Here is a 72,089-nt window from a genome sequence, read left to right on the forward strand (position 1 = left end):
CTAAACGTACTCATAGGTACGCCCAACGTACCCGAGGGATCAATTATGCTCATAAGAAAAATATTGAGGGTTTCCAGACGTACGAGGTTTTTGGGTGTTACAAATCCATAGCCCCTTATACTCCACACCTCATACAAACACGGTATTAGAAAACTTGTCACTCGTCTAAATCTTCTCACTCACGCTGGATCATACACTCGTGGGTGTTACATACATGCTTTAAATGATCCAAACTGGTTAAAAGCCTTGCAAGAAGAGTATAATGCTTTCGTTAATAAGAAAACCTGGATTCTTGTTCTATGTTCGCAAGGGGTAAATATTATGAGATCTATATGATTGTTTAAAAATAAACAAAATGCAGATGGTTCTCTAAATAGGTACAAGGCTCGGTTAGTTGCAAATAATAAGAGTCAGCGCCCATGTATTAATTGTGATAAGACTTTTAGTATAGTTGTCAAACCGGCTACCATCCGGAAAGTTATGAGTATTGATGTCACTCATCATTGGCCAGTTCATCAACTTGATGTGAATAATGATTTTCTTCACGGTGAACTTTAGGAGACAGTTTATATGCACCAGCCCCCTCACTTTCGTGACCCAAAACACTCTAATCATCTGTGTCTTCTTCTGAAGTCTATATAAAGCGTTAAGTAGGCACATCATGCATGGTATCACCGATTTTCTCATTTTGCCACCCATATCAGATTCACTTAGAGTCGTTATGACTCCTCATTATTTGTTCTTCGTGAAGGGCATTCTATGGCAACCTTCTCATATATGTTATTGACATTATGCTCACTGCCTCCTCGTAGTCTCTTCTGCAACATCTTATATCCTCTCTTAATAAGGAGTTTTCTATGACTTACCTCAGTAGCCTTAATTACTTCTTAGGTATCATGGTTCAATGATCCCCTACTGGCATGTTCCTCAATCTAAAAAAAATAAATACAAAGTTGAGATTCTCACTCAAGTTCACATGATGACATGTAACCCATTTTGCACCCCTGCCGATACTCAGTCTAAGTTGGACTTATCTCGAGATCCAATTGATGATTACACTCTCTACAGGATCTTAGTTGGTGCCCTCCAGTACATTACCTTCACTCGCCCCAATATCTCTTTTCTGTCCAACAGATCTACCTTTACATGCAAGATCCTCGCGTCCCTCGCCTTCATTCTTTGAAGCGTATATTACGGTATCTTCGTGGCACTTAGGATCATGGCATCCAGTTCCATGCTTCATATTCATAGGATCTCATCGCTTCCTCTGATTTGGGGGGGGGGGGGGGGGGGGGGGGGCAGTCACTCGGTAGTCCACGTCTGGGTATCTTGTCTTCCTTGGCAACAATATTATAGTATCTTATCGTTGTCCAAATGACAAGCTACAATTTCCCGCTCTAGTACAGAAGCAGAATACAAAGGTGTGGCTAACACCGTTGCCGAGACATTTTGGTTGCACAATTTGTTAAGGGAGCTTCATTTTATAATCATCAAGGCAACAATTGTGTATTGTGACAATGTTATCGCCGTTTATCTCTCTAGAAATCTGGTCCAACATCAACGCACTAAACATATCGAGATTAACATACATTTTGTTCGCGACAAAGTGTCTATTGGTGATATTCGTGTTCTTCATTTTCTTACCACGTTTTAGTATGGTGACATATTCACCAAGGGACATCTGTCATCATTATTTCTCGATTTCCGATCCAACCTAAATGTTCGATCTCCTCTCGTTACGACTGTAGGGTATGTTTGTGTATTATGTATATTGTATGGTATTGGTAGCTCAATGGTATAGACGTATTGCGTAGAGGCCCAATGCCTCATTTGTATTTCTCTATATTTATACCTTTGTGTGTTAATGATTATATATGGGAATTAACCCAATTACAAAAACCATCTATGCTCACCCAGTAAGGACTTCTAACACTTAAAGAATGCGGAATACTCATAGTATCTCTCAATAATGAAGTGTGTACACGCCTTTGTATAGATGAGCTTAATATGAAGCGAAGGGACGAATTATAGGATATTGGGAAACTTAAGTGCATGTCTAGACAAATTCCAAGAGTTTAGTAAATTTCCTTGTTTTGTGTAAGCTTGCCTTAACATTAATAAGAGACGTTAAAGCTAAAGACAAACGTTTACGTTTTATGTGCATGCCTTGAATCTTGATGACCGATGGTGATTGATAAGTGTGCCTGTTTAGGTGGCGAGACTCGAGAGCCCGAAAATCATTTCTAAACTCCTATCCGTATTCCGTAGTGGTTGGCAGATTGAAAACTAAAAGTTTCACTAGACACATAATATATTAGCATATAAATAGTTAAATAAAATATTTATATAATAATTAAATTATATTTAGTAGTTCACAGATTAAGTAAATATCGAATAAAAACAGCTGAACTAAATTTCAAATGAAACTTTTTGCTGTGGTGGTGGCCGGTTTGGCTCTTAAATCCTATAAATGTGATATTATTTAAACATAAGAAAGTTTAATAATATTTTTTTTGTGAATGGACGTGATTTAAAAAAAAAAATAAAAAAAAAAAAAAAAAAAAAAAAAAAGGACCAACTGTAAATCTGAAAATGCGTTCACCTCTCTTCACATGTAAATGAAGTTAATGTCTCAATTGTTTATTAAAAAATAAATAAATAAATAAAACTCGAATTTTGGGTTTGACCCTTCTCGGCTATTGATGTGGGAACATCAATAATTAAAATATCGGCTTCTGCCTTAATTTTTGGACCTTGTTGCGACCCATAGATTCATTAGAATAAGGCACTCCATGACAGCAAATAGAAGTTATCAGACTCTTATTTGTTGGGATAACCATTACCTTTGTGTACCATATATTCTTTTTTTTATTTATTTATTTGGAAACCGCGAATAACATTAAAAATGATCTACGATTAGCAAGAAATTAAATCGCGATCAAATAAAACAGTAAAAAACGAGAAACATACAAAACAATTACATTGTGATAAGAGTTAGATGTGGAAATGGGAACAATTCCAATCAATGCCCAACTACCGCAACCATGAGGACTTCTATGATTGTACCATGTATATGACATGGAGATGATATTATCGGCTACCTTTGTTCAACATACAATATTTTTAAAAGCTCGTTGGTAGCTTTCTAACAACTGTTTGAGAGTATTTTTTAAAAGGGATAATGATTTAAAAGGGTAATATATTTTTCGATTTGTATACATTTGGTTGCTAAGTTTTTTTTCATCCATATTTACCCTTCAACTTGTTAAACTGTACACATTCAGTCCTTATGACTGGTTACTCTAGGTTAGTCGGAAAAAATGATTTAATAAGGTAATATATTTCTCATTTTGTACACATTTAGTCATAAATATTTTTGTACACATTTAGTCATTAATATATTTTTGTTTCAAACTAAGTCATTTTTTGTTTTTGTCCACATTCAGTACTTATGAATGATTTCGCTAGGGTTTTTCTCACGACATCATACATGAGACAATCATTAATGAGGTGTTTGGGACTGTTGATAGTTATGTTCATCGCGATCTCAACTGCTTGGTTGCATAGGTCTTATGGTTTGGCGCAAGTATTATGTTCTGAACGTCGTATCTTCTTCATACGATATCCGATTTTAACGATCTTTATATCCACATTTTCGTTTTTTAGTCTACTATAACTTTCATTAAAATTACTTCTGTTAAAATGTAATATATTTTTACTTACAATTTAAAAAAAAAAAAAAAAAGCATCCATACATACATTTATAAAAATGTATGGATATAAAGATAGTAAGTAAAAAATATATTACTTTTTAACAGGAGTAATATAAACGAAAGTTGTAGTTGACTAAAATACGAACGCATAAATATAAATATCGTTAAAATCGAAGATCGTATAAAAAAATTATGATGTTCAGAACACATGACCTAAGCAACCAAGTAGTCGAGATCGCGATAGACATAAGAATCAAAAGCCAAAAATCACCTCATTAATGATTGTTCTATGTAAGATGTAAAAAAAAATTCAAGAAATCATTCATAAGTATTGAATGAGTATAAAAACTAAAATGAATTATTTTGCAACAAAAAAAATTAAGGACTAAATGTATACAAAAATATTAAGGACTAAATGTGTACAAAGTGAGAAATATATTACTCTATTAAATCATTTTTACCGGTTAACCTAGAATAGCCGGTCATAAGGAATGAATTTGTACAGTTTAACAAATTGAAGGGGTAATATGAACAAAAAAAATTGAGTGACCAAATGTGTACAAATCAAAAAATATATTATTCTTTTAAGTCATTATCCCTTTATAACTTAGGTCGGAGGAAATGATAGCATATTTAACATGTTATCATATAAGAATTTTTTTTTTTTGACTCCACATAATATTCTTTAAAGCCACATATGACTCAAGAAATGATAGCATCCATATTTTGAAAATATAGTGAGTGAAAATATAGCATCTAGGGGGTGGTGTGTAGCATCTCCTAGCGAGGGTCTTGACGACCTCCACACCTTCAAGGCTTGTTGTTTTTTCAAAATGCTAATAAGTTAAAAATATATTTGACAAAAACTAACTTCTTAGTTAATTTTTTTTCCCAAAAGTGAAAATTCATGACTTTTCCAAAAAATCAATAAATAGTTTGAGAAGCGACGACCTTAGGTAGCAAATTAAAAGAAATGCTCTAAAAAAATTCAAATTCACCTATTTGGTAGAATCTTTTTTTTTTTTTTTTTTTTTTTGCCCCGTGATAAAAAATACCAACATATTTTTTCAAACCTTATACTATATCCGAAAATAAAATGGGGAAATTTGTCAAATGACCAAAATATGAATTGAGTTTAAAAATAATGACCAAGAAAATTTGGTTATCAAAAAATGACGAAGGTTCTCACAAAGCCATCTCTATGGAACGAGTTTATGCCCTGTGGAAGCCAGATTGCTCTGAGGAAGTGGACACGTATGAAAAAAAAAAGACAAAATTTTGATGTTTGACGGTATGAATCCGTAGAGAAGGTTTTTGCGGAATGTGTATGGCCTCTTCGAAAGTGTCTTTCACTCCTTGGAACTAAACACGTGTGCAAAAACACATTTTTTAGATTAAAAGGCAACACATTTCCACATAGCAATCTGGCTTCCACAGAGCATAAGAGTTTTGAAACTAAAAACCTAGGTTTATAAGAGTTTTAAAGCTAGGGTTTCAAGATCTCCTCATCATCTCAGATCGATTTGGAGTCCGTATTTCCGATCGACTTCCTAAAAACACTTCCCCTTTTCTAGTTTACCTATGTAGTTTTACTATTGTGACCCTAAAAAGTCGCTTCCTCCGAGCAATTAGGCTTCCACAGAACATAAACTCGTTCCATAGAGACGAGCTTTATGGAAACCTTGGTCATTTTTTGAAAACTAATTTTTCTAGGTCATTATTTTCAAACCCATTTCATTTTTTTTGGTCATGTTTCATATTTTCCCAAACAAAAAAATGTGTTCACCCTCTATAGTCATTACTCTCTTTTCCTATCTCTTTTTTCTTGCACAACATTTTCTTGCTTTTCTTCAGCCATCAAATAACACCCATCCTCTCCCTTACACCTCGTCAGACTACCCTCTTCGCATAATGCGACTGTCACACACCCCTTCTCCCTTCCATTCCTTCTTAGATTTGCAACCTCCACCTGCCTCTTTCTCCAATCTGCAACCTTCGTGTGCGTTCGTTGATTTTAATCAGAGGACGGGAGATTAGATAGACAATGAGAATAGCAAGAAAGATAGTACGATATAGAGGAATATCGAAAATCGGGAGGGTTGTACAGGTATGACCGGAGACGTAAGGGATATAATGGTATTTCGATGGTAAAAGGTTGTGTATGGTGCTGAGGATTATTGGGCTTGCTAGAATTGCCTAAGAACAACTCCTAAGGCCATTTCCAACCCACCCTAAATGCCATTTTTATCTCCATTTCCCCTCCATTCTTCTCCAACCCTACCTCATCCCCCCCCCCCCCCCCCCCCCTATTTGGAGATGTGAATAGTATTACCCTATATATATGAAGTAATATTTATTCATTTTTCTGAATATGGGGATGAAGTTTCATTTGTCCGTTTTAGTCCCTCGTTTTATATATTTATACATTTCTAGTTTATTTTATCTATCAATTTTAATTTTAATATAAAATTTAATACTTATAATATTTTGTTATATAATAAATTATATTAATTAATCGTAAATATAATTTTTTTTTATTTAGCGAATTCACATAAAAATAGAAATACATATTAAAATCATGAAACACGATAACGTATTTACAAAAACTTATAATTAAAATATATCTTACAAACGCGATATAATATGCTAGTAAACATGTAGTTAACCTTATATAATACTTTTTATTTATTATTATCGTAATGAAAAAAATATAGATTATATATTTATTAAAACCAAATTAGTATAAGGGGCATGTTTGACAATCTATGTAAGTTTGAAGAATGGAATATACTAAGAAAATACCTTTTGGAGTAAAAAAATAGGGTAAGAAATGGAGGTGGGTTGGAGATGAAATACTATTTACCCATTTTTTACTAAATTTTTGGGGGAAATGGAAGTGGGTTGGAGATGGTTTAAATCAAGTTCTTGTATGTGATTGATCATTAAAAAGATCATCTTTCAACCCCTAATAGAGTTGGATTGGGTTTCAAGTGTTGATGTATATAAATTTTGATAAAACAAGTTATTATGAACATCAATTTTAGTTTCTTTGACTATAATCTGAGTTGAACAAACTTGTTATTTGTAGTTTCATATGTACCCTATGTGTTTGATAATTTTTTTTTACTGAAATCTTGAAACAAGAATAAGCAATCAATATGTACTCATCTGTTAACATCCTCTCTTAAAATATTCACCGTGGGTGATAACATTAATTTATGTTTCTTTGCCTATAATCTTATGTTGAAATCATATTCGTGAAGTCTGATGTTGAAATCGTATGCTTGAAAATCTGATGCCGAAATTATATGCTTGAAATCTGATCTGATTTGCTGAAAATCTGCATTTATTTTTCTGACAATGTGTAGGGATTGTCGGATGAAATGGAACTCAAGGCATTTCTTGGAAAGGTTTAAAATTTTGATTTATTTAAATTTTTTTGTGTATTCTATTAGATAAGGGTATTTTACTTGTCATGATGTGTAAATGAATCAGGTTGAATACATGTAATGTGATCCATATAAGCATACAATTCATGCTTAAATACAAAAAATAGCAATGCATTTTTATTGATATAATTATTATATCATCATACTTTCACCTTTTTTTCAAATGGATCATTGTATTTTGAAATTTTTATTTAGTTATAGCAATATCATCCAAAACAAAGCAATTTTGATTGCTATAATTCGACAGATTTGTCAAATATTTATGTTTGATTTGATTTGTTTTTTTTTGTTTAATTTTGATTTATATTTAGTTTAACTTTTACTGGATATATATATATATATATATATATATATATATATATATATATATATATATATATATATATATATATATAAGAAGTTGTTTCAGTTATTTTATAAACAGAAACATTGAATTCAGCAAAAAATGATACTTAAAGGTAAAATGGTCATTTTTTATAACCCAACACAATAATTTAGAGGTTCTAATCAAACAGTATGTTAATGATTCTGATTTTAAAAGTTCACACCCTCTTATAAATTAATATCTCTTAAAAATTCAAATCATGTCAAACAGCCCCCCTAGTGTGCATCTAAGGCCAAGCTTAGTTTCCCATGCCTCATCTTCTCTCTTTTTATTTTACTCTCTATCCTTTTTAACCATTTTGGGATTGTTTTTTTTTTACATTATAAATAATATCTTCAACCATCCAGTTTTATCACACCTGAAAATATTTCTACTATCTCTCTCTACGATACTATTTCCATTTCTCTAGAATTGAAAACCATGTCTTCAAACACATGAAATAACCAAATACTACTGATAAGAAACACCCCAACCCTTCATTTTATCGACCAATCTACTCATCACCCGTCTACCATTATGGCATTATGCTACCTTATTATCCACAAGAACATCCACAACCACAAACATAATTACAACTCAAAACTCAATTTACTCCCTTAAATTTTGTGTCTAAAAGATAACCTTGAGTTTGTTCACGAAACTCAAGTCAAACAAATTAATTCAAGAAAATCAACCCAATGAGGTACCTACACAAAAAAAGGGAAGACCTTGAATAAACCTTGGGAACAGGTAGCAGTGATGACATTGGTACATGCATAGGTTGATATATCCGAGGATGCGAAAGTTGGCAGTGGCTAAAAACATGATCATTGACAACTTCTTAAACGTTTCTATAAAGAAATTAAGCAAATAGAATATGGTATGAAACACCAAGTATACTCCAAATGGGGGAAAACATACAAGAAATTCATGTTTTTAATGATTTGTATAACAACATGAAACATCAACGGTAGAGAGGAGAAAATGATGACGTGATTTTCAATAAAGTGTTAAATGTGTACCAAACAAGAAAACGAGAAGCCTTTCAAATTGACTAAGTTTTGGAATTTTGTGAAAAATAAAGACTAATGGAAGGAGTAAAGCATCTAAACAACAAGGTGGCGATTCAAAACTATTAAAAAAAATTGAATCTGATTACACTCTATAATGTCCCATTTTTTAACCTAAATTTTTTATTTTTATTTATCCAATATATTATAGTATAATTACAATATGTGGAAACATGAAGAGAATGAGGATGTGTACCGTCGAGCATTGCCCTTCTCACGTACCAATGAAGTGTCTAAAAACATTTATATACAACTTGGTAAGCACTAGGCTTAGTTAGTTCTCCAAGATACCATATATCAAAATACATATACATGCATAAATGTAATGGCTCATGACCTTTCGCCGATCCATGAGATGGCTCACAGCCTATCGCTGATCCACCGATAATAAGTGTATCTAGAATTACGGCAAACTTGCCATTTTGTCATTGATACTCAGGTCTATAGGCTCCTGACCAGTCGTCGTTCCTCCGACAATCCCTACTTAACCGTACTAAATACTGTAACATTTATACACATGGATACTACTTAACCGCACTAACATTTATACACATGGATACTATTGGCTCTAATTTACTAGCTCTTATATCCTAACATAGACGGATATATATATATATATATTCGAATACATAATATAGTAAGATAACTTGCCTTGAAAAAGCAGGTGACTCGAAGTTAGGGTACCCCTTCACCTTCATACATTACCAAGACCAAAATGCGTAATACTAAGTCTTAGTCTAGTTTCATAATTCTGGCGACTATGTATATGGTCTAGATTCCTCAATAATCTCAATGTGTACATCAAGATCTATCAAGTAAGGAATGACCAGGTAGGATCATATTGGAGTTAGGGCCCATTTGGTATATAGAGTATACAGTTTGGAAATCCCACTTTAAACACTTCACTAAATCCAGCCTAGACATCATCCCCATAAGTAGATCAATGAGTAATATGACTCGGAATCACCGACAAATCTTATTTATAAATTCATAAAAATAACTATAAATATAAATATAAGTTATTTATAAAGCATAGTATAAATAATGTCTCAATGTAACTTCATAAGAGGAAGTTATGATTTTTTGAAATTTCAGTACGGCAGTGTACGACTCAGAAACCGAAATAGAAAATGATTGATTATTAGGAAAAACAATCTAAATGAGAGTTGAAGATCTCGTCCATACAATTCAGTCGATATAAAGAGAGTCAAGAATGGAATTCATATGAGAGAATTGTGATTTTTTTATGGGCTTTAACAGTCTAAGTCTGTTAAAAATATAGCTTTAAAAATAAATTCAAAATTATCCAATGGAGTCAAAATAAAACTTGTAGATCTCATTGATATCTATGTGTATATATAACGCTTCGAAAACGGAGCTCATATAGAGAAGTTATGGATTTTTAAAGAAATTAGAAATTCTTGCATGCAGTCACGCGTACGGACAACATTTGCGACGTACGCCGATACACCACCCAAATTTCTCCACATGTCACTTTCTACATGGAGCCTTGTCAACACCCCCGACCAAGTGTGCAACACGCACCTGACTACATGTGCAACATGCACCCCAATATCAACTATAAATAAGCGACAATTTTTATTTATATCTAACATCGCTTTTCTTCCAAAACCACTCTTCGTACTCTTTGTCCCTTTACTTTCTAGTTTTTGGATACTTTAGCAAGGCCCTAGAGCATCTTAGGTATAGAGATTCCGGATTAGAGTTTTGTCCGCATAATTCCCGATTTTGGCTAGGATCCCTATAAGTTAAACTACGCTTCTAATGTAACTTATATTTATGTTCATAGTCATTGTTATGGATATATAAATCAGATTTATCACTAATTTTTGTCATAATGTTGATTGATCTACTTACGGGAAAGGTGTCTAGAATGGTCATGTTGGCTTGGTTGTTGAATTTTAGAAAGGCTATATGCCGAAATGCTCTTGGTTCCTAACTATCTAACCTGGATGATCGTTATTTAATAGAACTCTTGGTTTTGATCGGGATTAGTAAAGGATCTAGTTTCATTACCAGATCATCATAGAGATTAGTAGATTAAAGTATTATAGGTTAATACTTGTTCAGTGTGTTATACGATAGTTGGATCATAAGTAGAATCGTCCAGATAGCTGTCAATCATCCGAGTCATTGTTATGGTGAGTTATCTCACTAAATTGTGTAATGCAATATATATATATATATATATATATATATATATATATATATATATATATATATATATATATATATATATATATATATATATATATATATATATATATCCATGTATGTTAGGATAGAGAACTAGTATAGTACAGTTGATAGAATAGTCTCTATGTGCTTTTAGTGTAAGCTAGTAGAGTAGAAAGTATTAATGTGACTGTAGAATCTAAAGTGCAGTCTATACATGCATAATAATTGTGATATTAGAGTTAGTTAGAGGGTTGATTGTGGAACGAACAAAGTAGGGGAGACTATAGACTCGCATAGATTTAGTTAGGGTAGATGGCAGAACGACCAAAGTACGTGAGCCTATAAGTCCGCATATGTTTAGTTACGGGTGACTGTGGAATGGTTGAGCGGGTCGGGAACCTATGAACCCATGCAGATTATTTAGGGGATGACGGTGGAATGGTTAAAAGTGGCCGGGAACCAAATCCAAGATACACACTTTATTGGTAGATCATGAGCAATTATATGTATGCATGTATATGTACTATGGTATGTGGTATTTTGAGGAACTCACGAAGCCTCATACTTACCCAGTTGAATATAAATGTTATTCAGGTACTCATGTGAAGAGCATGGTTCGAGTGTACACACGCGTATTCGCTACATGTTTCTGCATAATGTAATCACACTCTAATATATAATTGAATAAATAAAAATGAAAATTTTTAGGTTGAAAATCAGGATGTTACACAACACTAGATTTCTTAAGCACCCGCCAATGCAATGCAATTAGCAAAACATACTTAGCTCTCCACCACACAACTGCCAGCCCCATTCAAAAAAGTGAAATCCATGATGCCTCACAAAATGTCGTGATGCTATCCCGCCATAGGAATGAGAAGATAACGACCCCTCACTGTTCCTGCTATCACCCAACCACAACATGACGACTCCTGACCAACATCTAGCATCCTAAAGAGACACCCATCATCGTCTCGCTGACCGGTAAGAACTTATTTAGCATCCCACTAAGCACTTCCAAAATACATGAGCCATAACATTTTAAAACACACAATCTTCCATAGTCCAACAGCCACTAACACCACGTTAAATGAAACGTGATCGCACACAATCAGGAAAAAAATAGACATCCAAAAACCAACTCCAACTTGTAAACACAACATATCATAATCCCTAAGAGAGAGCACAATGCTCCTCAGGCCAACTGTGTTTCTCCTTAAACGTAACCTTACCTACAAGGTGACGTTGTAACCACAACATGACATACTCCCCAGGAGAGAACACAATGTTCCTCAGGTCAATTGTGTTTCTCCTTTAATCTTAACCTTACCCAAAATGTGAAGTACCCATGAATCGAACAAGATGATAAACCTCAACCGTTATTAGATACATTCTTCTGATAACCACAACATGATCCAATGCCTTGACGAAGTTGAACAGGTCACACTAATGCTCATAAGACCAATAATACTTTCAATTCAATTTCAACCCAACCAATTCGACCTGCTAGAGTAAAATTATTGTATCGAAAATGATACCTGAAATAAGACAGAGTTGCTTCGATATTCAATTTTCCGATAACTAAGCCAACTGCGATCTTCAACCACAAGAAGCAATAATTTCACAACTAAGGAATCAAGAGAACACCTTCATAGGAACTAAGTTATAACTCTACCAAACTTGAATAAAGGTTGAATCATCAGTTGCGTCTTTAGATGATACAACTTGAATCCCATAAATAACCTCAACTGCTACCGATAAACGGTACAACCAATGATAGAAAACGGGTCAGAAATTAAACCCGATGACCCTACACATACTGAGCAAAATCCTCATGAGAATACTCCTATCGAACTCTGAAGCTTCCTAACTCGTCAATGACTTCCCATCATCGACCATAATAACCGACCCATACAGCCCGGTAACATTGCTTCCTAAAATCGATGCACAAAAGAGCAGTTCAATGCCCCTCGATCCAAATCCGTGGAGCTACCCAAAAAGAACTATTGGCCGCGACAGGTTCCTTACTCGTCTGCTTTCTTCTATGAGAACTACACAAATGTTCTCAAAGACGTGCACCTAATATAGCTTGCTCTGCACCCAAGTCCTGTGTAAACCTTAAATTTATATGCGTCCATGGAGGACTCTAACGGATTCTTAGAGGATGCAACGAGAAAAATTCCTAACCACAAACACTTTGATGGTACTCCACTCCTTTTCCTCATGCAACAATAACCCTGAACCAAAGAACATCTCACACTTAAACCGTAGGTTCCTTTGACCCATTACACTGATCCCACAAAAATTAAGCAGCTCGATAATATTTAAAGTAGTAATCCTAGTTCTACCCCATTCAAGATTTGAGCTATCATTGACTGACGCATGTAATCCCAAGGCCTGACATCAGCTCAACTAGTTACGCACCAACACTGATTCATGGTATGCAAAATGGTGGATGAAATCATAAAGAAACCTTGAACCTCAGATGAAGACCTTGGAAACTATTTCTCAACGTCATTGTTGTAATCTTAATGAAATCCATCAGAATACCCTTGGGTTTACAGGGTACCTAAGAAACTGAACATACATATAGAAAACGTTGCAATTGGGGAATCGAACCACAACCTCATACTCTTATTGAAACTTCAAGTATCCCTTGTGGATGCTCAAACATGGCTTTGACAAGCTCAATACATCTAAATACTCTCCTATCCAAAAGAAGAACAACTCGATGCCTCCTTGAACTCACCCAATCTTTTAGAATATATCTTATGTATTCCACTTGCGACATGGACTTCACCTTGCCATCAAACCATAAGAGCAGCCGGGTTACCATAATCCATTTTTTACAACATAGAGACGATTTACTACGAACCAAACTTCACCTTCTTTCAGCAGAACTGATGAGGAGATCACTATCTCCTGTCTTAACCATCGACTGACCCACATCCTATCTCTCCTTCCTCAAGCACTGGAGGCAGGAAAGAAAAAAACCCGATTAAAAAAGAAACATCCTTTACCATCGGTTGACCATTCAACACCAGGCTGCAATCCTCGAGTTGATCATCACAACAACTTCCTTCTTGAGTTCCACGACTCAAACTATCACTACATCGAGTAAGGTCCTCGAGACCTATGTATCAACTAACTCACATAGATTTGGACCACTCGGTCGCAAACTTCCATGGGATACTAAGGCCCAATCAATTACTAGTCTTATTCTAAAAATGATGGTCGATAAGCCAATGTCGTCGAAGACAACTACATTAACGCTAGTTCTATACCACGCTATCTACCATCCACTATCTCCTTAGAACCTTTTTGACCCTTCCTAATCCACGTACAAAACCTATCCTTTTAGTCTTACATGACCCTACTACCCTCTATACCCATTCCACCACATGTATACACTACCATTCTCCCTAAACTCTCCGTCTAGGATTCTGCTTACCCATGAGCACGCACTAAAATACTTTTCTAGGGGCTCCAATACTTCCAGGTGTATATGCACACCCATCCATATATGTAACGTCCCAAAAACCAGAGTAAAATTTTCATTTAAAAAAACACAATATCACAAATCTATAAGTTACCAAAACATTGTTTACAAATCATAATAAGTCAAATATCAAATCAGAGTATCCATCAACAAAAATAATAGGATGAGGTGTACAATCATGCCTTCAGTTTTCCCCACTCATCAAAAGTACCTACAACATTAAAATTCAAAACTATAAGCTAAATATTAGTATGTTTCTGAAAATACCCTACACAACAGACCAATATAAATATAGTGCAAAGATGCATACATGGTTTGGTGGTCCTTGACCACAACCCGACCATACTGGGTTTGTTGGTTCAAATCACGGAGCAGTAAAACGTCAACCCAACCGTTCAAGTTTGTTGGCACGTGGCCTCAACCTCACCATATCGGGTATGTTGGCTTCTAGTCTCAACCCAACCATACCGGGTTTGTTGGCGTGCGGCCTCAACCCAACCATCCATATGTTGATATATATATATATATATATATATATATATATATATATATATATATATACATATATATATATATATATATATATATATATATGTGTGTATCAGAGTAATCCTTCACTCTATATAACTATCAGAGTAATCTTTCACTCTAGGATACATAAACACAATAAATGGGTCAACCTTGGTGCCTTAGACCCATTGGCATAGTGAGAGAAATCACCTCTAAAACTAAACACAAGCTGAAATGAGCCTCGACTCCGAATATGGGCTCTTCTCGTCAACTATTATACAAATCATAGCCTAACCTTAATTAATACTAGATTATCTAAAATACGCTTAGGTCAATATTGGTCAAACTAAATAAATCAACCGAGTCAACCTAGTCGAATCGACTCATCCCCGTATGCAGGGTGTACTTGAACGTATGTTGGGCATACTTGATTCTAAAAAAAAAGTCTGGTACCTTACCGCGTACATGTGGCGTACCATATGGTACACCCAACGTACGTAAATAAAACTTCTCAACCCTTTAAGAGTTTAATGCTTAAGCTTGTTCATCCAAAATGCAGATCCAGGTACCAAATATTGTCCTCGTCAGCTGCATACTGGGCACTAATATTGTCCAAATGTTGTCCAAAATGCAGATCTAGGTCCCAAATATTGTCCTCGTCAGCTGCACTAACAAAGCCCTCTCCCTAAATTTAGCAGTAATCTCCGTCACAGTCTCAACCGCCTGTCTCACGTCCAGGAACTCTCTGGCTAACTGTTGAATCTCCACAACGGGTGCAAACATAGCTCGAAATCGGGTCACGAAATCCGGTCAGGTCATGGTCACAATGGTTGGGCCTCTCAATGTATAACCTACCTCCTCCCACCAATCCCTAGCTCGATCCCTCAAACATCCCTGGAAAAACGTGGCATTTGACCCCTCAGGGAAAAAGCAGGTCATCTGAGCATACTCGACAAGCATCGATCAGACCTGGAGTTCCAGGTCAGGGATATGGTGCTCTTGAAAGTGTCGCCTTGGAAGGGAGTCATTTAATTCAGGAAGCGGGGCAAGCTGGGCCCTATGTATATTGGACCCTTCAGGGTTATAGCATGGGTGGGAAATGTGGCATATAGGTAGGATCTGCTATCCGAACTCAGTCAGATTAAAAGCACTTTTCACGTCTCCCAGTTGCGGAAGTGTCTGGTGAACAATTCGACAGTAGTGCCATTAGAGGATATTCAGGTGGATGACAGCCTGAATTACATCGAGCGGCCAGTGACAATCCTTGACAGGAAGTCGAAGGATCTGAGGAACAAGAGAGTGGAGCTGGTTAAGGTGGAGTGGCAGCACCGCAAGGGCTCGGAATGGACCTGAGAGCCGGAGGACTAGATGAGGGAGCATTACCCCGAGCTTTTTCAGGACAGAGCAGCAAACTTCGAGGACGAAGTCTAAGATAATTGTGGGAGATTTGTAACACCCGATTCCTGGTATGCCTTTAACTCAAGTACCAATTATATTTTTCTCTGGGACTCGATGATTTGGAGGCCCAACTCGCCGAGTAGAGTCATGATCCGCGGGAAATTTAAGTAGTCTACTTGACGAGTCAGGAGACCGACTCGGCGAGTAGACTTTGTTTGATTGAAACCCTAAATTTAGGGTTTTCACCCTATTTAAACACATTATAACCCCTCAACTCAGCCCCCATTGTCCAAAGCAAACCCTAACTCGAAACCCTAGCCGTTTTTAGTGTGTTCTTGAGCCTTGTAGTTTTACTTTGTGTGATTGAAGCTTGAAGAAAAGAAGGAGGCTTGTGAGATCAAGGGGAAACAAGAAGATCCAAAGTTTTGAGCATATTTCCATATTATTAGAGGTATAAAGCTGAAGCCTTATCTATTCATTATTTAGATCTTGATTTTGGACCTTTTTCTTCATCTTTCTAAGCCCTACTGAGGATGTATTCGGGATTGAGTATAAGAAGTGAGTTTCTGCTTCAGATCTTGGCCTATTAGGGGTCTTTATGGCATAAATGTGCCCACTTTGTTACCATAAACACCCCATGCATCTTGTAGACCATCTTTTACGGCTTTTTGAGCCAAAGATCCCATGCATGTGCACCAAGCTTGAGGCTTTACGTGTAAAATGGACATTAGGAGGCCAGATCTATGGTTTTAATGTGTTAAGACCCATGTAAATCAACTGTATAGTAATGGTCAAGGATGGACCCGGCGATTCGTTCTTAGGACTCGGCACGTTGGGGTGTAATGACCACCAAATCCTTTTTTTCGATGGACTAGATAATAGTGTCGAAGGTCCCTCAGTTGTTTAGCCTCTTAAGGGACCTGGGAATCATGGGACTAGACGAGTGTTTGAGCAAACTTGGCGAGTCCAAGGCAATCTCCCAATCTTTGAAGTTGGACTCGATGAGTTGTTCTTACAACTCGACAAGTCATAGACTAGACACATTCTTATGAGGGAGCTGAACTCAGCGAGTCGGATGAAGACGGTCCCGATGGTATAATTAAAGGAGAACCCGTCAAGTTCTTGCTAGACTCGACGAGTATAGTCAGAGATTGGTCTAGGTTAGAGGAATATGGACTCGATGAGTTGGTAGACCAACTCGGTGAGTCACGTCAACTGGATGTTGACTTTAACCAATGTTGACTTTGACTGAATTGAGTTGACCTTGGTTAGGGTTGCATATTCACATTGATAACTGAGAAGGTTGCCGTGTAGGGATTGAGGAGTCAAGAAGAGTCGATTTGCACGCCAAGGATAATTAAGGCACTACCTGACATCGGGATGAGTTACGTTCCAGTAGAAGTGGGCTAAGGCACCAAGATCGGTCCACTAGTAGATGTTTAGTTGAGATGATTTTCTTTGTGATAATTATTTGGTTTGCTATTGCTTGACATGTGTGTATGCAAGTATGCTATGTTATGTGAAATAGTATCAGTAGGAGGGACTAGTCCCCGATTCGGTCTCTAGGACCAATGGGTAGGTCGGACACCCCAGATATGTCTGACAACATGATTATGATATGATATTATATGCTAACGATAGGGGTGAAATAGTCCCCATGTTCGATTGAGATATACCGGAGTGTAGGTCGGCACCCCAGAATAGCCTGACATGGGTAGATCAGCACCCCATAGATGCTCAACATAGGTTGGTTAGCACCCCATAATGGCTTGACATGGGATGGTCAGCACCCTAGAATGGATTGACATGGATAGGTTGGGCACCCTAGAATTGCCTGGCAATATGTATATGGTTTTGGTATGTGGTATGATGTAGGAACTTACTAAGATTTGTGCTTATAGTTTCAGTTTTGGTTTTAGGTACCTCTTCATCCAAGGGGAAGGAGCCAGCGGGGTAGCAGCGCATCACACACACACACATTTGATTTCTGCATCGAGTTTTCTGGGATTGTAATCTGGTTTATACTACTGTTCAATGTTGTGATTTTTAGACTTATTCACGATGGTTTATGTGTTGATATGTTATTGAAAATGATTTTAGTAAATGAATTTATAGATTACTTAATTACAAACGAAAATTTTGGACTCGAAATTTGGGATGTTAGAAGTTGTTATCAGAGCCTTGGTTTGAGGGATTCAGACACACCCTTAGGGGTGTCTGAACTCAAACCGAGGGCTTGAAAGATTTTTACAAGGAAATAGTTTTTCTAAAATCTAAATTAAAGAGGTTTGAGAAAGATCGAGGTGTGTGATGCGTGTGACCGTCCGAGCTCAAGTAAGTTTTCCCCAAGATACCCATACTTGTTATGTTATGTGATATGACTATGAGAACTGCATGCTAGATTAGGGATAATGATCTAGGAGGATGCCTTGTACGCCTGTTATGTGTTTATGAGAACTGCATGCTAAAATAGGGCTAAGTTCTTGGAAGGATGCCTTGTATGCCTGCTATAGGAGCTCATTGAGCCGTATGTTAGAACTTTTAGTTAGTAGTAAGATAGCCTGATTAGGTTATGCTTGATTTGGTTACTCAATGTACGTATGCTGCTTGCTTTGTACTATAGGGCTTCTGGCCAAATTTAACTAACTAGTAAGCAAATATGTAATAGTATCCGCAAGCTAGTTAGGGAAAGGTGTTAGGGACCCTTAGTACAGCTGATGGTAGAGAGTAGGTCGAAGGGTGATCTAGGAAAGCCTAGGATGAGATCAGTTAGAAAGGGATAATGGTTAATGGACTTGGCGAAGCTGAGGCAATCCTTGAGGAAAGTATATATATATATATATATATATATATGTGTGTGTGTGTGTGTGTGTGTGTGTGTGTGTGTGTGGAAGGTAGTATAGGCCCATACTACTGTAAGCAGAGGATCCGTACTCGAGTCAAGGAGGCCCAAGATGGAACCAGGAAACTTGGGTAGTGTGTGAGACCTCTCGGAAGTATGTTTGATCCTGACGTTTACGTGTTTTATTTTCAGTATGGTGGTTACACGACATGGAGCAGGAGGTTCAGGATCTAGATTAGAATCAGGATCAGGCTCGGTGCAGGGTCCGAGCAAGTCGATGACGGGCTACGTGAGTTCATCGCGTCTGAGATCATGAGAGGTATCCTTGAGGCGACCACTGTCATTTTCGGGTCGATCAAGGAGGGGATTATTGAGTTGATGGAGGATCGCCTCCGGACATTCAGGAGTGAATTGGCGTCTGGCCAGATGGGTACGCACATATTGTCCTTTAAGGGCTTCAGGGGGAGTGGTGCACTGGACTTTCACAGGGTGAAGGACCCCATTGTTGCTAGGAGATGGATCGTAGACATTGAGTCTGTACAGTTGACAAGCTTCTACCTAGAGGGGTCGATGGCCCGCTTTGCTGTGAGATGTTTGAGGGATAGACCTAGGGATTGGTGGGAGTCAGTTGGTGACTCGCTGGGAGCCCCAGTCATTGAGGCTATGACTTGGTCAGACTTTGTGACCAAATTCAAGCTTGAGTTTACGCCAGTTGTGGAGCTTCAGCAGTTGGCCAGAGAGTTTCGTGATATGAGAAAAACGATTGAGTTAGTGATGGAGATCACCTCCGAGTTTAGGGAAAGGGACTTATTGGTACCTCAGCATGTGGGGGACGATGAGGTGTGGAAGACCCGCTACCATGATATGTTGAGGGCTGATATCCAGGAGCATGTCAGTTATTTAGCTTGCCCGACCCTGGAGTCCATGATTGCTAGGGCACGGGAGAGGGAGATTGATTTGGAGCATCTCAGGAAGAGGAAGGCTGAGACTGAGCATGTTACAGGGCTTTCAAAGAAGAAACCCAAGAGATTTGACGTTAGGTCGAAGGGCCAGCCGGGCCAAGCCACAGTAGGAAATGCGGTAGGCCGCATGAAGGAGCTTGTAGAGCAGGATCTTTAGGCTGCTACAAGTGTGGAAAGACGGGGAATTTTGGCAGGGATTATACTGCCCCCGCCCCAACGGTTCATACGTCAGACCTAATTTGCTTCCATTGCAATCAGAGGGGCCATAAGAAGGCGAACTGCCCTAGATTGTCAGCAACATCAGCAATAGCACCAGTGGCAGTGCCGACTCCAGCGACAACACAAGTGTCAGATGGCCGGAAGGTCAAGGAAGAAGCTCTAGTGGTGCGGATCCGAGCATTTCAGCTGACAGCCAAAGAGGCACACGCCGCACCTGATGTGGTGACGGGTATGATTTCTTCTCTTTTCTCTTTTATGTTATGTCGTTGTGATTTTAATATGATATATGTATGCTTTGTTTAGGATCGTTCCATGTGAACGACATCCTAGTACAGGTGTTGTTTGATTTAGGTTCTACCCGATCGTTTGTCTCTGTTGCGCTTAACAACAAGTTTCCTGAGTCCTCGGGTATGTTGGACTGCCCTCTAGAGGTCGAGATTGCGGATGATTTACAGGGATTGTGTTTTGAGATTGTTTGAGGAGCGTTACCTGGTAGACTTTGTTCCCATACCTTTGCGGAGGAACAAGGTTATTATAGGTATGGATTGGCTAAGCCCCAATGGGGCGGTGATTGACTGTGCACAGCAGTTAGTGCGGCTCAGGACCCCAAGTGGGGGAGTGTTGGTGATTCAGAGCGAGAGGCCACAACAAGGACCAACTTTATGTTCAGCAGTGAGGGCTAGGCGCTACCACCAGCAGGGTTGTGCAAGATATGTCACCTATGTTATGGATACCCGGGATGCGGTTGAGACGACGGTGGGCAATGTACCCATAGTACAGGAGTTCGCGAATATATTCCCCGAGGAGTTTCCTGGGAGACCTCCGGAGAGGCAGGTAGAGTTCAGGATCGACCTAGTCCGTGGTGCGGCTTCGATAGCCATGACACTGTATTGGTTGGCTCCTCCTGAGATGCAGGAGTTAGCTACACAGTTGCAGGAGCTGTTAGACAAGGGATTCATTAGACCTGTCAGTTCACCCTAGGGAGCCCCGATTCTATTTGTGAAGAAGAAGGACGAGTCGCATCGAATGTGTATAGATTATCGGGAGCTGAATAAGGTAACGATGAAGAACCGTTACCCACTCGCGAGGATTGATGACCTCTTTGACCAAATACAGGGAGCATCTTGGTTCTCCAAGATTGATTTGCGTTTAGGTTATCATCAGATGAGGTTCAGAAAGGAGGATGTGTAGAAGACTACTTTTTCCAACACGTTATGGTCACTATGAGTTCGTGGTGATGCCTTTCGGGCTCACCAATACTCGTGCCATGTTCATGGACCTCATGAACCGCGTGTATAGACTGATGTTGGATCATTCTGTGATAGTTTTAATCGATGACATCTTGGTGTATTCCAAGATGCGAGAGCAGCATGAGGAGCACTTGCGGGAGGTTCTGGATACCTTGAGAAGGGAGAGCTTGTACGCTAAGTTCTCCAAGTGTGAGTTTTGGTTTGCGTGAGGTGCAGTTTCTTGGGCATCTTGTCAACCAGGACGAGATTTCGGTGTACACGACCAAGGTAGAGGCCGTGATGAGGTGGGAGGTTTCGAGGTCTCCATCTAAGATTCAAAGCTTTATGGGACTGTCAGGCTATTACCGGAGGTTCATTAAGGACTTCTCCAAGATAGTTGTTCCCATGACCCGGTTGACGAGGAAAATCGTGGTCTTTCGCTGGGGGCCTGAGCAGCAGGCCGCATTTGATATATTGAGGCAAAGATTTTGCGAGGTGCCAATCTTAGCCCTGCCGAAGGGAATGGAGGATTATGTAGTATATTTCGATGCGTCCATATCAGGTTTGGGTATGGTATTGATGCAGAGAGGGCATGTTATCGCTTACACTTCGCGGCGGTTGAAGCCTTACGAGGCGAGCTATCCGACGCATGATTTGGAGCTGGGGGCTGTAGTTTTCACCCTCAAGAATTGGCATCATTACCTCTATGGGGTTCGTTGTACCATTTACATGGACCATAAGAGCCTGAGGTATCTCATGGACCAGCCAAATCTGAACATGAGGCAGTATCGGTGGCTTGATGTGGTAAAGGATTATGATTATGAGATCCTCTACCACCTGGGAAAGGCCAATGTCATGGCTGACACGTTTAGCCGCAAGGAAACACCGATCAGGGACATCTATCAGAGGATGACATTTGTGACTCCATTGTTGGGGCAGATTCGGGAGGCCCAGCAGGAGGCCATAAAGGAGGAACATCGGAAGAGTGAGCGAATTATGGGTCAGGTTTCCTTCTTCGAATACGACAGCCAGGGATTGTTAACTCTTCACCGTAGGGTGTGGGTCCTATATCATCGAGGTGTACACCAAGTGTTGATGGAGGAGGCGCATAGATCCAGGCTCTCTATCCATCCCAGGGCAACGAAAATGTACAAGGATCTTCGTCTTGATTATTGGCGGCCCTGTATGAAAAGGGACATAGCTTGGATTGTACAGAGGTGCCTGACCTGCAGGAAGGTCAAGGCCGAGCACCAGAGACCTCACAGCAAGGTCCTACCATTGGATATACCGTTGTGGAAATGGGAGGATATTACTATGTATTTTATCACGAAGCTTCCCAGGACCGCACGTGCAATAGATTCGATTTGGGTCATCGTTGATCAATTGACCAAGAGCTCCCATTTTATCCCGATTCAGAAGAGCATTTCGGCCGAAAAGTTTTTCGACATCTATATCAGGGAGGTAGTGGCACAGCACGGGGTGCCAGTTTCAGTGATTTCCGACAGGGATGTGCGGTTCACTTCCACGTTTTGGAAGAAGTTTCATGGCGAGTTGGGTACTCACCTGCATTTTAGCACTGCCATCAACCCGCAGACAGATGGTCAGAGCGAGCTGAGCATCCAGACTCTGGAGGATATGTTGGCGTGTGTTTTAGACTTTGGAGGTAGTTGGGATACTTACCTTCTATTGGCAGAGTTTTCCTATAATAATAGCTATCATGCGAGTATCGACTGCCCTCCTTTCGAGATGTTGTATGGTAGAAAGTGCAGGACCCCGATATGCTGGGGTGAGGTTGGTCAAAGAGTCATTGGGAGTACCGAGGTGGTACTCAAGACGATAGAAAGGATCCATCAGGTTAAGAGCAGGCTTCAGACTGCTCAGAGTCAGCAGAAAAGTTATACCGACAAGCATCGATCGGACCTGGAATTCCAGGTCGGGGATATGGTGCTCCAGAAAGTGTCGCCTTGGAAGGGCGTCATTCGATTCAGGAAGCGGGGAAAGTTGGGCCCTAGGTATATTGGACCCTTCAGGGTTGTAGCCCGGGTGGGCAAGGTGGCATATAGGTTGGATCTGCCAGCCGAACTCAGTTAGATTCATAGCACTTTTCACGTCTCCCAGTTGCGGAAGTGTCTGGTGGACAATTCGGCAGTAGTGCCATTAGAGGATATTCAAGTGGATGACAGCCTGAATTACATCGAGCGGCCAGTGACAATCCTTGACAGGAAGTTGAAGGATCTGAGGAACAAGAGAGTGGAGTTGGTTAAGGTGCAGTGGCAGCACTGCAAGGGCTTGGAATGGACCTGGGAGTCGGAGGACAAGATGAGGGAGCATTACCCCGAGCTTTTTCAGGACAAAGAAGCAGACTTCAAGGACGAAGTCTAAGATAATTAAGGGAGATTTGTAACTCCCGATTCCTAGTATGCCTTTAATTCAAGTATCTCTTATGTTTTTCTCTGGGACTCGACGAGTTGGAGGCCCAACTCGTCGAGTAGAGTCGTGATCCGCGGGAAATTTAAATAGTCTACTCGACGAGTCAGGAGACCGACTCGAGGAGTAGACATTGTTTGATTAAAACCCTAAATTGAGGGTTTGCACCCTATATAAACACATTATAACCCCTCAACTCAACCCCCATCGTCCAGAGCAAACTCTAACTTGAAACCCAAGTCGTTTTTAGTGTGTTCTTGAGCCTTGTGGTGTTACTTTTTGTGATTGAAGCTTGATGAAAAGAAGGAGGCTTGTGAGATCAAGGGAAAACAAGAAGATCCAGAGTTTTGAGCATATTTCTAGCTTATTAGAGGTCTAAAGCTGAAACATTGTCTATTCATCGTCTAGATCTTGATTTTGGATCTTTTTCTTCATCTTTCTAAGCCTTAGTGAGGATGTATTCGGGATTGAGTATAAGAAGTGAGTTTGTGCTTCAGATCTAGGGCTATTGGGGGTCTTTATGGCATAAAGGTGCCCACTTTGTTTCCATAAACACCCCATGCATCTTGTAGACCATCTTTTATGGCTTTTTGAGCAAAAGATCTCATGCATGTGCATCAAGCTTGAGGCTTTACGTGTAAAATGGACATTAGAAGGCCAGATCTATGGTTTTTATGTGTTAAGACCCATGTAAATCGACTGTATAGTAATGGTTAAGGATGGACTCGACGATTTGTTCTTAGGAATCGGCGAGTCAGGGTGTAATGACCACCAAATCCTTTCTGTCGATGGACCAGATGATAGTGTGGAAGGTCCCTTAGTTGTTTAGGCTCTTAAGGGACCTTGGAATCATGGGAATCGACAAGTGTTTGAGCGAACTCGGCGAGTCCAAGGCAATATCCCAATCTTTGAAGATGGACTCGGTGAGTTGTTCTTACAACTCGGTGAGTCATAGACTTGGAGCATTTTTATGAGGGAGATGAACTCGACGAGTTCAAAGATGAACTCGGCGAGTCGGATGAAGATGGTCCTGATGGTATGATTGAAGGAGAACCGGTTGATTTCTTGCTAGACTCGAAGAGTAGATTCGGGGATTGGTCTGGGTTAGAGGAGTATGGACTCGACGAGTTGGTAGAACAACTTGGCGAGTCAGGTCAATTGGATGTTGACTTTGACCAATGTTGAATTTGACTGATCTGAGTTGACCCTGGTTAGGGTTGCATTTTCAAATTAATAACTTAGAAGGGTTTTCAAGGGATTCAGCAATTGAGAAGATTCGATTTGCACGCCGAAGATAATTTAGACACTACACAACATCGATGTGAGTTACCTTCCAGTAGAAGTGCGTCTACGGCACCATGGTCGGCCTACTAGTAGATGTTTCGTTGAGATGATTGTCTTTGCGATAATTATCTGGTTTGCTATTGCTTGACATGTGTGTATGCTAGTATGCTATGTTATGTGAAATGGATTCAGTAGGAGGGGACTAGTCCCCGATTCGGTCGCTAGGACCAATGCATAGGTCGGACACCCCAGATATGTCTGACAACATGAGTATGATATGATATTATATGCTAGCGGTAGGGGGTGAAATAGTTCCCATGTTCGGTTGAGATAGACCGGAGGGTAGGTCAGCGCCCCAGAATAGCCTGACATGGGTAGGTCAGCACCCCAGAAAGGCTTGACATGGGTTCGTCAGCACCCTAGAATGACTTGACATGGGATGGTTAACACCCCAGAATGTCTTGACATGGGTAGGTCGGGCACCCTAGAATTGCCCAACAATATGTATATGGTTTTGGTATGTGGTATAATGGGGGAACTCACTAAGCTTTGTGCTTACAGTTCCAGTTTTGGTTTTAGGTACCTCTTCATCCAAGGGGAAGGAGCCGGCGGTGTAGCAGTGCATCACACACACATTTGATTTCCGCATCGAGTTTTTTTGGGATTGTACTCTGATTTATACTACTGTTCTACATTGTGATTTTTAGACTTATTCACGATAGTTTATGGGTTGATATGATATTGACAATGATTTTAGTAAATGAATTTATATATTACTTAATTGCAAACGAAATTTTTGGACTCGAAATTTGGGATGTTACAGTTGAACTAATACTGACGAGACCTTCGATTCTCATTTAGATTATGTCAACTAAAAATTTCTCGATCTAAAATTCGAATTTCGACTTGTACACTGTTATGTCGAATCTTAGAAAAGTCATAACTTCCTCATACGAAGTCAGATTTGGACGTTCTTTTTATGAAAGTTCTTAGTTTAACGAATACTACGACTTTCATTTAGATCACTAATGCTAAAAAGCAGTTTATCATAAACTCACTTTTTATGTCATACGGCGTCGTGCCAGTTCTGTCGCGAAACTTTTATAAGTCATAACTTCTACGTTAAAACTCAGATTTCGATGAAGTTTTCATCCAAATGTTTCTAACGAGATAATTACAACTTTCTATAACATTAGTTTTACTTATTTCTAACTTAAATATTATATGCTTGTAAATTTCGATAATTGACTTTTTGATCAAAATCTCTGAAGACTTCCCATCACTTCCAATACTTTCCGAAGGATTCTAAACATAGTACTTCAAATCTCATAAAACTATGTTGTTAGAACTCAACACTCAAAATCATATAATATTTAATAATATCACTTTTAAGCTATCATGCTTACAAAACACGATAATTATTCAAGGTGATTAACGTGTATATTACAAATACCTCCTCCTTTTGAGGATTTCGTCCCCAAAATTACAACGACTTAAACACATGAGGATATTTCGCTCTTATTTCATTCTTATTTTTCCCAAGTATAATCTGGGCCTCAATGGTGTTTTCACTTGACAAATACCAACTCCACTTTTTTATTACGCAATTCAACCGTTTTCTCTTTTATAATCTCTTCTGTCTCTTCTACATATCTTAATTTATTATCCAGTTTCACCTCAGATAACGAAACTATTTCATCATATATGCTCAACAGGGCCGACCCAATACATGGGCGAGATGGGCTAAGGCCCAGGGCATCAGATATGAGGGGGCATCATTTAGTCCAGTTATTAATAAACTTGTATCGGCTGACAAAAAATACCCCTAAGTACCGATTTCTTTTCTCTCTACACAATGATTCACGCGCAAGGTGGGCGCGAAACTGGAGATGTAATTGGCATTTGTGATTGGTTTATTGCCAATAGACACATAGAAAAATGAACTCGTAGAAGATTGAGGAGTCGACTGCTTTAAATTGATTGGTTCTAAATCTAATTTCTACTTTCCGCTTTCTCTTATTCTCGTATTTCTGATTCTTAATTTGGCATTTTGTATGATTTGGAGTCCGTCCGTTCAAAGCGTTCAGTTAACGAGGTAATTATTTGTTCTTTTCTCCTATTACGGATTCCCGATTTGTTCAAAATATATTCGTTTTCTTCGAAATATGCCTATTGAATTCATAATTATGTGTTTTGATTACAGCCAGTCGTTCGCTTCTGGAGGTTGATTTTGTATTTTTGTGGTTTTCTTAAGGAGTATGATTGTAGGAGTTCGAATTTGTGTTGATTTTTTTATTTCAAAATTAGGTGTTTATATATTTCAGTATTTAAGATCGAACATGGAGTTTCTTGAGGTATGGTTTTTGTGGTTTGCAAAGTATTACTTTTATGGTGTTATGTGTAAATATCTATAGTTTCTTTTTGAATTTTTATGTTAGTGAGGTATACCGTATAATTTTTTATTGAGTTTTAAACTTAAGAATATTTTGAATATTCAGAGGCAATAGGTATATTATTATTCCTTTATTATTTGTTGTTATTAGATAATAGTTGTTTTAAATGGATCCCTATTTCTGATTCTATGCTTCTTTTTCCAGATCGGTTTGTTTCTCAAATGATATCTTTACCTCTTGAAAGTAGAAAAACACAACTTTGGTCACATTTCTTTGGTTTTCAAACAACAATGGTAAATTAAGAAAGAAGTTCACATTGTGTGATTTCAATTGCATTGAGTATAGGTTTCTTTTTTCTTGAAACATCCCAAAAATACAAGCCAAAATTTTCATTTGAAAACATTACTAAAACTATAATATCCAAATATCATATAACAAAACCATAAGTCGTGTATCTCAAAATGTCATAATAAATGTATCAAATCAAATCTGATGTCATGATCGTGTCAAAATATCAGAGTTTAACCCCCAGCCTAAAATTGTGGTGTGTGCCATGCCATAAACCTGATCCCTTCCCCTTGCTAGTTGAAGTACCTAGAACCAAAACTGAAAACTGTAAGTACGAAGCTTAGTGAGCTCCCCCAAACTACCACATACCATGCAATAAAAAATAAAGCACATAATGGGCCTTGCCCACTGCATCGGCCTAAAGTCCGGAACTATCTATGGCCTTGCCCACTGCATCGAACCAAAGTCCGAAACTAACTAGGGCCTTGCCCTCTGCATCGGACCGAAGTCCGGAACTGACTAGGGCCTTGCCCACTGCAGCGGACCGAAGTCCGGAAATAACCAGGGCCTTGCCCACTGCATCAGACTGAAGTCTGGAACTAACTAGGGCCTTGCCTATTGCATCAGACCAAAGTTCGGAACAAACTAGGGCCTTGTCCACTGCATCGGACCGAAGTCCGGAACTAACTAGGGCCTTGCCCACTGCATCAGACCAAAGTCCGGAACTGACTAAACATAGCATAACATAATCATAACATATAACAATAATTCATAAACTGTATATTGCATCGGACCGCAACCCGGAACACATAACACGTAAACATGTCTAAATCACAAAGACATCAAGCATACTTAACTACTGCTATCTAAACGAGCCGGTATTGTGGTCATAGACCCGTTCCTACTGGAAGGAAAACTCACCTTGTTAGGCTAATTGCTGAAATGCTGATCGGGAACTGTCTATCTGCTGCTCCGGTAACTCCCTGGCTACAATTCCCATAAAGACACTTAATCAAACACTAATAACAAATCCTAGGGTAAAGTGACTAGTTTATCCCTGGTCAAAGTCAACTTCCATTTGTCCCGACTCACCGAGTCCTTATCCTTTCTTCTACCCTCCCCTTACCCGACTCTACTTGTCGAGCTTAGCAAAGACTTGACGAATTCTCCTTCTATAATTTCTCGAGTCAATCTTCATCCAAATCGTCGAGCTGTATGAACAACTCTTTGAGTTTATCTTCATCATATGAACACATATAGACTATGACTCATCGAGTTGTATGAACAACTCGTCGAGTCTGTACTTGTGGGTAAGGAGATTGCCTTGGACTCGCCGAGTGTGTTCTAACACTCGTCGAGTCCCATGGTTTCCAGGTTAAGGCTATATCTCAATATCTCGAAGCACTCCTCTAGAATTGTCTAAAAGCTTGCTATCACTCAGCTGGGTTCTTTTGAACCACAATAGATTGGGGACTGAAGCCTCGGATTCACCGAGTTCCAAGAACAACTCGTCAAGTCCCCCTATTGTCCAAGTCTATAACTCGATTTCTGGCGTACAACTCTCATCCAAAAGGTAGATTTGGGCTTCTAATATCGATCTAGCACGTAAAGTTATGAACTTTACGTGCATGCATGGAAGTATAAGCTTTAAGGACCCAAAAATGAGGTCTAAAGGGGTGCATGGGCTAATATGGCCATAAAGTTTGCCTCTTATGCCATGAACTTGGTTTTAGAGTCTAGATCTGAAGGTGAATCGACTTGGGACGTCCAAGTCTTAAGAATCAAGCTTATTGACCCGAAAACTTCATAAAGGGGCAAAGGAGAAAATCTATAAAACCACAAGTCAAGTTTTGAGTTTGATTACCTGAAAGTAAAGAGAAACTGATGGTTCTCCTGGATCTAGTCCTTCTCCCTTGATTCTCCTTCCTTCCAACTCTTCTACTAGATACACAAAGCACGAAAAACCCTCCAAGTCACTAAGAAAGCTCAAGTTTTCCAAAAGGGAATTAGGGTTTCGAAAGAAATGCTCTGGAGGTGATGGAGGTTGGACTTGAAGCTCATAATGTTGTTTAAATAGGGTAAAAACCCTTTAATTATGGTTTCATTCAGACCGGCCTACTCGTCAAGTCCACGCGCAGACTCGGCGAGTAGATTACTTAAACCCGCGTCCCAACCTCACATCTACTCGACAAGTTAGGGCTGCCACTCGTCGAGTCACTAATACAAATGATATAAAAGTAGATCAATTATGTACTAGAAACGGGGCATTACATTTCTTGTTTTTGACATAGCACGGGTAAATTATGAAAGATTCATAGTTTAGTTTTCTGATTTGTATTAATAGTGAATGTATTTTATTTTTCCTGATTAGTTGGATAACGTTAAGTAAAGCAATGTGTCACCTTGTAAGAAAAGGCATCGTCAACTTTGAAGAAGAAAAAATATGATAAAAAATAGTTATATGATGTTGAAGAGTGAAGACATTATTTATATGTTTTTACTTGTAGATATATGAATTTTGTTGGATTATAACATTTGCTGAGTTGTATCTTATAATTTTATATACATGTTTTTTAATGTATAAACATAAGGGCATTATTTTATTACATTGCCCAGGGCATGAAAAACTAATGGACCGGCCCTGACTCTCATACAACCTTTCTGAGTTTATCAAATCAATAATATATGTTGTGGATTTTTACATGGCAACCTACAATAAAATAAACTAAATCATGATAGCAAAAAATTAGAAAAAGGAAAAAAAGTCAGATAAACAGAACTTGAAAGGAGCATTAGAGTCTATATATAATTTCATGCACATATTTCAACCCAGTTATGAAATTCCTTCTAAGCTAATAAAAAATAATTTAATGCATTAGTATAGAGTTGAAAAGTATAATTTCCTAATAATACATATTCATCAAATGCTTCAAAATACATAAGATGTGATGAATTACTTTGCCACACATCTATAAAAATTGTTGTTAGTGCAAGGGCCCATCCCTTCATTGAATATGCAAATTAATGATTGAGAATTGTGTGTTATCATAATAACGAAACATTGCTATATGATTCCCTTATATGATTCCCTTTTAAGGCATTTGTATATTCGACGAAAACATTTAACAATGAATGATGTCATCGTATGCAGTAACCTAATAACATAAATTAATATGTGTATCGAGCGTATCAACCATCCTCACACATTAGTTGACAATAAGATATGAACCCAAATAAATAGTGATAATCAAGTCTATCTTTTACCAGTCTCATGAAATTAAGTAGTAATAAACACAGAAACAAACAATTGAGGGAAAATCAACGACGAAATGGTTTAAAATAATGCCAAAATCATATTAAACATTATAGAAAGATTAATTGTCACAGTAAAAACCATACTTTAGTTGCAGCCCGATGAAAATAGATCATTCTTCATTGTTCATATATGTTCGTGGGCACCATACCAACAACTAAAATCGAGTAAAGGAAGTGAGTTAAACCATGAAATCATCTATTATCCATACTTACCAAACAATAAATTTTGGTTATCAATACAATTAAAATCATAAAAATGTGATCAACATATAAGTTTTTTTTTATCTCAGCATAATCTCCTAACATTCTTTAAAGAAAGTCAAGATAACGAAAACAACCAAGGACTACAAAAACCAATCTCCCCAAAGATTTTAAAGGCAAAATAAAAATGTCATGGACATAACGCACAAAAACCGCAATGCATTCAGGGGTAAATTGGTCAAAAAAACATAAAAGAAACATTTTTACAGTAAATAGCTACTTAGCTACAGAAGCAACATGGCTCCCACAAGAAAAGCCACCTAGTTTTTATGAAATTGAGAGGGTAATAACAACAACCGAGCAAAAAAATATACAACAGAAACACTCCTTCCAAACAGAAATTGAAGTATCCAAAACAATATAAAACTTCAAGTAAAACCAAAAGCAATGACAAAACATCCACCCATCACGAAATAACCAAAAGAAAGCATCACCCAAGGGGGAGGAACACAAGAAGACTGACCAACAAAACAATGTCACATCAGAAGCCACCAAGCAGGGGTAAAAAGGTCTAAAACTCCTTCATGAACTTCCGATGTCCAGATGCGGCATTCAAACGAACTAAGAATTGGAATCAAAGAAATGAATACAAAGAGTAACCAATGGAATTTAAACCCCCCGTGATAACCACATCTGAATCCTCTTTATATCAAACCAGATTCCGACTGCCAAACAAATGAATAACACAATTGATTATGTAGACTGTGATTCTAGACCTAAAATGTGGAAAGCGGACAAGGGCTGGAAGAGGAGTGAGCAATCAAATAAAAAACCTAGATGAAGAAAACATACTTCCTAATATCAAGGGTGTCATTTTATGAGTGCTAATTCGTATCATTGAAAGAAATTGCATCATTATGACATTCTATATTTAAATTTATATAATAGGAAGATTTTTGAATATATGGAATAGTTGTAATTTGGACTGTATCTACGCTTGATTTGAACATAATCAAACGCTATAAATTTGTTGTGTACAATGCCCTAAATTTAGGAACTTAAAATTGGAAGGAACATGTAGCCTTCATAATAATTAATATAATGAGGTGACATTTTATTGAAAATGAAAAACATAACAAAATGAAATGCGGAATATTAATTACTCTAAAATATTCATAAAATTACAAGTGTTCAATTGAATAGCAAGATGAAAAGTGTCAAAAAAAAAAAAAAAAAAAAAAAAAAAAAAAAAAAAAAAGATTTTGATTTATTAAGGTAGATTTATACGTTTGATGAAGTTTTAATGTATGGTGTGGTGGATGAAACTCCTCATTTAAATATGTTTCTGAACACATGTTTATTATAAATTATCCCATTTTATTTCATTCTTTTGTTACATCGCTACAAGGGTATTTTTGTCGTTATCAATATCTCTATATTTGCTTCTTTAATATAGTTAATAGTTTTTATTGTGGCTTAACTTTTAAATAATAGTAAAATAATCTCATATATTTCTTATTCAGCATAAAATAAAACTCGAATGATAAAATTGTTAGTATTCAACACAGCCAGTTAGATACATAATCAAATAATATGGTTTCAATCAGAAACACATGCACTTAGAGCTTCAGTTCAAATAATTTGTCAGCAATTGTTAAATAACCCTTTATAGGCTTTTTTTTTTTGTTTATAATTATTATTATAGTGAAATCAAAATTGTATTTGACAAAATAAATTCACATAATAAAAGAAATAAAAGTAACATGTTATACTACAAAAAAAAAATATTATTTATATTTTCTCTTATAATAAAAGAGTCTTTAACATGACACATGTTAATTTTTTACACCACATCTTTGCCACGTGGCATGTTGTGGTTCATTCTTGATTTGCTTTCCGGCTCATTCTGAATATTCGTTTTATAAATGGTATCATAAGACCATATCCAACCCACTCCCATTCCCCCCCCTCCCCCCCCCCTCATTTCCACCCCTACTTTATTTTTTACCCAATTTTTATCTCCAAAAAGTATATTCCTAGTATATTCTATTTTTCCAATTTATATAGATTGTCAATTATACCCCTTCTACTAATTTGATTTTAACAAATATATAATCCATTACAATACTATTAAATAAATAAGATTATATTTATAACACATAATTATTAACTTTTGTAAAATACATTATGGTATTTTAAAATCAATATGTATTTAAATTTTTCATATGAATTTGATAAACAAAAAATAAAATTTATATTTATAATTAATTAATATAATTTAATATACATAATACAATATTATAAGTATTAAATAATACATTTAAATTATAATTAATAGATAAAATAAACTAATAATGTATAAATATATAAAAAAAATGAATTAAAACTGACAATTCAAAGTTCATCCTCATTTTGGAGGAAATTAATAATATAACACCAAATATGATGTTATAAATGAGGGAACAAATAGTAGAAAGGTTGGAAAATGAGAGTCGGTTAGAAATGCTCTAAGAAATTAGCAAACATTCCTCTATATTTCTATGCCAAAAAGTCAGTTAAAATATTCCAATTTCCATCGATCCTTTATACCTAAATAAACCAAGAAATTAGCGACCTGAATTAAAATCAACATTTTAACCCAAATCCCTTAAATCTCGACACATCCGTCTCTGAATCTTATCGTCTCCTGACTCTCCTCCGTCATCGCATCCATCCCCAGTATTTCCTATGTATCTCAATACATCTAGGGTTTTTATTAGCCCAAAAGTTGTTGAAATTCAAGTAATGAAGTCGTATGGTTGCCGTCTTTCCTCTTTCAGTCGTATCTATTTCTAAAAGTCTTAATGGTTGGTCTGATGATATTTGTTTGATGGTATTTTTAAAGTATTTTTTGGAAAAACGTATTACATTTTTTTAGGTTCGACATATTGTCTCACAATGAATCATGCCCATAACCTCTGTTATGAAGCTTTTTTTCTATAAATTTTTTTCTGTCTCAAATTGTTGGAGAACATCGAGCCCACAAATAAAAGCAAATGAGAAAGGGAAAAACATCGAGTTCAAAAGAATGCTCAGATCCATGTAGTGGCAACATGTTTCAGTTTTTCGTTTAATTGCAAAATTAAAAATAAAGAACTATCGGGACAATGTTGGAAGCTTTAGCAAGGCAACCACTAATTAGGTAATTTATATTTAGTCCTACATCTATACACTCCCTAGAGATGATTATTAGTTTCTTTGAAGATTTTTAGAATTAAAATCAATTTGTTTCGGTCTTTAAATGTGGGGTGAAATTGGCAATGGTTTGCTTGATTTAGCAAAATTAGTGCCCAATTTTGTTTTTTTCACTTTTAGTGCCCAATTTTGTTTTTTTTTTTTCACTAATCTTTGAAGTTGTAGTGTAAACATGTTCTATAAAAATTATATATTTTTTCTGTTAAATGCATCACGTCTGACGGATGCATATAGTAGTTTACTTTCTTTGTCACTCATTTTTACAGGAGGGGGCTTTTGAGATATTTACAAATGGTTTGGAAAAAAGGTTAAAAATTGACATGTGATATTTTTCTCATGGTGTTGGTTTTGTGGTTTGTGGGTGTTGTTGAAGTTGTTATTACAGTACTATAAATAGCAATTTACTATGCTCATTTCCATATTTAGGGTTGTAATGGTGTTAGGTTATGAGGGGTTTCTTTCAATTGTTCCTTTGTACTCTTTTCATTCTGGTTTTCTGTTTTGAAAAAATAAAACTATAAAGAGAGTTGGTCGAAAAATAAACGTCCAATGGAACACTATAATATTCTGCTTATAGATGTAGTTGTTTACCTATCTTTTGAGAAGCTCTTTAAAACACATTCCCCTTTGACAATGTTTTTTTGGAGCTTTTTACTACTCTTAAATTTTACCATGAGGTACACAAATGTTTTTCTCAAACTTATTTACATTTTCAAAACTCTAATACCATGAAAATACAGCCTCCTCCCTCCTGCCTAACCCCCCCCCCCCACCCCACCCCACCCCACCCCACCTACCCTCCCTTTTCCACCCACGAACCACAATGCACAATCAATGATAATAAATTGTACTTTTATGGAAATTTTGAGTCCATTTATTTGATTATTAAATTCTATCCAATAGTGTCACAAAAAATATCGTGTCAATATTTTTAAACTGATTAATGAAGAATCTGTGTTGTTGTACTTTAAGAAAGAATCAAGTGTCTTAAGAATTTCTAATAAATGACAATGTTGGTTTTTACTAGCATGCTCATATATCCCATTGTTTTGGTTATATGTTGAGGCTCGGATAGGAAGCAGAAAGCAAAAGATGTGAAAATAACTAAATTAGTGAATTAAATTTGTCTTTAGATTGTAATCAACTTTTTTAATTGAGGTTGCAGATCAATTTTTTTTTACAATTATAGTAATGCAACCAAATTTAATTATTATGAATTTTATTGTTATACATCCAATGTTGTATAAAAATAATTTTTTTAAATTTATTAAATTTTTTATAATTATAGTCTTTATGTTATTTTACTTTGATAACCGTGTTGTACACCGGTTATAACCTAGTTTGAGTAATATTATTAGAATTTAGTAAATTTATTAAAATTTTACAATATAAATTATAAAATGGGCAAAGTGAATATACCTTTAAGGGTATATAAACTTAAGTACCTAAAGACACCATAATACGTCATTTTGTTTGATATATTCATTATAATGTTCTTAAACTTTAACCTCTAACTTGATTTAATTTCAAGATTTTCGAATTTTACTATTGTCTTTCTCTTACATCACATCTTTTTGTCGAACACCTACCAAACTATATATATTGTAGTTGAAAATAAAAATTATGTAAGAAGAAGATAAATATGTAATTTATAATAATCATGGAAGTAAATCAAGTTAGAAGTTAAATTATAAGAACATTTGACAGTTAGAATGTATTATATGATACAAAACGACGTAGTATGATAAGTTTAGGTACCTAAGCTTATATACCCTTAGGGGTATATTCACTTTTCCCTTATAAAATATACTCTAATAATTGAAGGGGTTTTTTTTTTGTCACATGTGTCATGTCATACTCTCATTCAATTTACTAAATATCATTTTATGGTTATTTTGAATTAATTTTTTTTTCAACATGTCATTTTATGGGTTTTTCTATTCTAATAAATTCCACAAAATACTTTAATGTAATAATTATAATAAATATACTAATAAATGAATATCAATTTCATTAATAGACATATCTTCTTATTTTAAAATAATCAAATTAAAGCTCATTAGTTTATTTTGTTTATTTATTTAAATTTAAAAGATAAAAAAATTAATTTTAATAATTCATTATTTTTCTAATTGTCTTATAAATCCAAAGTTCTTAAATATTTAAACATTTATATTTAAATTTTTTAATTAATACATAGATCTTACACCTAATGATATAATAGGAAGAAATAAATATTATATCAAACCGTTTTTCTATCATTTAACACTTTACTAGTTACTATATATTAAAGATCAAATTTCATCATTTGAAACTATCAAACCGAGATATAGTATTTATATACACCAAATATGCGCTTATCAATGTCGTGACGCTTTGGCCGAGTGGTTAAGGCGTGTGCCTGCTAAGTACATGGGGTTTCCCCGCGAGAGTTCGAATCTCTCAGGCGTCGTTTTTTTCGCATGTCAAAAGTTATATTTCATCCTTTTCGCTTAGAACCCAAAACAAATCAAACTTTTTGGAGAAACCAATTATTCATCTTCCATTGTTATTACAGGTGTTGATTTTTTGTCTTTACAGTTAGATACAACGATCTTTCAAAGATTTAGGAAGCTGCTCTTTTCTATTGTTTGTCTTGTATTTATCTCTATACAAATCAGGTTGATGTTTTCATGTGATTCACATTAGACTTATTGGAAATTTATCCAGAATCTTTCATGTTTTATAGGTTGGTTAAATTTTTGTTTATTCTCTTTATTGATCATCAATCAAACTGGAAACATTTTTATGATGCTGAAATGAAATTGCTTATTTTGATATATCTCAAGGTTATCAACAATTCTTTCTTGAATCTATTTTGATATACCTCAAGCAATTGCAAGTTTCTGCTGCCACTTTAAGATGCAGCTCCAATGGGAATGATTGGTTTCTACATCAAATTACATTTTCATTGAAATGCACATCAATTGCATTGATTCTAGTGCAAAAGCTTCTTATATCCTCAAAACATATGTGTATAGTATATATAAAGGATTTTGATTTTGTGGGGTTTTCATTATAGATTATGATTTTGTTTTAGTTATAGTTTAATTATCAATTGAATTTTGCTTGAGTATATAGGTTCTATTACGAAGGAGAAGGAGATGAGGGCAAAATAATAATTTAATTGGGACTTTATATAATTTTCTAAATAATGTTAGTATCCTCGTTTGTAACAAAAACGAGTTTTGGTAACCACACGTGCAACAAATAAAACATGGATAATGTAGGGAGAGAGTACATGATGTCTTTTTGAATGATACTCGTTTGCTTGTTGAATGATGATATTTTTGATAGATGATCATATTCAAAATTTAAAAAACTTCAATAGATAAATTTAACAATAAACTCATTTCATAAAATTTAGTTCTCTTTATTTCCTAAGGACCAAAGATCCTATATAAACATTATTTTATAAAGACCTATGACTAACTATTTTTAATCAATTATACATAGTTACATACTATTACTAATGCTAGTGTCATTATTAACGTGTCATATCAAACATGTTAATAGACTTAGCGCACTATACATGCATTAGACAATTATATGACATAGTACTATTATATATGACGAATTACTATTACATATGACTTATTCTCCTACATTATTGATTTTCAATAGGTAATGATAATACAATATATGCGACCAATGTATGTCTTATTTGTTGGCCGGAATGTATATCATTCAACACTATTATTATTAAATATATTTGCATTTAATTTTTACTATGAAGAATAAATATTTGTACCCATATTATTTATTTTCCACAAGTATATCCATTTTATTACTTTTATTAAAGTTTAATTATATTACTTAATGTAAATCATCAATAATATTTGAGGGATTGTTTGAGATTACTTATTTAAGTCAACTTACATTTTCTTTTAAAAAATGGTTCATGGAATAACAATTATATCTGTTATTAATATGTAAATTATTTTTTAGTGTTAGAATATTACAATTTACGAGATACCAAAATATAACAAACAAATAAATCTATCCAAAAGTGTAGAGCAAAGTTATTTTGTGCAATGAAAACATTCAGATTAGTTTGTTAACGATAATATGATACCAAAAAGAATAAATTAATAATTACCTTATATAGACAAATCCCAAAGACTACTCCTAGATGATTAACATTTTATAATCATATCGTTTTACATTGTCGTTTAATTAGGAACTCTGGTTAAATATGTATATATAAGACACTCTTTCTGTTTTAATATCGCGAAACTCTCTGTTTTACTATCGACTAAAAATATAAAACTATATCATAATATAAGAAATAGGACTACGATCCTCAATTTTAATCTTCTTCAATAATCGATTATTCTCCGACAATAAAACCAAAAGCAATATCTTTTTTATTTTTTTCTGAAAAGTTATTTTATATTCAGTCCTAAGTCTAGTTTAGAATGATTCTTTTTCGACCTGATGCGAACCTCTAATAATATGTTTGACAATATCAGATTTTATACTTTGTCATGTTTTATTCTTTTGAAAGTTATTATAATCATTTTTATGGAACAATTTATGCAAATAAAAGTTTAAAATCTTTACTTTTCAACTGCTACTAATTTGTTTGTATTTTCCGGCTACTAATTTCTATATTACGGCTGGCTTTTCCAAAGACACCCTCAACCCAAGTCAACCCATTCACTTTTGGCTTTGTATAATTTAAACCATTGACCATTTATTTAAGAATTTAACCACAATTTTACATGTTACATGCACTTACAACGTGCATCTAAGAACATTGATATACATTACAATATTAAATTTTTAATAAACAAAAATAATACTTAATATACTACTTTCAAAAAAATACGAGCCTAAAAAGTAAAAATTCATATCGACACACTATTTGGAACACCTCTGCATGTTACCCCAGGCTCTGAACTGGGTACAAGCAGTTCATATGGCAAAACCCCAGCACCACATCTATTCTTTAGACACGTGTCACTGTTCCTTCTCTCAATCTCCTTTTCAATCCGCTGAATCTCTGCCGTAAACCCATAAAACGCTTCCACAATCTCGGCGTCGCCGGACCATGTCGACCTCTGTTGTCTTTCTCCGATGTACTCCTCATCCGGCGAGTGAGTAGACAGCGTGTCCACCACCGCCATGTACTTCGTCGACTGTAGCAAACTCGGTAACGCCGATAGGAAGTACCTCTGTGGGTCGTCGAGGAAGCTTTTGTATTCCGGGTCGTTTTCATCGGGAATCAACCGCCGCATTAGCGGCGGCCGGTTTGGAACGTAGCCACCGTATGGGTACTGACCGAAGTTGAGAGCCGCGTGTTGTGCTGACGCGAGCCAGATGATGGTTGTCAGAATGGATGTAAGGTCGTCTGTTGTGGCTAGCGTCGGCCACCAGTTCTCGTGGCGGAGATCGGCGTGACCTACGTTGATCGACTCTGCGTACCACGCTTGTAGCTCCCTGTCGTTGCAGATCTGAGCGGAATCCGGGTAATATCTGTTAACGTAAGTTCTAACCCAGTTTTCAATCGCTTCCCAAATCAAAAGCCCATCGGAAGCATACGGATAATCCTCGATCAAAAGCTTCAACCCATGTGGCTTACTTGAATCACGAACAGCCATACCTCTGTAGAAATCACCAATTTAGGTCAGATGAACAGAAATTGAACAGAAATTACATAACCGATTTAGGTCAGATGAACAGAAATTGAACAAAAAAAATTGGAATCGAAAACGGGATAAGATAAACCGATTGTTTACCTTCTAATGAGATCTTCCGGAAGACCTTCTAAATCGAAACGCCAATTCTTATAAGCAGCGGCGCTGATCTCCATACAATAACGTCCGGGAGTGAAGCAGGATTCGATGACACCATCAGCGTTGATCAAATTCTGGCGAGCTAAAGCATTGATTTCAAGCGTGTATCTCATGTGAGGATCTAGAAGCTTGTAGACAGGATGCATCGCGCTCAGCTGTCTGTGTGCAGCTAATATGAACGGTTCCATAGCCGCATGTGTTCGCAACCAGTGGTGCACGAGTTGGTGGACGCCGGCGTCATTTGAGCAGACATGAGCTTTGGCTAGCTGCCACATCCAGTTTCCGGTGGCGTCAACCGGCGGAGTGACTACTTGCTTTGACTCTGAACCATGTAATGCTTGTGGAAGGCTGAGCTCGATTGCAATCGGCATGAGCGTGCCTGATGGATTTAGGTAGAAGATTGTTCGTGTTGCATATGCTTTACGTCCATCGAGTGCATTTATTCGATCGAGAAATGGTAGGTATATGTCATGATAATCGATTATGAAGAGCTTATTTTCTTCAATTGCCTGTTATAAATATCATGCAAAATAATTGTACGTTAATAGAATAAAAGAAAAAGATATGTAATTATTATTAATTTTAAATAATATCAAAAATGTTACCTGTTGTACTGTCATTCCATCAAGATGGCCCGCAATATCTTCCTCCCGAAGAAGAGACTGTTGCGGGCCATATTTATCAGGGTCAAGCCTGCTGACAGGTGGAAAAGTCTGAAGCTTTTCTATACTGACCGGGTTCACCCCCGCAAGTGTTTGTCTGGCGAATTCATCGTCACGCAGCCAAGCAAATCTATCCTCTGAAAATCATAATCATTCGTAAATTTCCAATTTTTTTTTTTTTTTTAAATATAATCGTAAATTCGTAATTTATGAACTTACTTGAGAGAATTTTTGGGGTATCATATTTTAAAAGGCCACCACCTTGGCTAGATTGTTGTAACCTGGTGACCAAATTAGGCAATGGAAGCTTCTTCAAGAGATCATCTTGAAGCCCTAATTTTAAAAGAACTCCTTCGCTATAAAGACTATCGATCTGTGAAAACCCTTTAAAGTCGTGTTTTTTAGAAATACTTGCCACTATTGATGGCAATAAATTATGTAACACAGCTTTTAATCTCCCTGTTGAAAATGCATTTGCTTTTGATTCCTCAAATTGTTCATCTCTTGGAACATACATCGGTAATGGCTTCTCCACACGACTTTCAGCTTTAATGTCTATAAATAATAAAATATATATGTTTATACAAAATCATATTATATATCAAATGAATATAACCATAAGATTTATATAAATAAATAAATATACCAGTATCACTAGGTAGACGTCCAGTTCGGCATCTTCGTGGATAAGGGATTTTGTCACCTCCAAGTGAAGGCCTAATATAGTCATTTCCCCTATCGGGATTTCCCAAATCATTATAAACATCGTAGTCATAGATTCGATCTGACAACTTTCTGATTCCATCTCCATCACCTCTTAAGTCTTTAAGCTCTTTGTCTCTTAAAGACTTTAATCCTAAAGGAGTTTCATTAGGCAGATATGGCTGCGAATAGGAAAAAAGAATGTTATAATTTTGATAAATGAAAGCGAAAGACTTTGAATCCAAATTGGGCATTTTTTAAAGACCAGGGAATATTCAAATCATGATAAGTTATCTGATGGAAACTTAAGGTTTGACTTTGAATGTTTGAATCTTGACTTTCTTGATTTATTTTAGGATTCTTTGGCTGCTGGTTTTTACAAGTTGAATAATAACGACCAAAAAATAATCAAGATTTGACTAGGAAAAGTCTTGAATTTACCTGATTAGAGAAGAAAATTCTGGGTTTTGGATGATCTTTGGTGGATTGAACCCATGAATTACAGGGGAAATGAACAGGACCACATGCAAATCCTTCAATGGTGATTGTCTCTAAGAAGAACTCGCTTTGGTGCTTATTGGTAATGGTAATTGCTCCAGGGATTCCGAATTCTGAATCCACCAAGATATCAGCGGTGTAATTAACTCTTTCAGTTTTTAGATTCGATTTCTTTGACCAATCTCTAATCGCAGTTTGTTCGCTTTTCTTTGGAGCTCTTGTTTCTTCAAGATTTAAAAAAATAATAATAATAAAAAAAAAAAAGATTAGAAAGTTAATAAAGTAATCTAGTAAGAGAGAATGAAAAACCCAATTCGAGAACATTCTTTGTTAATCGTTTTGGCTTTGAATTAAAATGATAAGATTCACAGAGGCACATCATCGAACAGTTGGCTTACTTGGATCAATATCGTTGCTGTAAAGCTCTAAAACAACGTTTCTCCCGATCTGATCGGTAAAAGCATCTATTTTCCTCAAAACTGTCTCGTTAAAATCCTCCTTGTTCTTGTTCCTAACAGTCAACACAGCTCTCACCTTAAACGTGACCGGTTTTTCAATTCTCACGATTTTGACCAAATCTTCACTGATTGCCGCTACCACCGCCGGACTCGTTGTTCTAACACCTTTCTTCATCCTACTTGACCTCGACCTCGTTTTATCAAGCGGAAACCTAACAGGGTTTACAGAAAATTGAACCCGATTCTGGTGACCAAGAAATGATGACTTCTCCACTATAGAACACCCCGTGATTTCTTTTACCAGTGCCATCTTAATTCCAGTTTATTCCGGATGAAACTGAAGTCGGTTTTGTTAATCAACGGAGACAAATTGGGAAAAGCAGAGTTTGGTGGTTATGAAAGAATATGTTTTGGGGATCCAACATATATATACACACAAAAGAATGAGAAAAGTGGAGATGATGACGAAATCACCGGCCAGTCATGTCAGTCTACTGCGCACACACTCCACGTTTAACACTTTTGAATTTATGATCGCTTTCTCGTAGTTATTCCGTTCCACTGTTTTCTCGTCTTCATTCATATATATGTGAGGAAGACTGGAAGATCGGTGGTCTGATTTGGGGAGTAAAAACATTTCTTGTCAAACCGAGTTTCTGGTTTTGCGAGTCAAAACGCGGCCGATGAAGGTGCGTGGAGAGTGGGGAAGAATTTGAATGGACCCATTTTTGTCCTTGTGTTTCACAAAAATGCTAATTACAACCCTATTCCGCTAAAAGATGCATGTGAGTCCTTACCTTATAGGAAAAGTAAAATAATACGGTTTTAAACACAAGTGATGTTGACAAAACATCACCCTGTATCTCCATGGCAAGGTTAGTTGGTCTTGGGGTAACTAGCATTGTGAGTATCACTTGTGAAGTGAACCCGAAAGAAGGGGTTAGGAGTGTCCCAAAAATACTATGTGAAAGTTAAGTTATTATTTTGAGTGAAGTGTAGCGTACAAAGGTAAATGATCATGTGTTATGGTATTGCATACAAAGGTATTTATGAATACGAAGTACTTAGATTACAGAGAGTAAGTATCTTACATTCGTTGTACTTGTATGTGATGAGTTGGTTATTTGTTTATAATTGGATAGTATAGGTTTGTCTTTATATAGTCAATGAGAAATTAAATATTCTTCTACTTTTTGTTTCTACAGATTCTCCTACCCAATGAAATAGTGACATGTGTAACATTTAATGCTTATTTAATAAGATTTAATGATATTTTAGGATACTAATATGGTACATATCATCATTTAAATGGATTGAATAATTGGTAGGATTAAAAGGTAGGAAGATATTTAATTTCTCATAGTTAATATATATTTTGAACACTTACGGGTCGCATGTCTCCGAAATTTTGCAAGATGCGGAACTCTATGTTCGTAGGTTATGCCTATACTTTTGGGTATCACTTTTTGTTTGCTTTGATATGGGTTTACACTTAACTCTTAATCTAAATTTTGGTAGTGTGCAAAAGATGGCATTACCATACTTCAACTGTATGGGTGCCTCTATTCTATGTTGGTATATGTGTCTATATTTGGCACATAATTGTTATATGCATTCAACACCATCTCATCGCATTAATTTTGATTTAACAAGAATACGATTATCCTAACTTTTGGTGTTCTTGAAAAGCCTTCGATTATTAGGGTTTTATATTTCCTTTTTCATCTTCTTCTTTAATGAATTCATAGGAAAATGGTTTCCTTCTTTAGTCATCGAATGTTTTGGAGATAATTGAGCAGTTTAACCTTTGCTCTTTTGTTAGTGTAGAATGTAACATCCTCAAATTGACCTATAAGTTTTTGTCCTTTTTAGTAAAAAAAAAATTAGAAATGAATAAAAAATTTAAAAAAAAAAAGTAAAATTAATTAAAATTTTTGGATATAACTTAATTTAACAATAGTGAAAAATAATGATAGATATAATTATAAGTTTGATAGTCAAATTGAAGAAGTTATGTTATATGAACCAAATTTGTCAATTTAAAAAAGTTAAGATTGCATTCTTATTGAACAAATAGAACTTGAAAGTCATAAATTATGATCAAATGATATTAAAATAATTACTAAAGGACTAGTTAGTATTCCATGCCAAATCTGGTAAAAGCAAAGTCTAGAGGGACCATTCTTGCCATTTTCAAAAAATTTTGCTTAAGATGAGAGACTCTTCTCCCCTAATTAATTAAACAATTTTTTTGTTTAGTTATGGAGAGCTTAGATAATGGTGATTTCTCATCCTCTTTGTTGTTTGAGTCTCCAAGTTTAGTCGGTGAAAATCTAGTCAAATTATCACCATCTCCTAACTTCACAAGGTATAACCTTTCTCATATCTATTCATTACATTATCTATGGTTTGTGAAATCCTTCTAATATGAAATCAATATATCAAATCTAATGTCTTTTTTGAGATTATTGCACCATTTTTCATTTCTAGTTCAATCCTAAAGCAACAACTCCATTCGTAGTTACGAAATTTCGATGTTGATGATGTAACACCTATTTTTCGTAACAGGTACTATTTCAAAAAAGGTAAATTTATGTGAGACTAGTAAGTAAAATAAAGCATAGGTTTGCTTTAAACAGGGTATTTGCATTTTAGCAAAATGGAGTTTTGAAAATGATAGATCTTTTAAAGACGAATGCGTGGATATAAAGATCGTAAAAACGGAGTTCATGTGAGAAAGTTATGTCCATTTGATGTTGATGTTGGATTTGGTGTCTAAGCTCATAACTATAATTGATATGTACTTGATTTGATTGTAGCATGGTCCTTTTGAGTTGCCTTCACTCATGCAACTTGACAGGAAGACTGGTGGAGAAAGAGTAGGATTTATTATTTGAAATACTAAATTGGTAATCAAAATGATTTTATTAATATATTACAAGTTTAATATATTATTTGGAAATCATATTATTAATTAGTATTTAATCAGAAATTAATTTGATATTATTTTGGATTAAAGGAACTAACTAATAATGGAGGGACTATTTTGCAAATCATTATTAGTTATGAAAGTGGGCTACTAGACTCCTTAATTAGGAGTGGGCGAAATCCTATAGGGAGCCCATATAGATTTCATCAAAGGCTTGCTATTTAAGAGTCCATGGGCTACTTAAGCCTTAAGCAGGAATTAAGGTTTCATTTAGAAACCCTAGCAGCCCACAGCTATATAAAGAGCCCCACCACATGGGATTTTCGGGTAATGCATAAGATCCATAACCCTAGTTGAAATTCTTATCTCTCCTCTCGTCTTGTTTCACTGGGTGTTTATGACTCCATTAGAGATGCAACACTTGAGGCACTAAAGCTTTCGAGAGTCAAGGATCTTCAAGGGACTCTTGTTATTACTATATAACAAGTGAGGTAATCTTCTAACCCTATTTTCTTTGTGTATTTCAAAATTGTATGCTAGTTTCTAGGGTTATTGCTTTGGTGTTGTATTTACATGTCCAATTAGTGAAAAACCTAGATCCAAAGCAATTAGGGTTGTATGATCACATAGGACTGTAGATATGCTCATAACCCATCAGTGGTATCAGAGCATATGATGTTTTACAATTGAATTGATGCAATAGTGAACTGTCTAAAGAACAAGAAAATCGATTTTTGTTGTCTGGAAGATGAACCCGATGAGTTCAAGTATGAACTCAATGAAATTTGTGCCCATCTTGACCGATTTGACTCATCTATTGCCTAGTTTTTCGATTTTCATATTAGGTTTTGATTAGGATAATTCTCATAATTCATTTTAAAGCCTAAAATTGAATTCTCTGAAAGATAACATGATATCCTTATCAAAATAAATTGATTTGTTTAAATTTAGATAATGATAAGATTATTTTGATTTGAAATTTAACCTAGTATTTTGAAATGTCTTAAAATATACCATTTTGGTTTTATATTTTAAATTTGAAATTAAAAGTTTTAATTTTGGAAACTTAAATGGACTAAACCATAGTATTTTTGAATAGTTTGAAAATACACCCTCATGGATTTTATTAATAAATTAATGAAGTGTTTAATTAAAAGACAATTGATAAATCCATAAATAGGTTTAAATTTAACTAAATTAAAAGTTTAATTTGTTAAAGGATTAAATCACTTAGTATTTTAAAAGTTTAAAATACACCCTTATACTATATAAAATTAAAAGTCTAATATATTATATATGTATAAGAAAAGTCAGTCTTACCGTTAATACGTCTCATTCACGAAGCTGGTCTATAAGGGGTGTTTAAGAAAGCGGCCTGCAAAATGACCGTCATTAGGTATCCATTCTTACCTACCACACTCTTAACTAGTGGAGGGTCGTTAGCCGAATCGGTAGGATAAGACATTAAACTCTCATTAAAAGTATAATGAACTATAAAGTAACTAAACACTTTTATAAAATTTCCAATCTTAGTTACTTTAGGAAATGTGAATTTGATGCTAACCCATGAAATTGCACATTGCACCTTATTGGTCGTTAGTGGAGTGTGTTTGGTTAACCAACACACTAATATGGGACTAATATTGTTGGCAATGGGTTTCTCATAAATTATCGTTGATCAATGGAGCATGTGTGGTTAACCAATACATTGATTAGGTGATAAATGACGTCGAGAATACCAAGTTAATTTGCATGGTTATTCACATCCCGTTTGTGATCCTCGACATCCCCGTCACAAAGTGAGAGCATAATCGAGATTAAAAATGTAATTGAAAAGTTCAATGAATCTCAAAAGATCTAGGAATTTCATCTAAAACCTAATCCGTTAAAATTTCGTTTTCGTGGTGGAATTGGTAAATCATCATTTACCTACCTTCAAATAATTTGCAATTGGATTACGACATCCCTCTTCCAAATTGTGAATTATTGTGTTGGTTCCTAGCTTTAATGTTTCATTTGGGTGCTATATTAAGGATTTAAATCAACTTACTTGAATTTTCTCCCTGTTGTAGATGTCTAGTTCAGACAACTATGGTCTTCCTTTTCCTTTTGGAAAAATATTTCCTTCTAAAGATGATCTTCCACGTGTCGATCAAGGTGAAAGATCATTACCTTCTTCGTGCATTGATGGGACTGGAAATCATACTTCTCTTCCTCCACCTCCTCCCGTGATTATCCCTGACCCACGTTTTTGTGGACTTGAAAAGTTCAAAGTCACTCAAGCCCTGTTGGCATACAAGCACCAAGATGGAAAGTCTGTATGTGCACATGTCCTAAAGATGATGTGCACATTAACAGACTAGGAATGTTGGGTGTCGTTTTCCAAGGAAGCTAGCTGTTGACTTGGTCCTTCAATCGCTTCCTAAGTCATATATCCAGTTCGTTACGGACTACTATATGACAAACCACGATGCGACCCTAATTGATTTGACATATTTTCTAATTGTTGTTAAAGCAACAATGCTTTGGAGTACTGGTCAAGCACATATGTTTGGAGGCGATGTTTCCCAAAGTTCCTTGGACGTTGGTGATGGCAATGGTGATAGTCCAGAAATGGTTTCCCCTCCTAAGGGAGAGAAATCGACCAAGGTCAAAAAGTTTGACCGTAAAAGAAAGGCTAAATGTGAGATAGTTTCACGTGTCACTCCTGAAGAGTCCATATGTCTCTATTGCCGATTAAAGGGGCATTGGAAGCGAAGTTGCCCAGACTACCTGAGAGATCTTAGAGATGGTAAAGTCAAATTGTATGACTCTACCTCAGGTACATCCACTATCTAACTTTATTAAGTTCATGCTCATGGATTCTTAGTACATGATGTTCTAATTTGCATTTTGATGTTTTGTCGAATCTAAGAAATTGAAGGAAGCTTAAGAGGAAGTAAAGGTTGATTCTGACATGGAGAAATGGATTTCAGTCACATGGTTCAATGATCAGGATTGGGAGCTGCTACTTAGGAGTTATGATAGATTGCTTAGGAATATTTAGAAACATAGTTTTCATGTGTATTTTCATTGTAGGGATGAGTTTTCCTCACATTATCAGTAAAGTAAATTTTGGTTTTATTTTCTTTATGATTACTTACAATGGCATTTATGAAAATTGGTTTTTATATTTTCAATTATTAGTAATGTTGAAAATGGATTTGATTCTTAGTTATATCGCTTGTGGTAGTGTCATAATTTACCAAGTGAGGAAGGATTATCATCATCCAAGTTTCAATTTGACAGAAACTTGGAATCATATGATTTGAATTATGTGATGTATGAGAATCTTGATATTTGGAAAATTAAGACTAAATTCCTTGCTCATGTGTATATGTGAGTCAAGTGAATGACTAAAGGATCTAGTACACATTGATGTAAAATGGTCAGATCCACCACAAAGGACAATAAGTATATTCATCATGATTTATTGATAGTTCAGTAAACGTGGTTATGCTTATAGATTAAGTATAATTCTGATACCTTGAAAAGTTTCAAGGTGTAGCAGAACGAATAAGAAGAATCCATTGGGTAGAAATATAATAGTTTCTCCAATCTGAAAGGAAAGGAGAATACTTTAGTATCATGTTTTATGGTCATCCTAAAGATTATGAAACCATGTCACAATTGATCCTCTAAGAACACCTTAGTGAATTTACATTATTGAGAAGAGGAATCATATATTGTTGAAATGGTTAAATTCAGAATATGAGTCATACTTCGTTCCAAAAACAAGTTTTAGGGTCATAGTCTAGTTACTCTAAGTTTTACCTTGAATAACATGTTCTAAGTAGGTTTATAACACCTCATGAAATGTGGAGTGGAAATGTTTTCTTGCTCTAGCACATTTGAAATTGGTAGTTGTGATGTTTTGCTTAAAACAAAGAACAACTAAGACCAGTTAAATGAGGTATTTTCTTGATAAGAACCCACACCAACTCTTGAATATTTGTTTGTCAAGGAATGTTCCTTGACAGAGAATCTTGTATGTCAAGAAGTCAGTGGGAGTCTTGTTGATCTTGAAAAAGTTTCAAAAGACAATCAAGAATAAACCTTTTAGTAATCACTAGCACATGACCTAAGGTTGATAACCTATCGTGTTGACATATTCTTGTTTCTGTGCCCATTCTAGTTAAGTTGACTATTCACGTGAGTTTTATGAGTTCTCATTTGATCACATAAGGCAAAGTACCTTGATCAGTGAAAGTTTATTGATCTGTATGGGTGAGATTCTCAAATAACGTGGAAGCACTCATAGGCCCTTGTGCTACCGAATGGCAATAAATTAGGATTAAGCAAGTTCAGTCCATATGAGTTTGAATTTTTCATAAACCTTGTCTTATGATAATGGTTGGAAATGAGAAATTCACATGGATAGGAACACATACAAAATCTAAGTGGCAAGATTTTTCTCTCTGCTTCATGAAAATGATTGTGAGGAGACGCTTTTACTTGTAGATTTTAAAGGATTGAATAATATCATTAGAGTTGGCAGTTGTGATAATTGCATTCTCAAATTCGAGTATGATTATGACATCCCTTTTCATAGTTTGAATTGTGAGAAATGGAAAATAGTTTGAACATTCAGAACTTATTGCTATAAGTTCTAAAAGGGCTTAGACACTCACATAAGCTATCTAATGAAAGGTGTATGAGATTGAGAAGTTTATATAAAGACTTATCAAAGCATCACATATCATAAATCTAAACTTTGGTAAAAAAGTTAATAGGCATTGACTTCTACAAGTCCAATTGATTTCTTAGTACATGTCAAAGCTAGTGGGAGCATAATTGTTATGCTGGTAAGAACATAATAGTTGTGCTAGTGGGAGCATGACTATTATGTTAAGTGTTGCAAGTTAGCAATGCTATTTATAGGAAACAAAGTTCTAAATTTGCAAAGTTGCAGAATTTGGAAATTGTTTCGCTATAGTAAGGCTTATGGGATAGGATACTTATACTTCATTTTGTCACACCCCCAAACCAGAACGACGGAAACGTTCGGGAGCGGATGATGTCATGTACGGGATCACAACAATTACATAATAGTAATCAAAGTACAACAACCATTACGTTGATAAAGTATGATTTTTACAATCGTGTTCAAAACATTGTTTGTTTAACATGAAAACTAAAGCAAAAGATAAGAGGCATGAGTCTATGAAGCTCCGTCTTCTCAAAAAAATGTGGATACCTATTTATTGATTTCCTGAGAATACAAGTAGTTTTGAAAAAAGTGTCAACAATTAAGTTTGTGAGTTCATAAGTATGTTTGTAATTGAAATCTATCATTTGTTCTTTGAAAATGTAAACACGTTTTCCTAGAAAATCCTATTTTTTCTGTTATAATATATTGTAATCGAAAAGTGTAAATGTTATGGAGCTCTGATGCAGTATAATGTAGTTTTAATTCATATGAAACCATGAAAAGTATGTTTTCTCTATAATGACATAGTATTCTGTATTTGTATGAAAACTGTGAATTTGTAATGTCTGGATTCACCAACTGTACTTATAAAATACTATATTATAGTTTTATTATTTTATAAAACTATGTGAAGTTATTTACTTATTCATACACTAATCTATTGTTCAATACCAAATTGGGAGTTAACATAACCATGCTTGATGACCTAGGATGTCCTGAACACGAAGTTCTTCAGGTGTCGCAATCAGTAGGACATTTGTCACCTCAAGCTTGCCGGCCTAGCTGTTGCAAGCAACTTAGGTGCGGGATTGTTAGTCTCATATAGTTCTATACACAAGTGTCATGCTCTCCCTCCAGGAGACTCTGATTATATTTCCAGGACTTGGTTGGTACTTAGATTAGTACGTTAAGTCGTGAAGTGTGTCTCACAAATGTTATATTGACGGTTACATGTAGAATAATTAAAAGTTACTTTGAAATGTACACACTGTAATTATATCTCATAAACGATTTTTATTATAGTTTGTATGTTTGTTTTCCATAATGTATTATGGACATGTAAAGTAGTGCATATGATCCATAAACCATACATATTATAGTTTATATGTTTGTTTTCTGTATTGTATTCTGAAATGAAAACCTTTGTATTGTTAATAATTTGACAAGTTTAAAATGTAAAATTTGTGATAAGGTTGTTTCATGAAAATTCAACATTTGGTTGACTTTTAATGATTTCAAAATAATGGGTTGTTACACATTTCAAATCTAAAAGTTTAGATTAAAGTTTTAACTGAACTTAGTCATGAACATATATAAATATCATGTTGAAGTAATTCAACATAAGAAGATTCGATATATGGAAATGTTATAGCAAGAGACTAGTCAAATATCATGCCTCTATGTAAGACATTATGTATCGGATTCCATATGCTTCAGGTATAGGATAGATTACATATGCTATAATATTCACTCGTTCTAATTTTCCAAATGTTGGGGCATTAAGAGGGAAAGGGACTAGAACCGAATATGACTAAAGTTCTTATATAATTGTCGAGGATAATATGAGGTTTACCAAAGATTGGTTTCTTGTCGACAGTTGGAAGTATAGTATAATTTTTTGGAAGAACCATATTGAGTTGTTTTGAGTAGAGGTAACTATTGTTTAGAATTGATAGTCATATGGAAATATGGAAGTGTTTCCATTATGGGAGTTGGATATTGAGATATATGTGTGAGTTAGAAACTTTAATGCAAGAAGGATGTTCAAGGAATGTTCTTTTAATGTGAGACTTCAGTTCCATGGAATTGTTTTTGTAACCAATCTCCAATGGAATGCTTTGTAATATCATTGGCAAAGTTTCTGTGACTTTGGTGTCTTGACATTACAAAAGGATCATTACATATAAGTTCAGACACTAACAGATTCTGGTAGTAGCAAGAATTTGATATTCTTACAATTGTGATAAGGATTTGGAATTGTGAAATGAGCATCATTAGAAATATGTTCAATTAATCTATTTCACAAAGGAAAGAACAATAGATAAACATAGTGTGCATGCTTGGAGCATGGGATGACTATTGTTTTAATTCAAGTATTGTTCGAAACATTATACAATGAATAAGGTCTAATTAATATGGTAATTAAATAATAAGTATTTTATTTATATTCAAAAGTTTTGAGACCATATTGGATTAAGTTATTCTTGTGTTTCACTTCACATGTTTTACTTCCCAAATAAATAGGTTATTTAAACATCCAAAGTCGATCATACTTTTGGAAGTAATTAGTGAATTAAGACTGTTACGAATCCGACTGTAAATTGTATAAGTGCTTAGACATAGCAAATGTTTGCTGCAGTGTTCATGAGTACTCTTGAAATAGGAATTTGAGTATTGGATTAACCGACGTTCAAGTATTACTTCCTGGATTTTATCATGAGTACTTTTTAGATGATAATATCTTATATTTTTAAAATGAAGACATATGAGTTGTTGTTTACGAGTCGGGTGTGGATTGATAATACGTAGACGCATTAGTAACTTGATGTTATAAAACGTATTATTGTGTGTGATTTGATGAGTAAATTGTGCAAGCATATGAGCCGAAGTTTATCCATTCCTTTTATTCTAAATGGGATAAAGTGGTATATGTAGGCCCCTCGATGATTTAGTGATGACACACTTAGCGTTTGGCAAATCCTAGATTGATTTGATTTGTTTAATTAGTCAGTTGTCATAAATCGGAAACTGGGAAACAAACATTAGATATAGATAATGATTATGATCCATGTCTCATGTCCATGCTATATCTTGTAGAACTAAGCAATATTTGATCCCTTATCTAAAGGATGTGTTATTGATTAGATCAGAGTTCGACAACGGCTTTTGAAAGCTACGATTGCTAGTCAAAATTTGAGTTCATACTTGTAATAATAGTTATTAGACTTATCCAAGTGAGAGACTATTGGATCTAGCATCTAAGCTCATAACTATAACTGGTATGTACTTGATTTGATTGTAGCATGGTCCTTTTGGGCTACCTTCACTCATGCAACATGACAAGATGACTGGTAGAGAGAGAGAGAGAGAGAGAGAGAGTAGGATTTATTATTTGAAATAATAAATTGGTACTCAAAATGATTTATTAATATATTACAAGTTTAATATATTATTTGGAAATCATATTATTAATTAGTATTTAATCAAAAATTAATTTGATATTAATTCTGGGATTAAAGGAACTGATTAATAATGGAGGGACTGTTTTGCAAATCATTGATAGTTGTGCAATTGGGCTAGTGGGCTCCTTAATTAGGAGTAGACGAAATCCTATAAGGTGGCCCTATAGATTTCATCCACGGCTTGCTAACTAAGAGTACATGGGATGCTTAAGCCTTAAGCAGTAATGAGGGTTTCATCTAGAAACCCTAGCAGCCCACAACTATATAAAAAGCCCCACAACATATAAAAAGCCCACAAGTATATAAAAAGCCCCACAACATGGGATTTTTGAGCTATGCATAAGATCCATAACCCTAGAGGCGCAACACCTGAGGTACTAAATCTTTCAAGAGTCAAGGATCTTTAAGGAGCTCTTGTTATTACTATATAACAAGTGAGGTAATCTTTTAACCCTATTTTCTTTGTGAATTTCGAAATTATATGCTAGTTTCTAGGGTTGTTTCTTTGGTGTTCTATTTGCATGTTCAATTAGTGAAAACTTAGATCCAAAGCAATTAGTGTTGCATGATCACATAGGAATGTAGATATGCTAATAACCTATTAGTTGAGATGAAAGTATGTTTCTATTTTGAGAAAGTCAATAGAAGTAAAAGTCAACAGTCAACTTTATGATTTCCACGACATGGTAGTGTGTTTACCGTGACGTGACAATGAATGACTCATCGAGACACATGTAAACCAACGAGCAACAAATGACATATGATCAGCACAACATGGTTGAAGATTCACCACGACATGGTATAAGGGATGTCATCGGGACACTTGGCGGTAGAGTGTGTCACATGACGAAATTGGGGTTCACTTGACCACCACAACATGACACATATATCCCACAACATGGCATGCTCAGATTATAAATATGAACACTTCGTGTCATTTGAGAAATTTTGGCACGTTCGATCGGAGATGTTGCTCGGGTATCGTTCTCGAGAGATTTTAACTAAGGAGATATACCGTTGTACTGAAGATATGGGGTCGAGTACGAGATTCGTTGAGGTATACTCTACCTTGTTACTTTGTTTATGATATATGATAGATAAAGAGACTTAAGAGACCCATGTATATGTTACAGATGTTCGTGATATGGTGCTATTACATACCCATATGTGAGATTATGAGAAAATATTACGATTAAAGATTTAGTCAAAACTGTGAGTGTTATAAACCCTAATATTTGAGAGATACTCAATAAAAGAGAATTAGCTAATGGCTTACGAGTTAATTCTATTGTGATTATATTATAAGATTTGATTATTATTGTAATAAGAGGTCATAGGGTATAACTAGTAATGAGACATGACAGGTTCCGAGGAACTTGTTATTTCATAAATAGGTGTTACCATGTGAGAAGCTAATAAGCAACAAAGGATCAAAACCGAGACTGTAAGTTAGTCTGTTGACTAACTAGGTGAGTATCATTACTCTAACATCCATTGATGTGTTATCTGTAATATACATTACATGATTTACATGATTAATTATTATTGGGTAATTAATTGATATTTAAAAGATTGATTATTCGGAGAGAGTAATATCTTACTGAAAGATTGATCTTGATTGAGAGATGGATTATTAATTGAAAGATAAATCCTTCATGGGATAGATTTTGATTGAGATAGATTATAACAAATAGCTAGATCACATTGAATGATATCATTTATAAGTACTTGTTTGCATTAGATTTGTGATATATGTGATATCTATGATATCTTCGATATATGATATGCGAATTATATAAAGATCAAAATATTTGATTACTGTTGAGACATTTAGTGTTATGTATTGAGAGATTAATTTTATCGAGATCACATGTGAGGACTTGATCATATTGATAGATAGGTTATAAATGATAGGTTGATTATGATTGTAAGATGTATCATGATTAATAGATCGACTATGATTAAGAGTGAGATAAATCATTACTGAGATATTGAGTATAAATTAGAGACATAGATTTTGATAGAGAAACTTATTAACAGTGAGAGGGATAGATCATGATAGATAGAGATATAAATCTTAAATAAGAGACTGGTCATGATTAAGACAGATTATGATTGAGAGATTGATCATGAGTGAGTGATAGATTATGATTGAAAGATAGAAAGAGAAAGAGAGGGGGGAGAGAGAGTTCATCAATGAGAGATATATCATACTGATAGAGAGACAAAATAGGAGGGTGTGTGTGAGAGAGTGATTATTTATGTTTAATACATAATTATTGAGAAACTAATTATTATTAGAGTTGACCAGAGGATATAAAAATACCACTAATTGTTGTAATTTAATTACAATATGTGTGATTTATGTGATTATGTTTTTGTAGCTATTACTCATTAATTCGTGACACTAATTACATTTCCATGATGATTATTTTGTAGGTAGATTATTGTGACGCCCGACTTGATCTTATACTTGATGTCAGTACGATCCTTGTGACAACTTCTTGTATTCTAGAGTACCAATGCACACCAAGATAAATTTTAAAATTTTAAATTAGAAATGAAATTTTTGCGGTGTACTTGGTATTAAAACATGGGCATTACAAGTTGCTCTCCTAAACTTAGACCATAAAGTATAGATGATAATCATTGGATATGAGGACTATTAGTTTATCCACTATTTGACATTTAGGGAATTTCGATATATATATATATATATATATATATATATATATATATATATATATATATATATATATATATATATATATATAGATGTCTTGGAGCATTGTAGAGAAGGATTGCGAGATCCATAGTAAAATATGATGCGTAGTGATTTAAGATTCGCGATGCAGTAAAATCGATAAATAATAAAGTACTTTGATATCCACGATGCAGATGGAGAGTGACGACGACGCGGCCATAAAGTAGAGTGCTAGAGCTAAACAAGTAGAGGATACAATGTGGTAAGTATGAGACCACGATGTGGTTGGACCACAACGTGGTGAAGAAAAGACCACGACGTGGTTATGAAGAGTGAGTAAAGAAAGTAATATACTTAGAGCTACTACAGTGCGATGGAGTTTTCTCAAACATAGATTGAAAGTAGCTTATTATATGATTTATAACGATAGACTGCGAGGCGACAAAAGTTTATCATGGTGCCGTGCTTATTGGAAAATGAGTTAGAGTACATATAAATGTAAATAGAGAAATATTAAGAGAATAAATGCCAAGAGAACGAGAGTATGAATTGATATAAATCCTAAGTTGAGAAGATATGAGAACCTATAACAAGAAATTTTGATTAAGATGAGAAATGATTAAATCACACACACACACACACACACACACACAGAGAGAGAGAGAAAGAAAGAAGAGAGTGTGTGTGTGAGAGAGAGAAGGATGTAAATATAATGAGATTGAGTAATAAAAACTTTTGTTTGATATCATGAGATTTACATTATGGATCCATGGGAGGTGATTGGATCTCATTGTGTAAAATATTAGTATAAATGATTTTTTTGATTGAGATCATGAGACTTTCATGTAGAAGATGTATACGAGCCTTACATGTTGATCCATGAGAAGCGAGTAGATAATTACATGTAGAAAATGTATGCAAGATTTACAGGATATTTTTTGAGATTTGTCATTAGGCCGCTGAAAGGCGACGATACTTAATCATTGATTATTCCGAGAGGTGACGAGGCCCAATCCCAATGTGAGATCTATAATGATTGTCCAGAGTAATTAATATGAATGACTGAATTGAGCAATTGATCATGGATTTGAGAATGTTGATTTGAGTAATTGATCTAAGCGATTCAAGTGATTGATTTGAATGATTGACATTGATCAAAGTAATTAATTTAAGTGATTGATATTAATCTGAGTAATTGATCTGGGTAATTAATGAATTTGTGAGTAAATTAACCATGCTATGGATATTAAATAAACCAATACGATTGAGATTATCCTGAGTGAATTGTGAACTCACAAGAGAGCTAATTTCTTTAATTAAGTGTGGGAAAAGGGTCTATAGAATGAACAAATAGAATGATTGATTATTAACTCGAGTATTGTATAAAGGTTGTGTTATTAAGAAACGAGTGACAATATTGAAATATGATTTACTATGGATCAACTTGCTTAGTGCTTAGTTAATATCGATTATACAAGGGACTTGATGAGTTTTTACTTCATATATTTGATAAGGTGGCCACACACACTCAAATACCCTCCAAAGTGAGAGTATGGCCCCTATATTCGAATTAAGACTTGGTTTGGAATTTGAAACACCTCAAAAATCGACATTTCGGGCTCAAACAAGGAGTGTACGGCCGCACACTCCTGTGTACGGCCGCACACACCTTCTGTACGGTCACACACTCCTGTGTACAGCCTCACACATAGTCTGGCCGCACTCCCTGGCCGCACAATCACTTTTATGGCCATAGACCCACTCTAATGCTCATATTTGGCCCTACACTTGTAAAGATCACTAAGTATGGTACATAGAACACTTAGTTTTAGTGATTCCAAGTCATTAGGGTGGTTTTCTATCATGATGTATCATGGGATATTCAATCTAATACAATATGTGTGCAATATATGTTCATAGGGTCCACATGCAAACAAAACATCGGTTGACACTCGACGCTCATAACCAATCGAACATTTGGATCCTACGATAAATTATGAGTTCACACCCCTACATTTTTTTTCCGAGTTTTTCATGTTTTTAGGGGGGGGATTACAAGATAAACATAAAAGGTTTTCATAACTTACAGACCGATGCAATTACAATGATTTTCTATCAAACGTTTATGCGGAGAATAAGGGATGTTTTCAATTTATAATTGCATGGTTTCAAAACCTTACACGAACGTAACAACCATTCAAACTATAATAGGTATAGTTTGGGATTTCATTACCAGTCTTACAGATTCAAACTTCATACAAGTCAAACATATAAACTATGTCATATTTAGTTTATTCATTACTACGAATATAAAACTAGAGTATCATGCTAAATAATTATTTTATGTATAATTATTTATACTCTACACCGTTACAAATGATTTCAAACTTGAGAACAACTGAACAAACAAGTAAACTAGTTAATATATGTGACATCCCCAAAATCTCGGCTAGAAAAGACCGATTTTCATTTATGCCTTTAAAATAAATTCAGAGTAAATCCTTTTGATTTGAAAGAGTTGCGGAATTTGTTCCCAAAAACAAAACATGATAAAACAATGTTTACCAAAGCATTTCATAAAAGAAATGTATTTTTCATTATATAATCAAAACTCGGGGTGTCATGTTCCGATATAGACCAACAAGCATAAACGATAATATTTCAAGTCATTCAACAAATATTTACATATACAGACTTGTAAACAAAACAACTTGATGGTTCATCCATCTTACGCCCTTGCGCCACTTCCTGTAATACAAATAAAACTGAGTGGGTCAGGCTTGGGAGCCTGGTGAGCATATAAGGTTTTCAACACACAATAAATAATTAAATTAATTATTATCAACCAACAATAACCCAGTTACCCATTCCCGTTATTCTCACTTTACGTCCCTAAAATAACTAACACAAGGGACCTAATCTAAGAATATTTTCATCGGGGTGACAACACATGCTGCGGGGGTTCCTCAGCAATATAAGTCAAATAAGGCAACCATGAGGGGGATGGAATACAGCTAATGAACACCCAAGTTCATTAACACCTACAGGTTATGAGCCTGCTAGCGTTCCACTGGACTATCTAGAAAAGTCCGTGGTCGTCATCTAAATTCCGCTAGATGACTGGATCAAAACAACAACGAGGCCTCTCATCTGTTTATTACACACCAACTATCTACCCATGTTCTACCCAACATATTAGCAGATAAAAGCATACATTTTTATACATATTTTCAAAACTTGTATAGCATGCTTGATCAATACATTTTCCATATAACAGATGAGGTACACACACATAACACGTATTTCATATAGAAATAATCAGATCTGTAAGATAGAAGAAAGTGAATATACATTCACACACATAACAACAAAATATATACATAACACGTATCTCGTATAAAATACTTCATAGTTATACGTTAGGAGAAAGTAACAACGCCTTCTCACGTATAAACGACGATAAACTTAATACACTCAAACCATACTTGTATTATTATTGCGTTTATGAAAGGTAGTATACACTCACTTGATCAGAAGATGATCGGACAGTACTACGGCTTGCAGAAGTCGTAATCCTCAGCAGATCTGGAAGATCTCTACAAAAATCGAACTTCTTGCGGGCAGAGCTTCGGCTCGGAAACCGCACTTCTCGGGATCTTCGGGATCTCGGGACTCGCTTCAGGACTCGGGAATATTATCGGAGCTTCGGGATGGCTTCGGGGGTAAAAACGCAGAGCTTCGGCACAAAAACAAGAGGAAAATAGCAATGGAACCCGGAACCCTCGCATCCTATTTATAGGAGGCTGGAAGCCTCTCGTACGCGGGGCGTACTGGCCCGAGAAACATCATCGCTTACGTATCCGAAGCCACTTGCTGCGATGTCGACACCTTCGGAGTACGCGGGGCGTACTCACTTACGCGGCGCGTAAGTCGGATCAGATCTGTGACTCGCCTTCGAATAAGGCTTCCGAATTTTGATTTAAAAATAAATACAAATTAATTAATAAACTTCGGAAATTCATATCTTCTTCATAAGAACTCCGTTTTCGACGTTCTTTATATCCACGGAAAGGTGAGACTACGCTCTACAACTTTCATTTAGACTCCATCAGCTAATTTTGAATTTATTTTTATTATTTATTTTTAATAGGCCGGGACAGAAAAGTTCGTTATAAATTCATAACTTCTTCGTTTGACGTCCGTTCTCGCCTAGCTTTTTATCGCTTTGATACTAACAACGAGATCTTCGATTCTCGTTTAGATCACTAAGGCTAAATATCGCCCTAACGTAAATTTCACTTTTTATGTCATTCAGCATTGCCGGTTCTGTCGCGAAACTTCGACAGGTCATAACTTCCTCGTTATAACTCGGATTTTGGCATTCTTTATATCTTCGGAAACCTTGTTTCAACTACTACAACATTATCTAAAGATATCAAGTTTATTTTACACTTAAATTTTGACGCTTATTTTTATTCTTAATTAATCAAACCACATAATTAAGCAATTAAACACAAAACACATAATACTCAAATAATACAATCTTATTATTTCAAAACGGGCTACAAAGGTTAACCTAGACCATTATATTGCTAAAAATGGCAAGCCCAGAAACACAGGCGTTACAATTCTCTCCACCTTAGAATGATTCCATCCCCGGAATCACACATCAACAAACAAATGCGGATAGCGACTCCTCATGTCACTCTCCGTCTCCCAGGTGAGATTCGGCCCATTCGTGTGTTTCCATCGGACAAGCACTAACTCAACCATCTTGCGTCGCAACTTCTTAGTCTTTCGGTCAACAATTGCCTCTGGTTCTTCAATCAACCTTTTGTTCTCATCAATTCTCAATTCGGAAATTGGAATTATATTGGGAACTTCTCCCATGAACTTCCTCAAATAACACACATGAAAAGTGTGGTGAATTCCATTCAGTTCTTCGGGTAATTCGAGCTTGTAAGATTGGTTCCCAATCCTCTGAAGAACTTTAAACGGTCCAATAAACCTTGGACTCAACTTTCCCCTTTTTCCAAATCTTATAAGTCCCTTCCACGGTGAGACTTTAAGCAAAACCGAATCCCCAACTTCAAACGTCATCGGTCTTCGCTTTTTGTCAGCGTAGCTCTTTTGACGATCCTGAGCTGCTAACATTCTTTCCCTAATCATTTTCAACTTTTCAGCAGTTTGTTGAACCATTTCCGGTCCCATAAACTGCTTTTCCCCAGCCTCAAGCCAACAAGACGGCGTACGACACTTTTGTCCATACAAAGCTTGGTAAGGTGCCATATTAATGCTCGAGTGAAAACTATTGTTATAGGAAAATTCTACCAACGGTAAATGTTCATCCCAATTACCTAGGAATTCCAAGGTACATGCTCTCAGCATGTCTTCAAGTGTTTGTATCGTTCTTTTACTCTGACCATCAGTCTGCGGATGGTAAGCTGTACTTAAACATAACTTGGTACCCATTTCCTCTTGTAGACTTTTCCAAAACCTTGAGGTGAAACGACTATCACGATCCGATACAATCGTTAACGGAACACTGTGAAGCCTCACAATTTCCTTCACATAAGAATTCGCAAGCTTTTCCATAGACCATTTCTCCTTGGCTGCTATGAAATGCGCACTCTTAGTGAATCGATCAACGACCAACCAAATCATGTCGTGACCATTCTTTGTTCTGGGTAGTTTAGTGACAAAATCCATAGCAATGTCTTCCCACTTACCCATAGGCATAGGTAAAGGTTCTAAACTCCCATACGGTTTCTGATGTTGTGTCTTGACTCTCGCATAAGTCACACACTCAACCACATACTTTTCGACATCAAGCTTCATCGTCGGTCACCAGTAGTAGGGTTTCAGGTCCCTATACATTTTAGTGCTACCGGGATGAATCGAATACATGGTCTTGTGAGCTTCTTCCATCAAAATATCTCTGATTCCTCCTGTCTTAGGTATCCAAATCCGATCTTGGAACACCTTCAGTCCATGACTATTTACACCGAACACCAACGTTTTGCCCAAACGTTCCTCCTTTCGGTCATTCTTTTTCAGAAGCTTCCTCTTGAGCTTTCTTTATAATTTCCACAATGGTCGAGACAACTTCAATTCTCAACGCTCTTGGCCTTTTCCTTTCAATATTGACTTTCCGACTGAGAGCATCAGCAACAACATTAGCTTTACCGGGATGGTAAAGTATCTCACAGTCGTAGTCCTTGAGTAACTCCAGCCAGCGTCGTTGCCTCATATTCAATTCCTTCTGATTGAAGAGATATTGGAGACTCTTATGATCAGTGAAAAGTTTTCACTTCGTTCCATAGAGGTAATGCCTCCATATTTTCAGAGCGAAAACTACCGCTGCCAACTCCAAATCATGAGTCGGGTAATTCTTTTCATGCTCCTTCAGCTGTCGAGACGCATATGCTATCACCTTTTCTCTTTGGGTTAAAACACAACCCAATCCAACCCCAGACGCATTGCTATAAACAACAAAGTCTTCAACTCCATCGGGTAGAGAAAGTATCGATGCCTCGCATAGCTTCTTCTTTAGCTTCTCGAATGCTTCTTTATGCTTCTCACTCCAAGCATAAGTAGCTCCTTTGTGGGTCAAAGCTGTCAATGGAGTAGCGATCGAAGAAAAGCCTTGGATAAACCTTCGGTAATATCCGGCTAATCCCAAAAAGCTTCGGATCTCCGTGGGACTTTTCGGTTGTTCCCACTTCATCACAGCTTCAATCTTTGCTGGATCAACCATTATCCCTTCTTGGTTGACCACGTGACCCAAGAATTGGACTTCACGAATCCAAAAATCACATTTGGAGAACTTTGCATAAAGCTTCTCTTTCTTCAAAACTTCTAACACTTCTCGCAAGTGTCTGCCATGCTCCTCCTGGCTTTTTGAGTAAATCAGAATGTCGTCTATGAACACTATCACAGATTTATCAAGGAACGGATTACAAACTCTGTTCATTAAATTCATGAATGCTGCCGGAGCATTGGTTAGTCCAAACGACATAACCAAGAACTCGTAGTGTCCGCATCTAGTTCTGAATGCAGTCTTCTCTATATCCTGCTCTCTTACTTTCAGCTGATGATATCCTGACCTTAGATCAATCTTCGAGAAATAGCTCGAACCTTGCAATTGATCAAATAGGTCATCAATCCTTGGCAACAGATATCTATTCTTTATCGTTGCCTTGTTCAGCTCTCTGTAATCAATGCACATCCTCATACTTCCATCTTTCTTCTTCACGAATAACACCGGAGCTCCCCAGGGTGATGAACTAGGTCTAATGAAACCTTTGTCCAACAACTCCTGAAGTTGCATCATTAGCTCCTTGATCTCCGTCGGTGCTAATCGATAAGGTGCTTTTGCTATTGGCGTGGTTCCTGGTAACAAGTCAATACATAATTCCACTTGTCGATCAGGTGGTAATCCAGAAGATCTTCAGGAAATACTTCCGGATAATCACACACCACATGAATACTTTGTATCACCTTCTTTTCCTTCTTAGCATCAATCACGAATGCTAAATATGATGTACATCCCTTGGTCAAACACTTTCTAGCTTTCATTAGGGAAATGATTCCAGAATTCACTCTGCGTTTGTCCCCATACACCATAAATGAATCTTTTCCAGGCGGGTTTACCTTCACTATCTTCTTCTTGCATAAAATTTCGGCATCATTGGTGCTGAGCCAATCCATTCCCAACACGATGTCGAAACCATTAAGTTCGATAGGCAATAATTCCTCACGGAACTTATTTCCATTCAATTCGATTAAGATGTTTTTCATGCGATGGCTAACAGGTACAAACTTGCCACTAGCAACTTCGACTAATAAGGCATTATCTAGTCTATCAACAGGCAAAGCTAGTTTTCTACCAAATTCATGCGATGTAAAGGAGTAGTTGGCTCCAGAATCAAATAAAATTTGGGCAGGCAAATTGTTAACGAGAAAGGTACCTGAAGCGACATTAGCTTCGTCCTTAGCAGCTTCCAGCATCATCTGGAATGCTCTCGCCTTCGGCTTTGGTGGAATGTTGGGCTTAGCTGCCTCCTTCTTCTTCGGACAGTCTTTCAAAATGTGACCCTCTTCATTACAACCAAAACACATCCTTTTGTTGTTCGGACATTCATTGGCAAAATGTCCAACCTTTCCACACTTGTAGCAGGTCACATCCTCGCTACATTTCCCAAAGTGCTTTTTCTCACACTTATCACACCACTTCGCTTCTCCTCCTTTTCCCCCACCAAACCTTTTCGAATCAGATTTCGAAAATTTACTTTTCTTACCGGAACCAGATGTTCCCTCAAACTTCCTCTTCTCACCAATATCAACCTTGTTGGTGGTTCTCCCCTTTATCATGTTCTCAACAGACTTGGCAGCCCAGATAGCTGCCTCTAGAGTAAGTGCCTGACGTACTGGCACCTCATACTCCCATGGAAGTCCCTTTGCATACCGTTCCACCTTAGTCAGCTCGTCTGGAACGATACGCAAGGCAAACTCCATCTTATTGGTGAAGTTATTGGTGTATTCATCAACTGACATGCTGCCTTTAGTCAATGTCAGGAACTTGTTCTCCAACTCCAACAGATTTTGAGCCGAGCAGAACTTGCGCTTAAACTGCACCAAGAACTCTGCCCATGATAATTGCAGTGGCTCATTTGGGCTTACGGTCTTTCCTAAAGTGTTCCACCAACGAACGGCTCCACCTCGGAATTGACGCACGGCATAGATAGTTTGCAACTTACCTCTGCAGCCACACGTCATGAAGGCTAATTCCATTTCGGAGATCCAATCCATAACCCCAATTGGATCCTCCTTTCCATTAAAGGTCGATGGTTTGCAAGTCAAAAAGTCCTTGTACTTGCATCCCATTCCATCATTCCTTCCATCACGGTTGTCTTGCCTAACTATCGTGGGTTGGCTTGACTAACTGATCCACTAAAGTTTCCATCTTCCGAGTGCCCTTCATTTAATTCAGGCTCTTCCACACGAATTGACAGTTCTTCACGATTCTGTTGAAGCAACCGTGTAGTTTCATCCATTTTACGATCCAACATCATCTGAATCATCAATTGTACACCGGCCATTGTTATCGGCTCAGGTGCTGCTTCTATGATAGGTCTTTGTTCAATCACTGGTGGTTGATTCCTGTTTTCATCAGCATTTCCAACTCCACTTCTTGTTCTTACAATTTTTGATCTACACACCGAATAAGGTGAAATTAGATCCTTATTTACGATAGATATTCAAATCATCCTTATCACTCCGAAACGTTTACATGCTAGTTCTAATATCGTAGACGTACGCTTAGAATCCTACACACATAAGGTTTCTAGATCCGGTCGGCAACAGACCATAGATTCGAACAAATAATATCATATATGGCAACATATAACATTTAGCACATAAAGCATTTTAGGCAACTTTCCTAAAATAAACTAGTGCTTGTGTCTTAAAACATATCAGACACACATCTCAAAATTCCACTTAGCATTCTAAGTTTAAGTCTAGAAATCCTACAAATTCCTAATTCGCTTAAACTAATGCTTTGATACCAACTGTGACATCCCCAAAATCTCGGCTAGAAAAGACCAATTTTCATTTATGCTTTTAAAATAAATTCAGAGTAAATCCTTTTGATTTGAAAGAGTTGCGGAATTTGTTCCCAAAAACAAAACATGATAAAACAATGTTTACCAAAGCATTTCATAAAAGAAATGTATTTTTCATTATATAATCAAAACTCGGGGTGTCATGTTCCGATATAGACCAACAAGCATAAACGATAACATTTCAAGTCATTCAACAAATATTTACATATACAGACTTGTAAACAAAACAACTTGATGGTTCATCCATCTTACGCCCTTGCGCCACTTCCTATAATACAAATAAAACTGAGTGGGTCAGGCTTGGGAGCCTGATGAGCATATAGGGTTTTCAACCCACAATAAATAATTAAATTAATTATTATCAACCAACAATAACCCAGTTACCCATTCCCGTTATTCTCACTTTACGTCCCTAAAATAACTAACACAAGGGACCTAATCTAAGAATATTTTCATCGGGGTGACAACACATGCTGCGGGGGTTCCTCAGCAATATAAGTCAAATAAGGCAACCATGAGGGGGATGGAATACAACGAATGAACACCCAAGTTCATTAACACCTACAGGTTATGAGCCTGCTAGCGTTCCACTGGACTATCTAGAAAAGTCCGTGGTCGTCATTTAAATTCCGCTAGATGACTGGATCAAAACAACAACAAGGTCTCTCATCTGTTTATTACACACCAACTATCTACCCATGTTCTACCCAACGTATTAGTAGAGAAAAGCATACATTTTTATACATATTTTCAAAACTTGTATAGCATGCTTGATCAATACATTTTCCATATAACAGATGAGGCACACACACATAACACGTATTTCATATAGAAATAATTAGATTTGTAAGATAGAAGAAAGTGAATATACATTCACACACATAACAACAAAATATACACATAACACGTATCTCGCATAAAATACTTCATAGTTATACGTTAGGAGAAAGTAACAACGCCTTCTCACTTATAAACGACGATAAACTTAATACACTCAAACCATACTTGTATTATTATTGCGTTTATGAAAGGTAGTATACACTCACTTGATCAGAAGATGATCGGACAGTACTACGGCTTGCAGAAGTCGTAATCCTCAGCAGATCTGGAAGATCTCTACAAAAATCGAACTTCTTGCGGGCAAAGCTTCGGCTCGGAAACCGCACTTCTCGGGATCTTCGGGATCTCGGGACTCGCTTCGGGACTCGGGAATATTACCGGGGCATCGGGATGGCTTCGGGGGTAAAAACGCAGAGCTTCGGCACAAAAACGAGAGGAAAATAGCAATGGAACCCGGAACCCTCGCATCCTATTTATAGGAGGCTGGAAGCCTCTCGTACGCGGGGCGTACTGGTCCGAGAAACGTCATCGCTTACGTATCCGAAGCCACTTGCTGCGATGTCGACACCTTCGGAGTACGCGGCGTGTACTCACTTACGCGGCGCGTAAGTCGGATCAGATCTGTGACTCGCCTTCGGATAAGGCTTCCGAATTTTGATTTAAAAATAAATACAAATTAATTAATAAACTTCGGAAATTCATATCTTCTTCATACGAACTCCGTTTTCGACGTTCTTTATATCCACGGAAAGGTGAGACTACGCTCTACAACTTTCGTTTAGACTCCGTTGGCTAATTTTGAATTTATTTTCATTATTTATTTTTAACAGGCCGGTACAGAAAAGTTCGTTATAAATTCATAACTTCTTCGTTTGACGTTCGTTCTCGCCTAGCTTTTTATCGCTTTGATACTAACAATGAGATCTTCGATTCTCGTTTAGATCACTAAGGCTAAATATCGCTCTAACGTAAATTTCACTTTTTACGTCATTCAGCGTTGCCGGTTCTGTCGTGAAACTTCGACAGGTCATAACTTTCTCGTTATAACTCGGATTTCGGCATTCTTTATATCTTCGGAAACCTTGTTTCAACTACTACAACATTATCTAAAGATATCAAGTTTATTTTACACTTAAATTTTGACGCTTATTTTTATTCTTAATTAATCAAACCACATAATTAAGCAATTAAGCACAAAACACATAATACTCAAATAATACAATCTTATTATTTCAAAACGGGTTACAAAGGTTAACATAGACCATTGTATTGCTAAAAATGGCAAGCCCAGAAACACAGGCGTTACAATATAGGATTGTGAGACTATCTTCATTTTGCCCCTCGGGGTACTAATAAATCCTCACCGGTAGTATAACCATAGGCTCGTGGAGGGAGAGCGTGAAATTTGTGGATAGATCTATTCGGGACCGACAATCCAACACCAGAACTGTTAGCTACAGTTAGGCGAGCATGCCTGGGGTGACAAATTTTGAAATCGGGCGACTCTTGAGGAAATGTAAAGGAGGTCATCCGTCATATTAGTATGGTTATACAACTCAGAATAAGTATAAACTAATCATTCTTTATGGGATTTCATTCTTCTGTAGTTTTGTTTTAAGTAATAAAACTACTATACATACTGGTGGTTACCAGGGTTTCCGAACGATCATACATTACATACTGGTGGTAGCCAGGGTTTTCAACCATAACGTACTTTTCATATAGAAACCAACAAACATGTTAAAAAATATTGGATTTTCTTTGTAAGCATGCATACATATTTCAGAACTTGTTAACAACGGATTTCGATACGAATGATATTTACTTATAATGGAAAGAAAAAATTTATACAAAATCAGTGACAAGTTTGCAATACAAAAACATGCTTATGAACTCACCAGCTTTATGCTGATACGTTTTCAAAACTGCTTGTATCCTCAGGGCAACGATAGATAGGTACCTAGCCAACTTTTGGAGAAGACGGAGCATTTTTGGAGTCTCGTCTTTATCTTTTGTTATATAATGTGATGTATAAACTATGTTTTCAAACATATATTCATATTGTAATGTAATGGTTGTGTTTACTTTGATTGCTATGATACGATTGTTGTGATACTATGTATGACATCGCCGCCCCCGGACGTTTTCACCGTTGTTTTTCTGACGGTTCGGGGGTGTGACAGATTGGTATCAGAGCTATTGTTTATAGTGAACTAAGTATACCGAACCTTACATGGTATACAACTATAAACACTAAGGGGCCAAAGTGCTCTGAACTAAAAGTATACTTTAAAATATAAGTATTTTTACTCTAAGTATACAAGCATACCTACATACCAGAAACCGTATTGTGAAAAGAACCAAACAAAAGTTTTTGGATGTTGGACACTATGGTTAAACCTGGGTAGTTATGTAATCATGTCTAGGGTCAATATAGCCTGATCAACTATATTTATTCGAGATATGACTAACATGTGCTTTGGAGTGACTGTGATGTTGCAACAGGCCTAAAACTTACCAAGTTTTCCTACCAAAAGATATCGATAGAACAAAACATCCGTCATAAAATACTATAGGAGTATTTTAGTCAAAGAAGGATACATTGTAGAAATTCATTCCAAGTGTTGCTACTCATTCTTTCCTAGCGACAGTTTGCTTGCTTTAGTAACTCCTTCCTGTTTATCGCTTAGTAGAACACTTTATCTATCATATAGAGATACATCTTGTTTCATATCTCTTGATTCAATTAAGTGGACTTACCATCCTCTCCTTCCTGATCATTTTAGAACGAGATGCCTCCAAAGAAAAGACCCAACTCAAAGAACAACAATCCTCTACCACCACCTCCCCAGTTCGATCCCGCTATGTTCCAGGCAGCGTTACTGCCGCCGTGGTTGCCGCAATGTCACAGATGAACCCTGGCGGCTCTGACGGGCCAGGAGGTGGTACCTATCCCCAAAATCAGGAAGGTGGTCAGGGACACCAGAAAGGGTGTTCCTATAAAGACTTCATGAACACAAAACCCACATCTTTCAACGACACTGGAGGTGTCATTTCCTTGACTCGATGGTTCGAGAAGATCGAGTCTATTTTCGAAATTTGTTCTGTTTGGAAGCCAACAAGGTAAAATTTGCCACCTGCACTTTCACCAACAGAGCATTGACTTGGTGGGATAGTCGGGTCAAATCCCTAACCCTACCAGTAGCAAACGCTATGGGTTGGGAGAGATTGAAAGAGCTCATGCTTGGTGAGTATTGCCCGCGGGTCGAAATGCAGAAACTGGAGCATGAACTCTGGAACCTAAAGATGAAGGGTTCCGATATTTCTGCCTATATTTCTAGGTTTGAAGACCTAGCAGTTCCTTGCCCGGGAATGGTCACCCCTGAAAGCAAGAAGATAGAGAGATACATTTGGGGATTGATGACCCCAACTAAAGGGAATGTGTTGGCTGCCAGGCCAAACACTTTTGATAGCGCCAAGTGCCTGGTGCAAGAAACAACATACAGTGGCAATCCACACTGCCACTGCTCCTATAACTCAAGCACCTACCAACGGGTACACTGGTACCCTTCCTTGGTGCGACAAGTGTAATTTTCATCATCATGGGCAGTGCCACGAGATGTTGTGCAAAAGCTGTGACAAGAAGGGGCATACAACTCGATTTTACAGAACACCAGCCCCACCAACCAATCAGGCATCTGGTGCAGGTGTCGGTCATGCCTGCTATGGTTGTGGCGAGGTCGGGCACTACAAGAGAAATTGTTCCAAGGCAATAACAACTGGCAATACTAGGAGAGTTCTAGCAATGGGGTAAGAGGAGGCAGTTGCGCATACTACCGTTGTCACAGGTACGTTCCTCCTTGACAACTCTTATGCATGCATTCTTTTCGATTCTGGTGCGGAGAAAAGTTTTGTCAGTCATGCATTCAAACATCTTCTCAAACATAAACCTCAATCTTTAACCGAAACATTTACCGTCGAAATGGCTAACGGTGAGAAATAGAGCACTAATGATATATTTCGTGGCTGTACCCTTACCCTAAATGATTATTCCTTTCAGATCGACCTTATGACAGTTTCCATAAAGAGCTTCGATGTCATTGTTGCCATGGATTGGTTGAGCCACAATCGTGATGATATCAAAAGCTATCCGTCTCCACCTCCCTTTGGAGAATCACTCGTTATCTATGGTGATAAACTCAGCTCAAATCTTCGCATTATTTCGTGCATCAAAGCCCAAAAACATATGCGAAAGGAGTGTCGTGCATTCGTAGCCCATGTTACAAATGAGAAACAGGAGGTTAACGCCCTCGAGAGCATCCCCAAAGTCTGCAACTTTGCTGATGTCTTTCCCGAAGAGCTTCCGGGAATTCCTCTTGAGCGCCAAGTCGAGTTTCGCATCGACTTAATCCCCAAAGCTATACCTGTAGCTAAGTCCCCATATCGCCTAGCGCCAATAGAAATGCAAGAGTTATCAAGATAACTCAATGAGTTGCTCAACAAAGGATTCATCAGATGGAGTTCCTCACCCTGGGGAGCCTCGGTTTTATTTGTGAAAAAGAAGGATGGATCTTTTCGGATGTGCATTGACTACCGCGAACTGAACAAACTCACCATCAAAAACCGCTATCCTCTTCCCCGGATCGACGACTTCTTCGACCAACTTCAAGGAGCCAACTATTTCTCCAAGATAGACCTCAAATCAGGGTACCATCAACTACGAGTCCACGAGGGTGATGTCCCTAAAACACCATTCCAGACTCGATATGGTTACTAAGAATTTGTGGTGATGCCCTTCGGTCTAACCAACACACCGAAAATGTTCATGGACCTGAGGAACCGGGTGTGTCGTCCTTTCCTGGACAAGTTTGTTATTGTGTTCATAGACGATATACTTGTCTATTCCAAGAGCGAGGAAGACCACAAACAACACTTGAGATTAGTGTTAGGAACTCTAAGAACAGAAAGGCTATACGCTAAATTCTCCAAGTGTGAAGTCTATATTTGAAAAGTAACCTTCCTAGGTCACGTGGTTAGTGAGGAAGGCATACACATGGATCCGTCCAAAATCAATGCGATAGAGAAC

The 72,089-nt window shown here is 36.5% G+C and overlaps 1 protein-coding gene and 1 non-coding gene across 2 annotated transcripts; one reads left to right on the forward strand and one right to left on the reverse strand.

Moving 5' to 3' along the window:
• Positions 1–36,966: 36,966 nt before the first annotated feature.
• On the forward strand, positions 36,967–37,048 carry TRNAS-GCU (transfer RNA serine (anticodon GCU)). Its single transcript has one exon. It is a non-coding gene; the product is annotated as a tRNA-Ser (tRNA).
• Positions 37,049–39,283: 2,235 nt separating this feature from the next.
• LOX4 (PLAT/LH2 domain-containing lipoxygenase family protein) lies at positions 39,284–43,391 on the reverse strand. Its single transcript, XM_078991297.1, has 7 exons — positions 42,694–43,391; positions 42,239–42,519; positions 41,742–41,979; positions 41,315–41,650; positions 41,039–41,232; positions 40,377–40,942; positions 39,284–40,242 (listed from the first exon to the last, which is right to left on the reverse strand). Exons 1-7 carry the CDS (start codon positions 43,061–43,063, stop codon positions 39,486–39,488), a joined length of 2,742 nt encoding a protein of 913 aa, XP_078847423.1. The 5' UTR covers positions 43,064–43,391; the 3' UTR covers positions 39,284–39,485.
• Positions 43,392–72,089: the final 28,698 nt, after the last annotated feature.

The sequence above is a fragment of the Lactuca saligna genome, chromosome 4, assembly GCF_052625555.1.
Source record: "Lactuca saligna cultivar CGN05327 chromosome 4, ASM5262555v1, whole genome shotgun sequence".
Classification (NCBI taxonomy): Eukaryota; Viridiplantae; Streptophyta; class Magnoliopsida; order Asterales; family Asteraceae; genus Lactuca; species Lactuca saligna.

Excerpts from the sequence above, each read along its gene's own strand:
- LOX4 (XM_078991297.1), bottom strand. The coding sequence starts at position 43,063 with ATGGCACTGGTAAAAGAAATCACGGGGTGTTCTATAGTGGAGAAGTCA. Across the intron at positions 42,520-42,693 it reads CAGCAACGATATTGATCCAA|AAACAAGAGCTCCAAAGAAA; the intron begins GTAAGCCAACTG and ends TAAATCTTGAAG. Across the intron at positions 41,651-41,741 it reads ACGTCTACCTAGTGATACTG|ACATTAAAGCTGAAAGTCGT; the intron begins GTATATTTATTT and ends TATTATTTATAG.